The sequence below is a fragment of the Rattus norvegicus genome, chromosome 2 (genome assembly GCF_036323735.1).
Source record: "Rattus norvegicus strain BN/NHsdMcwi chromosome 2, GRCr8, whole genome shotgun sequence".
Taxonomy (NCBI): domain Eukaryota; kingdom Metazoa; phylum Chordata; class Mammalia; order Rodentia; family Muridae; genus Rattus; species Rattus norvegicus.
Genome location: NC_086020.1, coordinates 12,407,982 through 12,480,070, shown reverse-complemented (window position 1 = coordinate 12,480,070; position 72,089 = coordinate 12,407,982). Strand labels below are relative to the sequence as shown.

At 37.0% G+C, this 72,089-nt stretch overlaps 1 pseudogene; it reads right to left on the bottom strand.

Annotated features, from left to right (window-relative positions):
• Window positions 1-71,251: 71,251 nt before the first annotated feature.
• Window positions 71,252-72,089, bottom strand: part of Ormdl1-ps16 (ORMDL sphingolipid biosynthesis regulator 1, pseudogene 16) — a 4,500-nt pseudogene continuing 3,662 nt past the window's right edge.

The window sequence follows — 72,089 nt, the reverse complement described above, 5'->3', positions numbered from 1 at the left end:
TTGTCCAGAGGAGGCTGATACAAGCTCACACATCTGGCCAATGAACATGCTGATTTTCTCCTGACCTTTTCTGTGGCTTAGAATTGGGTGTGTGACACACATTGTGATAGTCAGTTCTTGATGTTTATTCGAAGGAGAGGAATGGGTTGGATACTGACTGAGTTCTGGTATTCTGATGTTCCTGGGACATTTTGATTATATTTACTTTTCTTTTATTTTTTTCCTTAAGGCTAATAGAGTTGACTTTTAAAAATTCTCTAGCAAAAGGCTAGGTAGGACTGGTAAAATTTTATTTAAAATAAAATCTTAATTTTTATTTTATTTTATTTATGCATCTTAAAGATTAGTAACACTAATCTTTCAACATTTTCTGTGTGTATCATTTGTTATCACTCCTCTCAATGATAGCTTTTCACTGAGTGTGATCAACATTTATTTATGTTATTAATTATGAACCAAATAGCATGTGCAGACTGTACACACATACTAATGGGCTTCATCCTGGTGTTTTCACACATGATCCTATTGAACTTGCTTGGATTCACTCCCCACTAAGCTCTTTTGTTCTTCTTCTACCTGGCGTCGTCCCTTTCTCTAGTCCATAAATGCTTCCTTCCTCATTTAGTCACTTGTATTTTAGATTTAGATTCAGTGTATGAGAGAAAACATAAAATATTTTCTCACACATGGCTTAGTTTACTTGACAGAATTTGTTTTCTCTTTTGTCATTCTTTGTCATTTTCAAGTTCACTCTTTGTTCACATAGAAAATGTAGAAATGGAGAAAGGTTGACCCATATATTTTGCACATATACAAATACATATATATTTATACTAAATTAATTTAAGATAAAAACTAATTGGTCACCCTTACTATCTCACTGCTTTAGGGTTCTTGTGTGGGACTGCTGCATGCTTGTCTAATGAAACATTATTTGCCAAAGCTCTAGGTACAATATTAGTTTTCTTTGTTGAGTTTTACTTCTTTTAATTTTTAGAAATCAAAATAATTACATGATTCTCTCCCTGTTTCTTCTCCAACACCATGTGTGTATGTTGATATATTGGCCCCTCCCACCTGACCTTGAGTTTGTGGTTTCTGGCTTCCTTCTCAATTATTCATATATTCCCAGCCCGTGTAGTGTTGCTTGTGTTTATACGATTTCAGGGTTGATGCTGAATATTTGATGTTTTGTTTCTTTCAACTTGTGCTTGCATTTTGCAGATGCGGGAATATAGAAATAAACTGAGCTATAATAAATAACTTGCACTTGTGATGCTTAGAGTATGTGAAGCATGATATAGCGTGCACCTGTAACTCAACGGTGTCCTGGTTGTGATAATGTGCAGATTCCTGATTCCTAGTGTGTCCTTAAAATCTTGTATTTAGAGATGACTAATTTTGTCTCACTGTTAAAGCAATATTTATAAACATCCTAGATTACCCAGATGAAAAAAGTCATTCCATATACCTTCTTCTGCGAATAAGGTGTTTAAATGAAATATTTGAGTACAATTGTAATCTGCTTTTAAGATGAATGTTTTATAACAGTAATCAAATGCAGGTCAATTTATAGCAGATTCACTTGAATTCCAAATCAAATTCTTTATAAATTTGCTGATATAACAACTTATTGGGAGATTACAAAAAAAATCTGCACAAATTGTTTTTCTTTTATATATACATCAGGAATTTATCTACTCCTGTAAGAACCAATAGGTCAAAAATGAAGTTTTCCTTTCTCTAAAATTCAAAGAGAAATTCTCATATTGATTGTGAACCAGGAAATTGTCTGAGCATTGTATTAACTGTTAAGGAAATCACAGTGTAGATGAGAATACAGAGAAATAAAAATAAATTACATTTGCAATCTAATTAGAGGAGCAGCAGCACCCGCACATATGCATACACATGTGCATGCACACATTTCCTTACACATGCATGCACATACATACACACTCACACATATACACAAGCACACATACTTGTACATACAGACTGCAGAAACACACACAGTCACACAGACACACAGGTGGACACAGACAAAAGCACACACATATAAAAACATACATATGTACATACAAACACATTCACAAGTGGGTATATATACATATATATTAATAAATAATATTTGAAATGTAAGAAATCAGAAAAGTAGATATTATTTCCAATCTTCAGAAAACATTTGGTACATTCAGATGTTTAGTAGCAGATATCTTAGAGGAGGGCAAAGGTCTGTCAGAAAGCTCAAGAAAGGGAAGCCTGAAAGAGACATTTATTTTTGGTTGTGAGACTAGCCTCTAACGGCTGAGCCATCTCTCTCCAGCCTGAAAGAGACATTTAAAAGTTTTGGCAACTAATGCATGAAGTGGGAGTGGTGGTAGGATGAAAGAAAGGTTTCAGGACAAGAGTGGCTTTTAAAAAGTGCTAACTTTGTCATAGCTATAGAAACAGACAACAGTAATCAGGGTTGTATGGGGGCTCCTGGAGTTTCATATGGAAATTGTTTTCATAAGAGACCTTGCTAGAATTTGACATCTGGCAGGAGTGATGTGCATGTTGGGAACTATGGTGAAAGTTCACCTGTGATGTTAATAATGGAAATGGTATTTTAAGTGGTGTCCAATATTATTAAGTCAAAGACTTCATTTACGATGGCTTTTAAGCAATGGCTAAAGATATGTCCCCACTTTCAATGCTCATGACTTCTACTGCTACTCTCTGTTAGGGGCCACCACGTAATCGTTTATTTCAGTAAGAAGTCATAGAATGTGCAGGGTAATGTGGCCAGACAAAGGACCTGTTTAGATATTTTTACCTACTGTGTGTGTGTGTATGTGTGTGTGTAAAATAGGATAATCATATCATTATTATTGAAGAGTTCTTTCATCACCAAGTATGAAGGAGTTAAATTCTTTAATATGCTCTGGATTAATATTTCGTAGAGATTTTTCTGATCACCTAAGAGTACTTTCTAACAAACTTGGAGAATTCCTCATGGGGTCTTTTTTATACCCAAAGCAAAATTATTTTTCTCATTTGAATTTTTCTTAATCTTTCTTTAACTCTTGAAACTTATCTAATGACTTTAATTTAAAAATGGTGTCTTCCTATTGGCTTTTAATGACAATGTCAGTGTTAGAACAGTTTCGAGTTTCTAAGGAAGGCAAAGGTTAATGAATCCTGTAAGAGCCAAGTAAATGAGTTCTGCTCATTTTTTTTAGAAAGCAGAGAGTTTCTGAGTTATAGAATATGCCCACAAATATTCTCACACAAAGCATACCTATACTTGAAAGGTCATATACCTTTGAAGATACTCACAGGGAACCATATAAGGACACACAGGTTGCTATTAACCCACTGCATATTTTGGTCATTCATGCATACATATGGTATTTTAATTTCCATTTGCTCATCAACAGTTTACTCTGAAATATATGTAATGTAATACAGTGCTAACTAGAGTCTACTTTAATAAATTTATCCATTGACATCCTATCCTGAGATCCTAAATAAAATGCTCTGAGCAAATCATGTCTTTGAGTCTCGATCAGGTTTTCAACTTATATTAAAATGCTTATGTATGGAAAATAGCAGTCATGTCTGGATACTCTCTTTGGGCTTAATTGTTAGAATTAACTGTAGTTAAATTATTATTATAATGTTTGCCATTTTTATATTTCTGCTTTTGGTAGGCAACTTCAGTGGTCAATGATCATTCGGTGTACCCTGGGCTTGCTGACACAGATGCAAAGAGAAGAGAAGCACCAGAGAGGAGAAATGCAAGGGTTTACTCAGATTCCAGGTAGAGCGTGAGGATAGGGAAGACTGCTGGATAGCGAAGACGGGAATCCGCTGCATAGTTCAACACACTGAAATCGTCCTCTCTTGTACACTCATTACTAGACTTTTCCACATTTTTTCCACATGTGCATTGTCGTTTAGATTCTTATTAACCTATGGAGAATAAAATCAGAGTAAGGAACTTAGTCAAAAGGCTCAATTTAAATCAGCCCTTTACATCTGATTGTAAAAGAATGAACCACTTAACATCGTCTATGCCATGAAAAGTCTTTTTTTCCCAAACACTCCATGAAACTGACTCACTAACACCTTATAAACAAGAAAGCATTTAAAGTCTTTTAGGAAACCCCAAAGATGTGGTATGCACATGCATCAGGATGTATGCTCTCAAGGAACAATTTTTACACATACAATTGTGGATGTTGTGGCTTGTGGAACACTGTAAATATAGCTGGTACATAAAAACTCTGTGAAAATGGTGCAGAAAGAAGACATGTCCTGTAACATTGAATGTTGCCAGTTTCTAACCCTGTGATCACACACTGGTAACTTCAGACTGTAAAGCTTAGCAGAGTAATTATATTAATAGAGATTAAGACAATAAAATAAAACACTGTTAATTTACACTGTTGGGACATAGTGATTACTAACTATACTATTTCCTATTAATACCACCATCATTATTATTTATGATATTTTACTCTTTCTCAATGAAGAAAAGTCTTTATATTTAAAAAATCACCAACTGAAATGAAGAGCTATAACTTGAAAGGGCAGGCAAGAACATAAGTGGAAATCTGAAGACTGAAGATTGAGATGGTAATGAAGAGAGGTTTTATCAAAAGGACAGGAATACATCACGGTTATAGGGGGTGAGAAGAGATAAAATTCATTGTAAACATGCATTAAACTGTCAAAAATAAAAGTTAGTAAAATTAATAAAAAGCTTAGGAAGTGCATGGTATAGTAAAATTGTATCATTGACTTCAATATTATTTTAAAAATTAGGGAGAATTGTCTATAAATGCATGGATCAGTTTCTCTAACACAAAGCATTTAAATTAGATTCATGTTTTTATAATTTAACTAGGTTGATGTGAAGAAAGCACATTTAATGATGGCTTTATTAAAAACACATTATATTTAACAGAAAACAAAATGTGCTATTTATATTTGCATAAATATAATTGTGCCATATACATTCATCTCTAAGCCTTAAATAATGCTATGCTGCAGCTTCATATTAACATTACAATTTTACATAAGTTATGCAATTAAATTCTTGCTTAAAATGAGCAATTGTAAACTTTCTTGAATATATATGTGTAAGCTCCTAAGGAATGAACTTAACTTTCAGTAATGTCCGCTATATTGTATGTTGCTTTTCTGCTGTTCAGCCAAGGGATAGGGTGGGAAAATAATTTCACACTGCATATAATGCATCTGATATGAAGGAAACTTGAAAATTATTTAGTTACAGATTTCTCTGACCAGGCTTGCAAAATGGCATATATTATGTTAATGGGCAAGCATTTGAAAATGAATTTGAATATTAAATGCAGTAAGTTTGGGTTCTGACATGAATAAAGGCATAGTTGGTATACAATTTAGAAACAGGTTTCTTGTTAACTCTTTCATTACATTTGCTTACAGTCATACCTCATGCTGAAAACGGAAAAGTCCCATATGTTTTTATCACTGAAAATTCCACCGTATTAAATCTAACCAAGGGCATACAAATGGAGTTCTACTGTAGTATTAGATTGGTTAGTCATATTCTATGTTCATTTGCTCCATGTTGTTCAATGAAAAAATTGTTGCTTATTCATTGAAAGTTGTAAGTAGAAAAGAAATGAGCAAGATCCATCACTGTATTAATAATATGCCACACTTCAAGCTTTCGTTTGTACAGTCACACATTTGGGAGGGTGTATATCAGAATGTGTGCTTGCCAGTCACTATTATATATTCAAATCAAATTTCGCATTTTCAAGTCCAAGCAGAAACCCCAAATTTACTATTTAGTGGATTCACAGTGTTTAAATCTACAGAAAATGAATAGTTAATAGGAAACCTTCCTACCAAAGCCTATTTTTATTGAAGGAGCAAAGCACTACAGTACACCGGATGTTTTAGGTCATTTATTTTGTTTTTGCTCTGGGTCATTTTACAAAAGCACTTCTGCTCTCTAGCGTTAAAATGAGAGCCACTCTACTCCCCAGATATTACCCAGCAGCACTTGGGGGCTCTTAATGATTAATACCATCACCGTCCAGCCACAAACCTTTCTGCCGCAGATAATGCCAGGCAGCAAGCACGCTTGACACTTTTAATGTATAATTAAGTAGGAAAAGTCAGCACTCAGTATGCAAATTTTTCAAAATGATAAATGATGCCATACAGCAGTAGGGATTGATTTGGTGTAAATGAAACTAATTAAGGAAATGTCAAACATAATTAATAAAACAGGTTTAAGCTGCAAAACATTGTCAATTGAATGAATGAGGAGGCATTGGCTCCCATTGTTTCTGCTTTATTTAGGGCTTGTGTTTAGCTTGTACTGCTCCTAAATGCACTTTCAGTACCTCACGCCCTCCTCTACCAATTCCCAGAGAGGGGGAAAATAAATTTGCTTGTCTCTCCACTGACTGCAGAAATTAATTGCAGAAATCTTGTCCCATCCAAGTGTTACATTCACTCACAGGACATTAACATAACTAATTTCAAAGAGCCCAAATGGCTGTATAATAGAGCACTGTCAGTATGCCTGACAGTCTTTGGTCATACCAAATTAGCTTGGTTTTCTAATTGAAATTTTTTTCCTTCCACTCTTTTTATAATTTTTCCTCAGCTATTCATTTTTGATAAGAACAAAGGTTTTATAATTTACAAAAGAGTGCTTGACCTATAATTACTTGGAGGAAATTAGGAGAGGTAGAAAAGTCAGATTTAGTCCTGGTAATGATGCTGGAGACCTTGCTCCCTCTAGGGAACCTGAAGAATAATGGAATCTTCTATTTTTACGGGCGACCTGTGCACTGGTGCTGACTCTAACTGTGAATCCACTTTACTTTGCAGATCACTTGCTTAACACTAAAAGTGCCAGCAGAATGGCAGGCCATTACTCCAAATGTCATTCAAACCAGTGCCATTTCTGCATGCCCTTCTCTCTCAGAAAACGAAATGGGAAACATCTGCCAGTCCTCAGACCACACTCTTGTAAATCTTCCGTGTCGAGTTATACAACTTAATTTGTGAATCATTTGGGTAAATTAGGGCAAGAGAGGGTAAGGAGTTTGTCAAGAGGAAGAAATGCAAGGAGTGCTAAATTGATTTATTTGAAAAGATATCCAATGGGCTTGATTTTAAAATTGTCACCCGCATGTGATGGCTATAATCTTATCATACTTGACACAGTATTCAAAGTCAGAAATCCACCAGTGTATTCTCAATTGAGAGAAGTCTCAATAGCACATACTTTCCTATTAATTATGCCAGGAAATGACTCAATGTATAAGAATCAAGTCTTTTTAAACTTTGAATTATGAGTTATATACTTAATATGGCATTTCAGATTAACTGGGGAAATTGAATGGAATTGAAGTTAAAGATTGCACATGAAGGCAGATTGGGTGTACACATTTTTTTTTTTTAATCCATACAACTTAAACTGAAATGCTGGAGATACAAATGTAGGGGCATATTTGTGTGTGCCTAATAGCTTTTTCTTTTTTATTATTAATTGGATATTTTATTTATTTACATTTCAAATGTTATTTCCTTTTCCGGTTTCCCCTTTAGCAACCCCCTATCCCATTCCCCCTCCCTCACCCTCTGCTACATATGCAGCTGGAGCCACGGGTCCCTCCATGCGTACTCATTGGTTGATGGTTTAGTCCCAGGGAGTTCTAGGGGTGGGGGATGGGGTCTGGTTAGTTGATGTTGTTGTTCTTTCTATGGGACTGCAAATCCCTTCAGCTCCTTCAATTCTTTCACTAACTCCTTCTTTGGCGTACTTTTATACTTTTAAAAATAATTAAAAATAGAAGTAAATTGTGTTAATATCTATATGTGCTTGTAGAAATTCTTGACTTAGAATTGTATAAGTTTGGGAGTCTACAATCACAGAAAAGCGTACATGGTACGCACACATTTATAAGTGGACATTAGCCCAAAAGCTCAAATTACCCAAGATGCAATCCACAGACCACATGAAGCTCAGGAAGAAGGATGACCAAAATGCAGATGCTTCCAATCCTTCTTTACAGGGGGAGCAAAAATATTCATAGGAGGGGATATGGAGGCAAAGTTTAGAGCAGAAACTGAAAGAACGGCCATTTAGAGCCTGCCCCCACATGAGGCCCATATATATACAGCCACCAAAACTAGATAAGATGGATGAAGCTAAGAAACTTCATGCGTGCTGACAGGAACCGGATGTAGATCTCTCCTGAGAGACACAACCAGAGCATGTCAAATACGGAGGGGAACGCTAGCAGCAAACCACTGAACTGAGAATGGGATCCCCTTTCGGGGAATTAGAGAAAGGATTGAAAGAGCTGAAGGGGCTTTCAACCCCATAGAACAACAATGCCACCCAACCAGAGCTTCCAGGGACTAAACCACTACCCAACGACTATACATGGACTTACCAATGGCTCTAGATTCATATGTAGCAGAGGATGGCCTTGTTGGGGTACCAGAGGTAGGGGAAGCTCTTGGTCCTGCCAAGGTTGGACCCCCAATGCAGGAGAATATGGGGAGGGGGTAAATGGGGGGGGGTAAATGGGACGAACACTCTTGTGGGGAAGGGACAGTTGGAGGGGATAGGGAGCTTATGGACAGGAAACCAGGAAAGGGAATGACATTTGAAATATAAATAAAGAAATATATCCAATAAAAAATTAAAGAAAAGTTTGGGGATCTAATCTTTCTATGCTTCCCAACATTGTCTTTGGTTACTCAACGTTGCCCATATAGTCATATATGATTGTGTTTTACTTTTATACCTGGATTGAATTTATTATTTTTATCAAAGCACACATCATGGTAATGGGTTCCTTGGTAATATCTTCTGTGTTGTTTGAGACTCCAGAGAAGGATGGAATTGTCAATTTATACTTTACCTTTAAGTAGAATAAGTTTGGACTGAGTCAGTTGGTTGAAAATAAATCATATGTCTCTTGTCTAAAAGGACACAAAATGCTTCTGGATTACTTCATCCTACATGTTAGAGAGACGAGTTAAGGGACTTTTTCTGTTATAAATTGCAAATGATTTATTTTAAACCCATGAAAAATACAGAAATATAATTAAAGTGTTTGTTTTTTCTTAAAACTGGGAAGTTAGGGATCAGTTTTCAAAAAGACCGGTGATTCTAAGGTACAACTAAATAAAATGGCTTAAAACTGTCATCTCAGTCCAGTAATTTTCTTTCTTCTTCACTTTATCTTTGTTGCAATGAATCTTCAGACCCAGTTTGCTCCAGGATTAAGTTTATATCAATACTAACAGGTAAATACACTAAAAATGTTTAGTCCTTTAGAAACTGCCACAGGATTAGCTCAGACTGAACCACAGAAAAAGACTTGTTTTTCCTAAAACCCATCACTAGGTAGGCCCAGATATGTGGGTTATTGTGAATGTAATTATCTACTCCTGATTCTGTTCCTGTTCAAAACTAAATAAAGCAATGGTAGTTGGAAAGACATTCTTCAAGGAAACCAAGAGGATTTTCATTAACAGAAAGGGGAACTAAGATGTTGGTAATACCAAACATTTGCTGAATACACATAGGTTTTAACAGCAAAATATACATTCAGTATGGATCTTTTTGCTCAGTATTTTATATTAATAGCTTAATGAGAAAGGGAAAATTATGTTTTAAAATTAATGGACTGTATTCTTATGTTCATTGTTTAGCAAAGAATATAAACAAAAAGAGAGTCAAATTTTGGTGAGAATGCTTTGTTATTCATAGCAAAGAGAAACATGATTTTTTTTTTAAAGATTTATTTATTTATTTTATGTATAGCATTCTGCCTGCATATGTGACTGCAGGTCAGAAGAGGGCACCAGATCTCATTACAGATGGTTGTGAGCCACCATGTGGTTGCTGGGAATTGAACTCAGCAATTCTCTGGAAGAACAGTCAGTGCTCTTAACCACTGAGCCATCTCTCCAGCCCAAGAAACATGATTTATTAAACTGGCATTTGGGATTAGGTCTGATGTTACTTCTGACAACTAGTCTGTTTCTATCTTGCATAAACTTGATACTTTTGAAGAGCGTGTTAGTTGTTACTATGTAGGCATTTAGATGTGCCTTCTGTTTTCTCATGATTAGTTTGTGTTATGCATCATTAGAATACATACCACAGTTGTGACATGCTTTCCACACTGTCTCATGTCAGGGAGTCTATGATGGAAGGTTTTATTACTAATGATGTTAACTATGATCCCCTTGGTCAGGTGTTGTCTTCTATATTTCTCTACTACATAATCATAGTAAGCATACCTTAGAATAAATGGTTAAGCCTAGCCCACCCTGGAAGTAAAAATCAATATCTGCATGTATAGGAGGAGGTGTCGAGAAGTTTGAAATATATTTCATAATTATCATTAAAATGTACATGAAATCTGAGTAGTTTCACAAATGAAACATGAAACAGTTTTATATCCAAATTTTCCCTTCAAAAATTTAATTTTGAAGGTTGGCAAGATGGCTCAGAAGTCTTGAATTGCTACCATCCACAAGGAAGCTCACAACTGCCTGTAACTCCAACCCCAGGGTATTGGTCACTTTCTTCTGGTGAATCATATCCACTCAGAAAGATACACTCACATAAGTGAATACATGGATTAGTATATCACACTTGCAATAGTTGCTCTGTGGAATGGTAAGGTTAATTCATTCATGTTTCTGATACATCTTAATTTTTGTACTTGTTTGATGACATTTACTGTCTTTTTTTAAATGCACACACACACAAACAGACACATACACACAAGCACACACACACACCGCATATTTATTTATGCCAATCTGATAGAAAAATAGATTTGTATGGATCACATTACTTGATTCCAGTACATATAATGCTACGCTAAACAGCTAGGTATTGTTTGTAATACTGACTATTCCAAAGGAATAGTCTGTTTGAAGCTAGCCTATGTAAAGTAAATGTATCCTACTATAAAACAACTTTGTTGCAAGACAGTATATTATCAAAGGGACAGAAATTGTTAAATTAAACAAAAAGAGTTGAGAAATATACTCATATAAATATGGTTACTTGAAATTTGAGAATAATCAGGAAGAATGAAAAAGATATTATCTGACCAATCATCATTCCTTCCTAAATTTTTCACAATAATGGGACAGGAATCTATCAAACACAAAATGGTAAACTTTACAGATGAGAGAGTAGCATTGTATTAAAGTTCTACAGTATTAATAAGTGTGAGTTAAAAAGAAATAAAGAGAGTGGAATATTAAAAATGGTAAAAAATTTCTACTGTCAAAGATAAATTATACATTGTTTAAAATGGTTTTAAAAGTATAATTGATATATGAAGAAGATTGATCCACCAATCAGAAAACAAATAATACATTTAAAATTCCACAAATATACAATACTTTTAAAATGTACAGGAAAATGATTTCAAATTCATTAACCATTCAGAAAATTCAAATTAATATCACAATTAGATGTTACTACATGTATACTCTTAAGAAAAAAGCCTTACTATTTTAAGAGGTAGAAAATGCAAAGGATAGAGACTGAGAATGTTTAGGAATATAAATGCACAAAGAGATACATATATCATGCATATATGTAAGTAAGAAATAAAAATGGATCTATTGGAGGAATTGGAGGAAGGATCAGGTAGGAGAAATAATATAATTATAGAATAATCTTAAAATAAATTAAAATTGAAAAATTTATTATTCCAAAATTATTTTGAAAATAGAGTATTTTCAAATCAATTTACAAAGGCAGTGTTAAAACTGATAGCAGACCTAGGTCCTTGTCTATCCAATTGTTGAGTGATATCTAGAATTCCAATTTGTGGCTATTAATGATAGTGTAGCAATGAGCATGGTTGAACAAGCATCTCTGTGTTATGATGAAGAATCCATTGGGTATATGTCCCAAAGTGCTATAGTTGGATCTTGAGGTAGATTGATTTCCAGCTTCCTGAGGCCACCATATTGATTTCTATAGTGGCTATACAAGTTTGCACTCCCATCAGCAATGGAGAAGTGTTACTTTTGCTCAAACATCCTTCCTAGCAAGAGCTGTCACTTGTGTTACTATTCATAGCCATCCTGATGTAAGATGAAATCTCAAAATGGTTTCAGTTTTCATTTCCCTGAGTTAAGCAGGTTGAACATATCTTTATGTGGTTCTCAGTCATGAAAGCATCACCTTTGAGATTTGAATATTTGGTTTTTTCATATCAATTTTTTGAGTTCTTTTATATTATTAATATTAGCCCTCTATTGGTGTGTAGCAAAAATCTTGGATGGTTTCTATTTCACTAGGGGATATAGGTTTGTTTATATTGCTTTTCTGACCTTGATTAAACTTTGTTAAGTGTTATATATTGAGAAAATTATCCAATTCTTTTTTTACATTTCCCAATTTGGTGAGTGTTCCTTTTTAGAGTATGTCCGTTTGATTCTCTGGATTTCCATAGTGTTATGCCCCCCTTTTATCTCTAATTTTATTAATTTGGGTATTCTTTCTCTACACATAAGTTGATTTGGATAATATTTTCTCAAAGAACCACTCTTTGTTTCAGTGTAGCATTTGTTATTTATTTTTGGCCATTTGTTTCTATAGTATTGATTTCAGCCCAGAGTTTGATTCTTTCTTGTCATCTAGTTCTTTTGAGTGTGTTCTGTTTCTTTTGCTCAAGAATTGTCAGGTGTGTTGATAATAGTATTAAATCACTCTGATTTTTTATATATGCCCTCAGAACTGCTTTCATTATGTCCCTTAAGTTTCATTGTATGATATATTCATTTTCATTCATCTAGAATGTCTTTAATTTTTTTTAAATTCTGTATTGACACATTTTTTTTACTCATTAGTGAATTGTTCAGTTTTCATGAGTTTGTAAGCTTTCTATTATTCTGCTGTTGTTGATATCCAGCTATAAAACATTGTGGTCAGATATAGAATTTGAGGTTTTATTTTAACTTACTTATATATGTCAAGCTTACTTTGAGTTTAAACCCCTAATACCAGGAATAGGTTACATCTTTTTAAGTCATTGGCCAAAGTGACCTAATAGATTTCCCTTAATATTATAGGCTATTTTGAATGTTATTTATTACCCTCCAAAACCTGATGGTAGTGCTCTGTTGCTAAAGGTAGTATATATGAATATGGAGAAATCAAGCTGATACTTCTCTGTAGCATCATTTATATTGCCTAGTGTCCATAGTGCTAGAAGTTACTATAAATGCTACTGGAGGAGAAAAGCAGTCTTCACACAGCTCTGAACATTGCATATTATAAGAGAAAATGTCAATAAGATATACCCATTGATGCAGTAGATGCACTAATGTTATGGGAATAACTAGTGCCTTACCAAAGGGTTAAAGGTCTGTTCCTTGATGTGGAACCCATATCTGACACTGTTAATTAGACCAAGAATATGGGCCCTAGGGTAACACCTAGTATTATTTTGTTAAATGTACACGGTTATAAAACAACTCTTATCGCCCTATTGCTGTATGTATGAATAAGTGCATCTCTCAACCCTCCTCAGAGAATTATTCTTTCAGTAGATGCTAACAGACATAGAGTCACACAGCTGGAAAATATGAATTGTATAGGATATTGTGTGGAGTCAGTCAGCCCTAAATCAGATGTCTTTATTTAGCCCCTTACTTTAAAGCTCATTCTTCTATGTAGCAGAGAAGCTAGCATGATTTAAGACCCAGAGACTGGGGATAACTCAGAGAAAATGGTATTTTCTTGACACAAGAATTCTGATAAACATATGAACTTAAATCAATAATTTCAGCATGCAAATGTCCTGAATGTGTTTAATCCAGAAATAATCACAGCCCAGAAACTGAAACTGGATGAAAAAACTCTATCCCAAACTAAGAAATTATTTGTATTCAGCAGCTAATGAGAAATGGAAAAATAGTTTTCTTCAATGTAGCAATACTGATAAAATAATTACTCCAAGACAGGTGTAGTTTTAGGTATACTTTTGTTAGGGTCCAACATTTACCAAAGGAAGACCCCAGACTCAAATAGGCAAAGGCAAAGAGTGCTTATTGTGCAAAAATTACCAGCATTCTGGTAATCAAAATGGCTAAGACTGGAGGAGCTCACCGGCCCTTTTTTATGTAAGGCTAGGGAAAATTTCCAGAATGGTTACAAAAACTCTAATATGATTGGTAGGGGCATAGTAATGACATTAATGCAATTTTGATTGTCTGCTATGTTAGTTTCTTACATTTGATGAAACCTTGAAGAATTTTGGAAACCAGCTTAGTTCTTGGGCTTGTTATCTCTTTCAGCTAGGTGTCCCAGGAGGTAACTTAGCTCCAGACATAGCCTCCCTAAGTCAGGACCACCATTGTCCCTGTTGTCAGTGGCTGCTTCTGAGGAGTCCAGTTTGCTTCCCGGGGAATTAAAAATTTGTATTCCCAAGGTTTCTGGGGCCTCTCAGTTGAGCAACACAAAACTGTCTCCAGAGTGCTTATGAATGTGTGTGTGTGTGTCTGTATGTGCGCGTGTGTGTGATATGTGTGCTCTTTTAAGTGAAAGAAAGAATATGAAGATGGAGATGATGGAGAAGATCTAATAAAAGTTATAGGGCATATGATTAAAATACATTGTATGAAAACACTTTTAAAATGCAAAGGGATTATATATTGCTGGTGGGAATACAAAATTGAACAGCCAGGATGAGTATGTTCTGCCAATTTCTTGAAAGCATATACTTACCAAATAATCTACATCATTCCTTTATATTTGGATTAGGAAACATTAATTAAAATTTCATAAGTGATTGTGCATAAATGTATATTGGTTTTATGTTCTTATTTGTAAAATAAAACAAATTTGAAAATAATCCAAATGTATTTCCATAAATTTTATGTGTTCATGTAGTGGGATACTGCTCAAAATAATAATGAACAAATGTTTAAAATGTATATACCAGGAAATTTTGAATGGGTCTCATAGGCATGTTGAATGCAATTCGTTTCAGAAAGTTTTATGCCACAGAATTTTTATATGAATTATTCAATACAACAAGAACAAGAGCAAAAATGTTGTAATTTTAGATGATTAATCAGTGGTTGGCAGACAGAGATATTAATCTACAGAGTACAGGTCGGTGTTATTGTAAAAGAATGGGATAGGAGGTGCCTCATCTCGTTGTGTTTTCCTGCACTGTTAGGTCTAAGAACTCACAGAAATACTGAAATTTGTTGGACAATACAACAAAAGAAAAAGTACGTTTTGTGACAATTCTAGAAAGAAACTATACCTATATTGATTCAAGGATGCATGTATTACTCTTTTCTGAAGGCAAATATTTTTATTTGTGCTTAAATTATTTCAGCATTAATTCCTAAAATGCCTTTTGAATTTTATTTTGTATAATTCCAGGTGATTTTTTTGCATTTTTATGAGAATTGTAATCAGTAAGATTGAAAGGTTTGGAAAGAATCAACTCTGTAATTGCTTATTAGCAGATTATCAAACTCTTCTAATTATTAAGTTCTAGCAGATATAGGATCTAGTAGGTCCAGATTAATGTTTTACTAATTGATAGACTATAAAACTAATTAATACATTTCTGCAATGTAGCAATTAATATTTCCAATTAAAATGATCTAAGTATTGAGATATCTAAAATTTCACATTATATTATTATTATTATTATTATTAATATTATTATTGAAATAAAAGAGAAACATAGCTTGTTAATGCCACAAAACTGGTGTGTAGATAATAAAGGAAACAGAAAAGACAACCCCAAAATAAGTATATGCAGCTATAGACATATTTGAAAGAGATATCAAAAATACACATGAGATAAAATAGCATCTTTATCAAATAGTGCTCAGGAAACTGAATGCTCACATATAGAAGAATGAAATGAAATGAACATCTACAACTCTGTACAAACATTAGCCCCAAATGATCAAAAACTTCAGTGTGAAACCTGAAATGCTGACACTGCTAGAAGTTTCTTAGGCTGTGCACCCCAAATGCAAATATACGACAGTTTTTGAACAGGACTCCATTTACTCAAAAATTAAAACCAGTGCTTGACAAATAGGACCTCATAAATAAAACTCAAAAGCAAAGTGAAGCAAAGAAAATAATGGTGTGAATAGAAGCCCAATAACCCCTTGGTAGTTGTACATCTAACAGGGCATTCATAACTAGAACACACAAAGGACTCAACAAAAAAGGACCCAAAAATACCTTGTTTGAAATGGGTTATCAGATTAGCAAGTTAGAAGGAAGAGGTGGAGCTAAGGCAGACAGTCCTGCTTCTCAGCATCTCTCAGCAACCCAGACGATGCTTCTAGCCTCTGCTCTTGTTTTACAACAGTGAATCAGGACAAGACGAATTTGCTAATGTGCATGTGATCCCCAAAGATGACGATGCCTGGGCTCTTATTCTGTATTGTTTCTAAGATGTGTCCACTAAATGCCAACAATAAAAAAGGAAGAAGTCTTGGCAGAACAGGAAAAGTGGTGTACACTTGATGATCTGACGACTTAGATACTGTTCATGGCATAAAGCCTAGTCCGTGCTCTTGCTGTTTCTATGGCTTGGGCTTCGTTGTTGCTCTTCCACTGTTCGGCTACATTATTTGCTAGTGGATCATCTGGATCTGGAGCACTTAATAAAGCCTGGGCTGATAGCAGAACTGTTTGGATTTGCAGTGCTGGGGACCACTTATCTTTCAAAATACCTAAACATATTTTTCCAAACTTGTCTACATTAGGATGATAAATTTTGGTCAGGAAATATACTTTAGGTGCTGCCATTGGATATTCTTCTGGAAGGAATAGTTCAAGTTTAAAAGTCCCTCCCTTAAAGGGGGAATCCTGGAAGCCAGCAATAACTACAGAAAAATAATGAGCATTTCTCTCATCTGGTTCTGCTTTAATGACAGGCAGGGCTCTCTGCTGTAACTCCTTTTCCCATCATGGTCTAAGGACGAGGCACTGTGAATGATGGTAGTTGTCAGGGTTAGCTACCAGGGGCCTGGGTATGTTTATTTTATTTTTTAGGGGTAAAGTAGTTTTATTTGAATTTTATGGTCTCCTCTACCCTCCCACCTCTTAAGGGATCTAATTGCAGTTAACCAGTTAAGTGCTGCTAACCAATTTTTTAGAATATGCTCTCTAGCCAAGTCTTACTTGAGATGCTGTAGATGGACAAGCTTGATTATTTGAACCAAAAAGGGAACATTAAACATCACAGCCTCACATTGTGACTTTGCTGTCAAGTGTAGCTTCTCTGCACCCCCCAAAAAAGCAAACAAAGAAAAAGCTTGTGACCATTTTGTATGGCATGTCTGGAAACTTCTTTAAATCTTATGGCTTAGTAAAATATTCTTTGTTATTCAGAAAAAAAAGGAAGAGACGGAGAAGAAAGAAGAGGAGGGGAGGAAGAGGAGAAGAAAAGGCCTTAGCCTTAAAATATTTTATCATAAAATATCTTTAAAAGCATTCAAAATATTTAGCACTTAGGAAAATACAAATCAAAAACAACTTTGCAATTTCTTCTTACCTTTCAAAATGGTTAAAGCCATCAAGACAACCTACAAAAAATACTGGCTAGGATATGTAGAAATAAGATCTTTCATTTACAATTTGTGAGATTAGAGATGGGTTCAACCATTCTGAAAATCAGTGTGGTGAATCCTCGAAAAGCTAAAAATAAATTACCACATGATTACCCAACTTTACCACATGTTGGTATATGAACAAAGAACTCAACATCCCAGGCCACAGACTTGTCCAATTAACATGCATGCTCTGTTCAAAATAGCTAGGAAAGTAAAAGAACCTAGATATCCCACAACAGATGAATAATAAAAAATGACATATCATATTTATTATGATAGTTATGAATTATGAGTATTATGATCATTGCATCATACCTGATGCAATACTATTCAGCTGTAATGAAAAATTTCACTGGAAGGGAAGGGGATGTAGTACAGAAAGACAGGAAGAGAGGAGGGATAAATATCAATGTGGATGTTTTAGCAATAATTGCTAAGAGCAGTCAATGCATTGGAGCAACATTATTTTGTAATTCATCAAAAATTTATATATAGTATATGTGTATGAATGCACATGAACAAACACACAAACATACCCACACACAGAGACAATACAAGAATACACCCTCGAGAAGATAATTTTCTTACCAAGAGCTATAGACCATCGCACAATATCTAAGGATCAGGCATTGGAAATCTCCCATAGCGTAGTTGGTCATGAGAGTTGGAGAGTGCCCCCCCCCAAATATATGCTATTGCTATTTCCACCTATTCCCTGAATTTGCCCTTATTGCAAAGGGTTTATGTAATTTTCTATTTTAGTCTTCAGGGATTAATCTATAGTTTTTCCCATGCAACACAATGTTTATATGAAATTAAGGAAATATATTGAGAACATTAATATTGTTAATATAATTAATATTATTTCAATTATTTATCAAGTTTAGAAATGTATTTGTAACTTGAACAAAAAAATTGATATTAATATTTTTAAAGTCCATTTCAGGATTACATAATTCACATGATTAGCACTAATTTTGGCAAGTTATAATTTTTTTTACTTAACAAGTAGAATGTTCAATTATATACCTATTAAACAGCAATATAATAATAATAATAATAATAATAATAAGAGCTAAACAGTAATAAAAAGTAAAATATTTAGCATAGTTTGACAGAAAAGGAGGTAATATGGTAATGATAATATAATATTAAAATTTTCATATGTCCCATGGATAATATATTTTAGAAATAGTGCACAAAATATACATACTCAAAATGCTATTAGGTTTATAAAAACATGTCTATTTTATATACTTTAAAAGATAGTTAATCTTTGGTTAATATTTGTCACTTTTTCCTAAGGTAAAAAATGGGAAGAAATCATTTGACTGTGTAAGGGGAAATCTATACATGTGCAAGAAAGTACACATTATTCTGTTGTGAGAGAACTCATAGATCTAACCTCTGTGTCTATTGAACTCTTGTAATGATTGTTTGTGAAAGAAAATCATGCATTTGCCACAAACTCCAGGTTACAAGCAAAGAAAGAGTTTAATTGAAGATAAACCAACATTAACTCAAAGTCAGAAAAATGTTGGTGATAATACTCAATATACTTTACAATTATTAATGTGTTTAAAGTCTTCATGTGCCTTCTAGTCTCCATCTGCACCCAGAGCCAGGGCTTCCCCACAGCTCTTGTTCCCAAACACAGCCTGGAGAGAGCTGATGTGCTAGGAGTACTCTCCCTCCTAAAGTCTTCATGCTTTATTTGTTAGTAACTGTAATGGAGACAATTTTTTATTGGATATTTTTATTTACATTTCAAATGTTATTCCCTTTGCCGGTTTCCCTCCATAAGCCCCTATCCCATCCCCTCCTCCTTATTCTATATGGGTGGTCCCCCTCCCCAACCACCCCCCCTTCCTGCCTGGCCTGATATTCCCCTACACTGGGTGCGTCTAGCCTTCCTCCCATTAGTGCCCAAGAAGACCATCCTCTGCTACATATGCAGCTGGAGCCATGGGTCAGTCCATGTGTACTCTTTGGATGGTGGTTTAGTCCCTGAGAGCTCTGGTTGATTGGTATTCTTGTTCTTATGGGGTTGCAAGGACTTTCTCCTCCTTCAGTCTCTTCTCTAACTCTTCCAGTGGAGACCCTGTTCTCAATTCAATGGTTTGTTGCTTGCATTCACCTCTGTATTTGTCAGGCTCTTGCTGAGCCTCTCAGGAGACAGCTATATCAGGCTCCTGTGAGCATGCACCTGTTGGCTTTAATAGTACTGTCTAGTTTTGGTGGTTGTGTGTGTGTGTGTGTGTGTGTGTGTGTGTGTGTGTGTGTGTGTGTCTGGATCCCCAAGTGGGGCAGGTCTGAATGGCCATTCCTTCAACCTCTGCTATACACTTTGAATTAATCTCCCTTCCTATCAATATTTTTGTTCCCCCTTTTAGGAAGAACTGAAGCATCCACACTTTGGTCATCCTTCTTCAGCTTCATGTGGTCTGTGAAGTATATCTTCGGTAATTTGAGATTTTGGGCTAATATCCACTTGTGGGTCATTTTTTGTGATTGGGTTATCTTACTCAGAATGATATTTTCTAGTTCCATCCATTCATTTGTCTATGAATTTCATGAAGTCATTGTTTTTGATAGCTGAGTAATATTCCATTGTGTAGATGTACCACATTTTCTGTATCCATTCCTCTGTTGAAGGGCAGCTGGGTACTTTCCAGCTTCTGGCTATTATAAATAAGGTTGCTATGAACATAGTGGAGCATGTGTCTGCTTTACATTGGAGCATCACTTTGGTGTATGTCCAGCAGTGGTATAACAGGATCCTCAAGCAGTACAATGTCCATTTTTTTGAGGAAACTCCAGACTGATTTTAGAGTAGTTGTACCAGCTTGCGATCCCACCAACAGTGGAGGAGTGTTCTTCTTTCTCCACATCCTCACCAGCATCTATTGCCACCTGAGTTTTTTTCCTTAGCTGTTCTGACTGGTGTGAGGTGGAAACTCAGGTTGTTTTCATTTGCATTTCCCAGATGGTTAGGGATGTTGAACATTTCTTTAGGTACTTCTCAGCCATTTGATATTCCTCAGCTAAGAATTCTCTTCTAGCTCTGTACCCCATTTTTTTCTTTTTTTTTTTCTGAGCTGGGGACCGAACCCAGGGCCTTGCGCTTGCTAGGCAAGCGCTCTACCATTGAGCTAAATCCCCAAGCTCCTGTACCCCATTTTTTAAGAAGGTTATTTAGGTCTCTGGAGTCTAACTTCTTGAGTTCTTTGTATATATTGCTTTTAGCCCTCTAACAGATGTAGGATTGGTAAAGAAGTTTTCCCAATCTGTTGGTTGCCATTTTATCTTAATGACAGTGTCCTTTGCATTATAGCTTTGCAGCTTTGTGAGATCCTATTTGTCACTTCTTGATCTTAGAACATATGCCATTGGTGTTTTTGTTCAGGAAATTTTCCCCAGTGCCCATGTGTTCAAGGTTCTTCCCCACTTTTTCTTCTATTTGAGTGTCTGGTTTTATATAGAGGTCCTTGATCCACTTGGAATTAAGCTTTGTAAAGGGTGATAAGAACACATCGATTTGCCTTCTTCTGCATGCTGACCTCCAGTTGAACCAGCACCATTTGTTGAAAATGCTATCTTTGTCCACTGTATGGTTTTAGCTCCTTTGTCAAAGATCAAGTGATCATAGGTGTGTGGGTTAATTTCTGTGTCTTCAATTCTGTTCCATTGATCTACCTGTCTTTCTCTGTACCAATATCATAAACTTTTTATCATTATTGTTCTTTAATACAGCTTGAGGTCAGGGATAGTGATTCTCCCAGAAGTTCTTTTATGGTTGAGTATAATTTTCTGCTATCCTGGGTTTTTGTTATTCCAAATGAATTTGCAAATTTCTCTTTCTAACTCTAGGAAGAATTGAGTTGGAATTTTGATGGGGATTGCATTGAATCTGTAGATTGCTTTTGGAAAAATGGCCATTTTTACAATATTAATTCAGCCAATCCATGAACATGGGAGGTCTTTTAATCTTCTGAGGTCTTATTCAATTTCTTTCTTCAGAGACTTGAAGTTCTTGTCATACAGATATTTCACTTGCTTGGTTAGAGTCACACCGAGGTATTTTATGTTATTTCTGACTATTTTGAAGGGTGCCAATTCCCTAATTTCTTTCTCAGCCTGTTTATCCTTTGTGTAGATCAGGCTACTAATCTGTTTGAGTTAATTTTATTCCCAGCCTCTTTGCTGAAGTTGTTTTTCAGGCTTAGCAGTTCTCTGGTGGAACTTTTGGGGTCACTTAAGTATACTACCATATCATCTGCAAATAGTGATATTTTTACTTCTTCCTTTGCAATATGTATCCCTTTGACCTCCTTTTGATGTGTGCTTGCTCTGTCTAGGACTTTGAGTACTATATTGAATAAGTAGAAAGAGAGTGGCAGTTTTGTCTAATCCCTGATTTTAGTGGGATTGCTTTAATTTTTCCTCATTTAGTTTGATGTTGGTTACTGGCTTGCTGTATATTGCCTTAACTATATTTAGGTATTGGCCTGAAATTCCTGAATTTTCCCTTCCTATTGTTTGCAACTGTTTTTTCTGACTCTGTGACATGTATAGAAATGAACAATATCATGGAAGGTAGTACAGAGGAAAAGAAGGAAGGGGTAAATAAAACTATGTTTGACTAAACTTTCTACAAGAATCACAGATTTTATACTAAGAATCTTGTGCCAGGAATTGGAAACTCCCGTATTTGTTCGTCCGTCCTTCCAACTGATCCTTCCCAAATAATAGAGTCTATTGTCTTTAGCCTTGGTTGAATTTCATAATTTGAAGGTTGCTGAAGATAGAGTAGGAATTGATCTAGAACTGACCTGGAAGCCGCATCTGTGGCTAGCTTTCATAGTATAGGGGGCTGCTATGAGAGTTGTCAAGGAACAAAGAGATTAAACTATTGATCAATGGTTTTAAAGCCCATGACACAGCAAGGAGCAACCTGGTAAAATACCATCAAGTTACAATAGTGGCCCTTTTATCTTGGAGGCATCCAGCAGCTATCTACTTGGACCTTGGTCAGTAGTAGGAAACTTATGCTTTGCACTGTAAATCTAGGTAAGTAGTTATGGCTTGGATGTTTATTATAGACCCTAAAGGGAAACCTCCCACTGTCATTTTCTGAAACCACTATAATTTCTAACTACATCCTGATTGTTCATTATGATCCCTATAGATAAATATAGCTCTTACTCTTTATCAAATTAGTCTTTTGTTGGAAAAGATGGATACTGTTAGAGAGATCCACAACTGTGTAAAAATGTAAAGAATAAATGGCTGCAGGGCGCCCAATTTCTTTTAATATATCTAGAATGCAACTCCTTCATCTAAGTTCAGGAAAAACCATGTGAAAAGGGGCAGAATGCTTGGAAGTACCAGGACCCAGGGGCCTGGAAGGACAAGGAATCTCTATCCATGAAATCTCAACAATATGATTGTGTAAAAAGACCTGCATAATGACATTAGTTGGTTCATTCCATTTGCCTATGAATTTCATGAAGTCATTGTTTTTGATAGCTGAGTAGTACTCCATTGTGTACCACATTTTTTGAATCCATTTCTCTGTTGTAGGGCATCTGGGTTCAACCTGAATGGGAGAAATTCACAAGGTCTCACTCTTAGATAAAGAGTTATAACCTCTGGCCACTGAAAGAATGAGAATTAGTTTTCACCAAGAATGACTTCATTGATAGGTTATCTGATTCCAAGTGGTCAGGTAAAATACCTGTAGTCCTACTGAGGTATATTAGGCCTATATAATATATTTAAATGACAGTAATTAAAGAGTCATATGGAAAATGATCATAATTACAGAATTTGAAAGGCATTTTTTGGAATAAGAAGGAAAAAAGGTAGGAGGAAAATGATGTAAATATAATACTTAGGTTAAAAACTGTTCAAAAAATTAAATATAATTCTAAAAAATAAATTATATCAAATCCCCGGTTTTTATGCACTCAATCATAAGCACTTTATATTTGGGGAATAAAGTCAAAATGGTCTTTTCTGTGTGTACCTTAAGAAAATCTGTTCCATAGACCAGCTATTACAAGAGAGCACAGAATGCTCTTGTTTGTTTGGGGCTGTGACAAAAGAGTGAAGAGTCAGGAACTCAGCTGCCAATAGAATGAGTGCCTTCTAGGCACCAGCATCAGGGACAGTTATTCAAGGTAGGCCCATTCAGCACAGATTGGTACCTCAACATCTTCGTTAGGTAAAAGTCATTTAGTTTGTCCATTTTTGCTTGTACCAGAATCTGCCAACAATGGTGGTTTCTGGAAATTTGTGAAATTCATGAAACTATTAACTTATTTTCTAGACTGATACTGAGATCAGGTAAGTTTCAGACACACACACACAAATAAAATTTATAATTGGGTTAGCAGGTTGGCATGTGGTAACAAAATTCGTTTATTATCTTTCAAACATCACCAACAACCTCTTAGTGAGGAATTAATGCCCATTTATTAAGAGTCTTATACAGTAGGTATAAACGCAACAGGAGCATACCATGCTAATACTTAAGCAGATTTACAGAAAGTAATGGTAAAAACAATGTTTATCTTTGATATGCAGAGATTGTCTTACACTAACTGATTTTGCATTGTGTGTGTATGTGTGTGAGTGTGTGTGTGTGTGTGAGTGTGTGTGTGTGTGTGAGTGTCTGTGTGTGTGTGTGTGTGTGTGTGTGTTTTATCACAGTGTGAGTGTTTCAGTCACAGGGCATTTTTTGAGACTCAGTTTTTTTCCTTCCATCAGGTAAATCCCAGTGTTTGAATTTAAATTTTCAGCAAGTTTGGTGACAAGTGCTTTTTCCAACAGATATTTTAGTGATCATTTTATTTTTATTACATTTATTTATTTATCTTGAAAATTGATTGCTTTCACATATAAATGAATATTGTTACTACTACTACTACTACTACTACTACTACTATTACTACTACTACTACTACTACTACTACTACTACTACTACTAATTATTCCATAGTCTTTTTTGCAGTCCACTCATAATCCTTCTCCTAGTCTGCCCTCTGCCTCTTCTTCATCCCATTCCTCCTGCCCTCCCCCAATTTCCAAGAGCATGTCCCTATGCTTCCCCAACCCCACCACACCTCCCCAATCCCTGAACCTGCATCTTCTCTCACTTAGGCCAGACCAGACAGTCTGCTGTATAAGTGTTGGCGGCCTCATATCTGCTAGTGTATGTTGCCCGGTTGATGGCTCAGTGTCTGAGAGATCTTGAGGGTCCAGGTTAGTTGAGACAGCTGGTCTTCTTATGGAGTTGCCTTCCTTCTCAGCTTCTTCCAGTTTTTTCCTGATTCAAACACAGAAGTCTCCAGCAGCCTTCCATTGGTGGATATAAGGTTCTTCATCTGACCCTATCAGCTACTTATTAGACCTCTCGGAGAACTGCCGTGATAGACTCCTGTCTGTAAGCACACCATAGCATCAGTATTAGTGTCAGGCCTTGGAGACTCCCCTTGAGATGGATCATAATTTGGGCCAGTCACTGGTCCTCCTTTCCCTCAGGGTTTTTTTCTTCTTTTTTGTTCCTGCAGTTCTTTCAGAAAAGAACAATTCTCTGTCAGAGTTTTTGACTGGGATGGCAACCCTATATCTCCACTTGATGTCCTTCTTTCTATTGGAGATGGACTCTACAAGTTCCCTCTCCCCACTGTTGGGCATTTCAGTTAAGGTACCTCACTTTATATGCTGAGATTCTCTCCTCTCCCAGGTCTCTGGTACATTCTAGAGGGTCCCCCATCTCCTACCTCCCGAGGTTGCCTGTTTCTATTCTTTCTGCTGGACCTCAAGGATTCACTCCTGTTTTCCCCCCACCTGCAAATACCTGATTATGTCCCCTGTTTCTCCTCCTTGTCCCCTCTCTCCCTGAATCTGCCCACATCCCACACACCCCATGGTTGCTATCTTCTCCGTCCTAAGTGGGATTGAGACATCCTCAGGCTTGTTAACCTTACTGAGTCCTGTGGACTGTGTCCTGGTAAACTGTACTATTCTAACTGGCAGTAAATATGTAGAAAAATCAAATAGATCCGTATTTGTCACCTTGCACAAAGCTCAAGTCCAAGTGGATCAAGGACCTCTACATAAAACCAGATACACTGAATCTAATAGTAGAGAAAACGGGAAAGAGCCTTGAACTTATTGGCAAGAGTGGTATGATTGTGTGTGTGTGTGTGTCGGGGGGGGGGGCGTTGATTTCCTAAACAAAACCCCAATGGCTCAGGCTCTAAGATCAAGAATTGATAAATGGGACCGCATAAAATTGAAAACCTTTTATAAGGCAAAGGACATAATCAATAGGATAAAACTGGCAACCTACAGATTGGGATTTACCTAACTATACACATAATATAAAATAAAATCCAGAAGTGCCATTGTTATAAATATTAAGGACACATAGACATTATGTAAGCGGATATGCAAACATAGGAAAGGAAATCTCCTAGGGCTTCTGCCTTGACAAAGAGCTCATAGTCATTCCCAAGGAAGATGACCTCTGCCCCACTAGTTATCTTACACTAGCTGATAGGCTCTGACATTATATTCACATAGGTAAGACTAAATAGACTATGGAAACGTACTTATGTGTTTAAGAATAAAAACACACACACAAGCACACACACACACACGCACACACACGAATGCATGCAAACAGAAGTAAACTAAAGCAACACACCAATGAAAAAGGGAGAGAGAGAATTAAAAAGTAGAAGATTGAAAATATATTTTCAAATTCTAGTAAGAGAGAAATCATAGAAATTGAAAATGTATAGAATGTTTGACGCACAGTACGAATCCACCAGCAGATAAATAAATATGATACCAGCTAATCAGTCACAGTCTGAATCACAAAAAACAGGGAAATGTTTTAACAGTCACGTATTATTCTTACATGATAAATATAAACCTAACAGCAATATTGACAACTTAGAAAAATCATTTTTAAGTGACATAAAATAAAAACCATAAAAATGAATTTCTTCTTTAGCAGAGACAATACTGGAGCAACATTTACCTCTCTAGAAGCAGTGGGACCTGGTAGAATGGGGCCTAAAAATGCGGCAGATTAAATTCTCATACAATAGCCAATTTTATTCATAGCATCAGACAGTTAATACTTTGAGGGTTAGGAAAAGTCAATGAGTAAAGTTCTCATGAGGCTGAGCTATATATAATCACAAGGACAAGCTACATGTGACTTAAACATATTTTCCATGGAGGCATATACACAAATAATGATAACCAGTTGTAATAGATAATTTATATTAAGTATTATCTCCTCTCCCTTACTCCCAGAAGAGGCAAGACAGCACATTTCAAGAACAATTTCATTCTTTGGAAGGAACTGAAATTGCAAGACTCTTGTCCTATTTTCTTGGTGTTTTCTCACAGGGTCGCAGAACCCCCCTGCCCCCCAGACTCCATTCTTGGGCCATGTTTCTATACAGTAGAATAGGCTTGATACAGGAGTGTGATACAGGAGTCTGAGATTGTGACCAGGGAACACTGAACAGTGAAGGCCACCCCACAAACACATTATCTTTGCCTGAGTAGGCTACATGAGATCAAGGAAGCAAATAATTTAAAAAATTAATACAATAAAATATCAATAATACATTATTTATCTACATATTCAATAACATTTCAAATGTCAAAGGACTTCTTCAATGAGTCAGAAAAAAACTTGTAAAATTCACTTGGAAACACAAAAGGTCATAACAATACAAAACAAAAAGTCTACATTGAAACTATCATAACAAATGGCCTCAAATTATGCTACTAAACCACAGTGACAAAAACAACATCCTATGGGCACAGATATATAGAGAGTTAACACTGTAAGAGAATAAATGGTCAAGAATTAACCTACAAACTATAACTACCTAAAAATTTAAAGATATCACTGGAAAAAGGGCAGCCTCATTAATATTAATGCTAATATTAATTAGTATAAATTTATTTTTACATTATAAATAATGAGATAATATTTAATATAAATATTAATTAATATTAATTGGTTCTTCTATACATGTATATCCAGAATGCATAGAAAACAATTCAAACTGGAATACAACCTTTTTATAAAACTTGTCCTTGAGGGAAGCATTTCAGAATGCAACTATGGACCTGACTTCATATAATAACTCAAAATGCGTGGAAAATAATCTCAAGAAATGTTGAATATGAATACATGGAATTGAAAACATCAGCAAGGCAATGGACTATCAGCCACATGAGCCTATGAAAGGGATGAAGCCTTTGCCAGTTAGACTTCAGACAGAGGTTTACACTTCAACATGACTAAGATTCTACAAAAACTAAAACACAAACAACAAAAAACAAAATAAACCTGAAAATGTAGTTCTTCAGAGAAGAAATGCAGGTGACCATTAAATATATTTAATAATATCATTGGGTTATAAGAGAGATGCAAATTAAAACTGCTTTGTGTTTCTGTGCCACTAGAGTCAGATAACTGACACTGGGAATCAAAGGTGACAGGATGTTGGGAAAGAGGAATCCTTACCATTGCTGGTGGAATTATGACCTGGGAGGACACTGTGGAAACCATATGGAAGTCTGTACATCTCCTGATCTATACCAGAAGAAATGAGTCTACACATCACAGAGATTTTTTTTTTTTATTAACTTGAGTATTTCTTATATACATTTCGAGTGTTATTCCCTTTCCCGGTTTCCGGGCAAACATCCCCCTCCCCCCTCCCCTTCCTTATGGGTGTTCCCCTCCCAACCCTCCCCCCATTGCCGCCCTCCCCCCATAGACTAGTTCACTGGGGGTTCAGTCTTAGCAGGACCCAGGGCTTCCCCTTCCACTGGTGCTCTTACTAGGATATTCATTGCTACCTATGGGGTCAGAGTCCAGGGTCAGTCCATGTATAGTCTTTAGGTAGTGGCTTAGTCCCTGGAAGCTCTGGTTGCTTGGCATTGTTGTACTTTTGGGGTCTCGAGCCCCTTCAAGCTCTTCCAGTTCTTTCTCTGATTCCTTCAATAGGGGACCTATTCTCAGTTCAGTGGTTTGCTGCTGGCATTCGCCTCTGTATTTGCTGTATTCTGGCTGTGTCTCTCAGGAGCGATCTACATCCGGCTCCTGTCGGTCTGCACTTCTTTGCTTCATCCATCTTGTCTAATTGGGTGGCTGTATATGTATGGGCCACATGTGGGGCAGGCTCTGAATGGGTGTTCCTTAAGTCTCTGTTTTAATCTTTGCCTCTCCCTTCCCTGCCAAGGGTATTCTTTTTCCTCATTTAAAGAAGGAGTGAAGCATTCACATTTTGATCATCCGTCTTGAGTTTCATTTGTTCTAGGGATCTAGGGTAATTCAAGCATTTGGGCTAATAGCCACTTATCAATGAGTGCATACCATGTATGTCTTTCTGTGATTGGGTTAGCTCACTCAGGATGATATTTTCCAGTTCCAACCATTTGCCTACGAATTTCATAAACTCGTTGTTTTTGATAGCTGAGTAATATTCCATTGTGTAGATGTACCACATTTTCTGTATCCATTCCTCTGTTGAAGGGCATCTGGGTTCTTTCCATTTTCTGGCTATTATAAATAAGGCTGCGATGAACATAGTGGAGCACGTGTCTCTTTTATATGTTGAGGCATCTTTTGGGTATATGCCCAAGAGAGGTATAGCTGGATCCTCAGGCAGTTCAATGTCCAATTTTCTGAGGAACCTCCAGACTGATTTCCAGAATGGTTTTACCAGTCTGCAATCCCACCAACAATGGAGGAGTGTTCCTCTTTCTCCACATCCTCGCCAGCATCTGGTGTCACCTGAGTTTTTGATCTTAGCCAATCGCACTGGTGTGAGGTGAAATCTCAGGGTTGTTTTGATTTGCATTTCCCTTATGACTAAAGATGTTGAACATTTCTTTAGGTGTTTCTCAGCCATTTGGCATTCCTCAGCTGTGAATTCTTTGTTTAGCTCTGAACCCCATTTTTTAATAGGGTTATTTGTTTCCCTGCAGTCTAACTTCTTGAGTTCTTTGTATATTTTGGATATAAGGCCTCTATCTGTTGTAGGATTGGTAAAGATCTTTTCCCAATCTGTTGGTTGCCGTTTTGTCCTAACCACAGTGTCCTTTGCCTTACAGAAGCTTTGCAGTTTTATGAGATCCCATTTGTCGATTCTTGATCTTAGAGCATAAGCCATTGGTGTTTTGTTCAGGAAATTTTTTCCAGTGCCCATGTGTTCCAGATGTTTCCCTAGTTTTTCTTCTATTAGTTTGAGTGTGTCTGGTTTGATGTGGAGGTCCTTGATCCACTTGGACTTAAGCTTTGTACAGGGTGATAAGCATGGATCGATCTGCATTCTTCTACATGTTGCCCTCCAGTTGAACCAGCACCATTTGCTGAAAATGCTATCTTTTTTCCATTGGATGGTTTTGGCTCCTTTGTCAAAAATCAAGTGACCATAGGTGTGTGGGTTCATTTCTGGGTCTTCAATTCTATTCCATTGGTCTATCTGTCTGTCTCTGTACCAATACCATGCAGTTTTTATCACTATTGCTCTGTAATACTGCTTGAGTTCAGGGATAGTGATTCCCCCTGAAGTCCTTTTATTGTTGAGGATAGCTTTAGCTATCCTGGGTTTTTTGTTATTGCAGATGAATTTGCAAATTGTTCTGTCTAACTCTTTGAAGAATTGGATTGGTATTTTGATGGGGATTGCATTGAATCTGTAGATTGCTTTTGGTAAAATGGCCATTTTTACTATATTAATCCTGCCAATCCATGAGCATGGGAGATCTTTCCATTTTCTGAGGTCTTCTTCAATTTCTTTCCTCAGTGTCTTGAAGTTCTTATTGTACAGATCTTTTACTTGCTTGGTTAAAGTCACACCAAGGTACTTTATATTATTTGGGTCTATTATGAAGGGTGTCGTTTCCCTAATTTCTTTCTCGGCTTGTTTCTCTTTTGTATAGAGGAAGGCAACTGATTTATTTGAGTTAATTTTATACCCAGCCACTTTGCTGAAGTTGTTTATCAGCTTTAGTAGTTCTCTGGTGGAACTTTTGGGATCACTTAAATATACTATCATGTCATCTGCAAATAGTGATATTTTGACCTCTTCTTTTCCGATCTGTATCCCCTTGATCTCCTTTTGTTGTCTGATTGCTCTGGCAAGAACTTCAAGAACTATATTGAATAAGTAGGGAGAGAGTGGGCAGCCTTGTCTAGTCCCTGATTTTAGTGGGATTGCTTCAAGTTTCTCTCCATTTAGTTTAATGTTAGCAACTGGTTTTCTGTATATGGCTTTTACTATGTTTAGGTATGGGCCTTGAATTCCTATTCTTTCCAGGACTTTTATCATGAAGGGGTATTGAATTTTGTCAAATGCTTTCTCAGCATCTAATGAAATGATCATGTGGTTCTGTTCTTTCAGTTTGTTTATATAATGGATCACGTTGATGGTTTTCCGTATATTAAACCATCCCTGCATGCCTGGGATGAAGCCTACTTGATCATGGTGGATGATTGTTTTGATGTGCTCTTGAATTCGGTTTGCCAGAATTTTATTGAGTATTTTTGCGTCGATATTCATAAGGGAAATTGGTCTGAAGTTCTCTTTCTTTGTTGTGTCTTTGTGTGGTTTAGGTATAAGAGTAATTGTGGCTTCGTAGAAGGAATTTGGTAGGGCTCCATCTGTTTCAATTTTGTGGAATAGTTTGGATAATATTGGTATGAGGTCTTCTATGAAGGTTTGATAGAATTCTGCACTAAACCCGTCTGGACCTGGGCTCTTTTTGGTTGGGAGACCTTTAATGACTGCTTCTATTTCCTTAGGAGTTATGGGGTTGTTTAACTGGTTTATCTGTTCCTGATTTAACTTCGGTACCTGGTATCTGTCTAGGAAATTGTCCATTTCCTGAAGATTTTCAAGTTTTGTTGAATATAGGTTTTTATAGTAAGATCTGATGATTTTTTGAATTTCCTCTGAATCTGTAGTTATGTCTCCCTTTTCATTTCTGATTTTGTTACTTGGACGCACTCTCTGTGTCCTCTCGTTAGTCTGGCTAAGGGTTTATCTATCTTGTTGATTTTCTCAAAGAACCAACTTTTGGTTCTGTTGATTCTTTCTATGGTCCTTTTTGTTTCTACTTGGTTGATTTCAGCTCTGAGTTTGATTATTTCCTGCCTTCTACTCCTCCTGGGTGTATTTGCTTCTTTTTGTTCTAGAGCTTTTAGGTGTGCTGTCAAGCTGCTGACATATGCTCTTTCCTGTTTCTTTCTGCAGGCACTCAGCGCTATGAGTTTTCCTCTTAGCACAGCTTTCATTGTGTCCCATAAGTTTGAGTATGTTGTATCTTCATTTTCATTAAATTCTAAAAAGTTTTTAATTTCTTTCTTTATTTCTTCCTTGACCAGGTTATCATTGAGTAGAGCATTGTTCAATTTCCACGTATATGTGGGCATTCTTCCCTTATTGTTATTGAAGACCAGTTTTAGGTCATGGTGGTCCGATAGCACGCATGGGATTATTTCTATCTTTCTGTACCTGTTGAGGCCCGTTTTTTGACCAATTATATGGTCAATTTTGGAGAAAGTACCATGAGGAGCTGAGAAGAAGGTATATCCTTTTGCTTTAGGATAGAATGTTCTATAAATATCCGTTAAGTCCATTTGGCTCATGACTTCTCTTAGTCTGTCGACATCACTGTTTAATTTCTGTTTCCATGATCTGTCGATTGATGAGAGTGGGGTGTTGAAATCTCCCACTATTATTGTGTGAGGTGCAATGTGTGTTTTGAGCTTTAGTAAGGTTTCTTTTACGTATGTAGGTGCCCTTGTATTTGGGGCATAGATATTTAGGATTGAGAGTTCATCTTGGTGGATTTTTCCTTTGATGAATATGAAGTGTCCTTCCTTATCTTTTTTGATGACTTTTAGTTGGAAATTGATTTTATTTGATATTAGAATGGCTACTCCAGCTTGCTTCTTCTGACCATTTGCTTGGAAAGTTGTTTTCCAGCCTTTCACTCTGAGGTAGTGTCTGTCTTTGTCTCTGAGGTGTGTTTCCTGTAGGCAGCAGAATGCAGGGTCCTCATTGCGTATCCAGTTTGTTAATCTATGTCTTTTTATTGGGGAGTTGAGGCCATTGATATTGAGAGATATTAAGGAATAGTGATTATTGTTTCCCTTTATATTCATATTTGGATGTGAGGTTATGTTTGTGTGCTTTCATTCTCTTTGTTTTGTTGCCAAGACGATTAGTTTCTTGCTTCTTCTAGGGTATAGCTTGCCTCCTTATGTTGGGCTTTACCATTTATTATCCTTTGTAGTGCTGGATTTGTAGAAAGATATTGTGTAAATTTGGTTTTGTCATGGAATATCTTGGTTTCTCCATCAATGTTAATTGAGAGTTTTGCTGGATACAGTAACCTGGGCTGGCATTTGTGTTCTCTTAGGGTCTGTATGACATCAGTCCAGGATCTTCTGGCCTTCATAGTTTCTGGCGAAAAGTCTGGTGTGATTCTGATAGGTCTGCCTTTATATGTTACTTGACCTTTTTCCCTTACTGCTTTTAATATTCTTTCTTTATTTTGTGCGTTTGGTGTTTTGACAATTATGTGACGGGAGGTGTTTCTTTTCTGGTCCAAACTATTTGGAGTTCTGTAGGCTTCTTGTATGTCTATGGGTATCTCTTTTTTTAGGTTAGGGAAGTTTTCTTCTATGATTTTGTTGAAGATATTTACTGGTCCTTTGAGCTGGGAGTCTTCACTCTCTTCTATACCTATTATCCTTAGGTTTGATCTTCTCATTGAGTCCTGGATTTCCTGTATGTTTTGGACCAGTAGCTTTTTCTGCTTTACATTATCTTTGACAGTTGAGTCAATGATTTCTATGGAATCTTCTGCTCCTGAGATTCTCTCTTCCATCTCTTGTATTCTGTTGGTGAAGCTTGTATCTACAGCTCCTTGTCTCTTCTTTTGGTTTTCTATATCCAGGGTTGTTTCCATGTGTTCTTTCTTGATTGCTTCTATTTCCATTTTTAATTCCTTCAACTGTTTGATTGTAATTTCCTGGAATTCTTTCAGGGATTTTTGCGATTCCTCTCTGTAGGCTTCTACTTGTTTATTAATGTTTTCCTGTGTTTCCCTAAGGGAATTCTTCACGTCTTTCTTGAAGTCCTCCAGCATCATGATCAAATATGATTTTGAAACTAGATCTTGCTTTTCTGGTGTGTTTGGATATTCCATGTTTGTTTTGGTGGGAGAATTGGACTCCGATGATGGCATGTAGTCTTGGTTTCTGTTGCTTGGGTTCCTGCGCTTGCCTCTCGCCATCAGATTATCTCTAGTGTTACTTTGTTCTGCTATTTCTGACAGTGGCTAGACTGTCCTATAAGCCTGTGTGTCGGGAGTGTTGTAGACCTGTTTTCCTCTCTTTCAGTCAGTTATGGGGACAGTGTGTTCTGCTTTCGGGCATGTAGTTTTTCCTCTCTACAGGTCTTCAGCTGTTCCTGTGGGCCTGTGTCTTGAGTTCACCAGGCAGCTTTCTTGCAGCAGAAAATTTGGTCTTACCTGTGGTCCCGAGGCTCAAGTTCGCTCGTGGGGTGCTGCCCAGGGGCTCTCTGCAGCGGCAGCAACCAGGAAGACCTGTGCCACCCCTTCCGGGAGCTTCAGTGCACCAGGGTTCCAGATGGTCTTTGGCTTTTTCCTCTGGCGTCCGAGATGTGTGTGCAGGGAGCAGTCTCTTCTGGTTTCCCAGGCTTGTCTGCCTCTCTGAAGGTTTAGCTCTCCCTCCCACGGGATTTGGGTGCAGAGAACTGTTCATCCGGTCTGTTTCTTTCAGGTTCCGGCGGTGTCTCAGGCAGGTGTCCTGCCACTCCTGGGCCCTCCCCCACGGGAGCCCAGAGGCCTTATACAGTTTCCTCCTGGGCCAGGGATGTGGGCAGGGGTGAGCAGTGTTGGTGGTCTCTTCCGCTCTGCAGCCTCAGGAGTGCCCACCTGACCAGGCGGTTGAGTCTCTCTCTCACCGGGTCTGGGAGCAGAGAGCTGCTGCGGGCCGGGATCCGCGGGTGTGGGACTTCATCACAGAGATTTTTTAGAAATCCATGGAAATCATACGGAAGTCTGTACATCTGATCTGTACCAGAAGAAATGAGTCTACACATCACAGAGATCTTTACAAATCCATTTTTCTTACTGTGTTATTCACAATAGCTAGAAAATGGAACTGACCTAGACATCCAACAATTGATGTACAAATAAAGAAGGTACCTGCACACAATAGAACTTCACTCAGTTTTCAGGGAAAATGAAAACTTGACATTTGAAAAAAAAAAAACCAAAAAAGGGTGGAAACAGAAACAGAAATTGTTCTATGTATGTGTATACGTATTTATATGAGTCACAGAAGTAGAAAAAGACCATGAGAGGAGAAATGAGACCATAAGAGAGGAGGAAGAAGAGAGGAACTGAACGCCCGTGGATGGTGAACATGATAGAGTCACTGAGGGATAGGGATGCGCAGGGTGGAGCAAAGGCATGGAGCAGGGAGGCGGGAAACAGCATCAGAAAGAACTTCTGCAGCTGCCAAACGGAAACCCACTACTCTGTGTGGTAATTACTTTTAAATGCTTTTAAAAATTGTACTTAACCTCTACAAATATTTCCACTTATCCTTGTTTAAACCACTAGTAAAATTCATTTTGAAAAATATGTTGTACTCTAACCTTTAAAATACTTTCAATCACAATGACACATATTTTGCCTACTGCTACATCCAAAAAATAAAGTATATAATATTTATAAGTATCTTCTCAAACTTACTAAGTATCGTGTCTTCTAGTAAACATACGGAACCCATGTCTCTAAATTTCAACTATCAGAGAGTTGGCACAATTACACTGGCACAGCTATAAATACTGACATGTTTCCTAGGAGATCCAACAGACATTAGGTTTTGATTTTCAGTTTATTATCCAAGAATCCTAGGAATGTCTTGGAGCACACAGTGTAAAGGTGTGTCTCTGTTTATTCAATAGCTAATTATTTAGCATTTGAATATACATCAGCACCAGATCAACCCTTACATTTATCTGCTTTTATTCTTTAACCTTTAGATGTTTTATTTTATTATTTATTATATTTATTTTATATTTAATATATTATTTATTACATTTATTATGAGTAAAACTTACATTTCACTATTATAAAAATACTATTTAAATATTTCTACATGCAAAATTTAATAATAATATAAGTAAACATAATATCATAAAATCAACTGACCTGAAAGTTTTAAAAAACTGATGCAATAGTGACTTTAGGCGTTTTGAGAGATTTGGGTATGAATTGTATACTTATTAAATATTATGTGTTTACCTTTCCAAAGTAATAATTGTAGAAATTAGAATAATTCGTTTATTATATTTAAAGTTTGGACATGGAAAGCGGTTAAGAGACTAGAGAAATGTACACTTTGATGATTTCTTTCTCAAAAATGTATTCTAGAAAGGGTAGTATAAACCCACCCATAAAAACTTGTTTTAATTAAATACATGTATATACTTTTATCTCTAATACTGTTATTGATAAATTTATATGATTTAAGCAAGTAGATGTTCATTATCTGTTTTACAATTCTTGGTTATGTTTTATCTGGGATTTATAGAGGGTAATTTTCATAAATTCAGTGTATACGGTGCCTGCCTCCATACTGTAAGAAATGAGTAATACATGTTTTTTATAATGATGTTAAAATGTTCAGTCGCAAAGGTGGGCCATGGTCACATAATATTCCTATTCCCTTTCAATGAATAATTCAAGTAGTAGCCTTCACCTTCATAGGATGGAGAAGATATATCTATTCCCAAGTCTTGTTTTCTATTATTGAGATGTAAGGGACTCCTGCAAATTCAGTCCCTGGGGCCTTGTTACAGGGGCTTGCTCCAAGTTTCCTTTGTGAACACATAGGGGTATATCAGTAGAAATTTGAGAATAGAATTACTAGTAAAGAAGCAAGCACTGTTTTGGGGATAGTATCTATATGACATAGAAATTAGATTTATATATGAAATTCTTTGCACAAAAAATGATCTGTCTGATTTAAAGTTATATGCCTGGTATAATTATAATTTGGTATTAAATGTTAACTGGACACATGGTATTTGTGATTAACACCCTTGAATATCTGAAAAATATTTGCATAGAATTTCCAGAGAGGTTAACAAGGAGAGAAATGTAAGCTGAAATATTTAAGTCATGTGACTATCTGAATACCCTTATAATGGGTACCCATTGAGTATCTGCAAAAGAAGCCACTAGACTTGGAAATATGGTCATTAAAAGGAATATCGACAAAATCAAAACGATATTTTCTGGGAAAATATATCACACTTTTTATTTTATTGAAATGTGTGTCTTTGATTAATAAATTCTCATCAATCTAATGACTGAGTCTCCAAAGTCCACTCCACGTCAGTAAAAATATATATAACACTTTTCATCCTTTAAAAAACCGATTATGAAATACTCCATGAGAGTAAATTACACTAAACATTGAGAACAAATGTCCTGAAATCATGGAGAAACACCATTTTTGGTGGTGCAGGGGAGGATTTTTTTCATTCATATATTCGGATTCAATAAAACCAACCATTTTTCTATAATTCCAAGTCTTCTATTTCAAGCGATGGCTAGAAATAAGGTCCTACATGAATATCCTGTAAAATATTGTTTCATTTATAATTTTGAAGAATACTTTCATAAAAATTGTGATGACAAAGACAGCCCAAATAGGGAAACAAGAGAAAAGTTTATGACATATAAAATGAATTCTTCAAAAGGATTTTGTTTTGAAACTCCACGGGTGATAAGTCAAATGTCTGCCGCACACACTGCTATTTATTACCTTGCATTGACTGAAATTCATCTCTTCTGCCAAGCCCAGGTAAATCATGTTACATGTTTCATAAAATATGAGGGCTGGTCCTTTTCTGAAGATGCCACTTAGTGCGTGAACTTGCTGCCTTTGGCTGCATCCCAGTTGCTGCAACTCCCTCAAGACCACCACTTCTACAGAGTCCTGTGGCAATTGAATGAGAGAAGAAAAGGTATTTATAGAAAACAAATGCAAAAGGCTGATAGCTCGTCCAGCTTTTAGTGCTCAGATTGACAGCTAAATACAAATTGAGAAATGTAAGTTTCACTTCCAGCAAATTTACTGGGTGAAAACCTCATTTTTTCATTTCATTTGAATACATTCACTGCTTCTCAGAATATGCAACTTTATAGTGAGCATATTTTTTATTCTTGAAGGCTCATTATTTTCCAGTGAGGTTACTGAACCTAGACTATGTAGTACAGATTACCCAGCATGGCATTAATCAAAAATATACATGGCAAATAGGATTCCAAATACTGCCAAATAGGCATCTGCTTTTAACTGAGAATAAAAGAAAAGCATCTAGTTCCTTTATTAACTGGTCTTATGGACAATTTATTTTTAAGCCATCTCATAAACACTTTTAACTAGCATATAATTTAATTTACTTCTAAGCAACTTGACTTTTACTGGCTCCTTCAAAACATTAATTTGTAAAAGCAACTTGATGTAAAAGATGCCTCTGACCCAGAGAACAGATTCAAAACATTAAAAATAAATTAAGTGATCTTTTGGACACGTGTTAAGAGTTTCTTTGAGGCTTGAAAATAACATCATTTATGTTGCAGTGCATGTTGAGATGTTCTCAGGCAAAAATAAAGCCAATTTTATTTCTGGCAATAGAGTATATCTACATCCTATGAATGAACTATAGATTTTGCTGAAATGTTGACAATGTGGGTTGCCATATGGTCAAGTATTGCTAAATAAAAAATGACATTTCTTTAACTTTTGCTGAGGAGTAAATACTATCACAGCCATTTGCAATTTTTGGATGTTTAGTGGGCACTAGATTTGGTACAACTGTTTATTGAGAGAACAATTTATTAACATTAAAACATGGTTAGCCAATTAAATAGATAATGAGTTTAACTACAGGAAAATACTTCTCTGCTAAAAGTATCAACAAAACTTTATTTTCTGAATCTTTATGTGGGTGAACTTTTTGAGTGGGAAATTAAAAATAAATATTAAATTGTAAAGTCATATGAAGAACCATATTCCTTTTAATAAAGGAAAATATTTAAGAATAGCACTATGAGTAAAAATGCAACAATTGCTTCAGTAAAATCTTAGCTATCCCTCCAATCCTTTTGTGGTTAGTTTCAGTTACCTTCTGTGGGCACAAGCAGCAACACTTTGGAAGGTATCTGTTCAAGATATTTTTTAATATACACTTAAACTTAAATCAGCAGACACACACACACACACACACACACACACTGTATGTGACATGCATGTGTACACATTTGACATATACCTGGATTACTTCTTTTTTAATTAATTATTTTATTTATTTACATTCCAGCCATTGCCTCTGCTCTTGGTCTTCCTCATAGAGTTCCTCACCCCATTCCTCTTCCCCTTGTCACCCAGAGGCACCTTTTCAGAGAGTGCTTCCCTTCCTCCAAAGCCATACACTTTACATGGGCCTCAAGTCTCTCCAGGATTAGGTACATCTTCTCCCCCTGAGGCCAAACCAGGCAGTCCTCTGCTTTATGTGTGCTGATGGGGAGAGGGCTCAGATCAGCCCATGTTTGCAATGTATGCAGCCTGGTTGGTAGCTCCATCTCTGGCAGCTCTCAGGAGTCCAGGTTAGTTGAGACTGCTGGCCTTCCAATAGGGTTGTCCTCCTCTTTAGCTTCTTCAGTGCCTCCCCTAATTCACCCTAGGGGTCCCCAACTTCAGTCCAATGGTTGGTTATAAGTATCTGAGTCTGTCTTAGTCAGCTGCTGGTAGGGCCTCTCAGAGAACAGCCATACTAGGATCCTGTCTGTAAGTACAGCATAGCATCAGTAATGGTATCAGATCTTGGTGCCCTCCTTCCTCATTCCCCCATGAGATGGATCCCAAGCTGAGCCGGTCATTGGACCTCCTTTCCTTGATCTCTCTATTTTTGTTCCTGCAGTTCTTTTAGATAGAAACAGTTCTATGTCAGAAAGTTTGACTGTGGTTTGGTAACCCTGTCGCTCTGCTTGGGGCCCTATATATATCTACTGATTTGTAGTCACTGATACATGGATATTAGCACAAAAGCTTGGAATACCCAAGATACAATTTACAGATCACATGAATCTAAAGAAGAAGAAAGACAGAAGTGTGGATGCTTCAGTACTTCTAAGAGGAGGGAACAAAATACTCATGGGAGGAAATACAGAGACAAAGTGTAGAGCAGAGACTGAAGGAAAGGCCATCCAGAGACTGTCACACATGGAGATCAATTCCATATTCAGTTACCAAACCTAATCACTATTGGGGATGCCAAGAAGTGCATGCTGACAGAAGCCTAATATAGCTGTCTCCTGAGTGGCTCTGCCAGAGATTGAAAAATAGAGGTGGTTGCTCACAGTCAACTATTGCACTGAAAACAAGGTCCCCAATGGAGGAGTTAGAGAAAATACTGAGGTAACTGAGGGTTTTTTTAACCCCACAGGAAGAACTACAATATCATCCAACCAGTTTCCCCTGAGTTCCCAGGGACTAAATCACCAACTAAAGAGTCCACAGGAGCAACCCATGGGTCTAGCTGCATATGTAGCAGAGGATGGCCTTGTCAGGCATCAGTGGAAGGAGAGGCCCTTGGTCTTGTGAAGGCTGGATGCTCCAGTGTAGGGGAATGCCAGGGTGGGGAGGCAGGAGAAAGTGGATGAATTGGTGGGGGAGCACCCTCATGAAGGCAGGGGCTGGGGGGATGAGATGCGGTATTTCCACTGGGGAAACTGGGAAAAGGGAAAACATTTGAAATGTAAATAATGACAATATCAAATAAAATAATTGAAAAATATAAGTATACTGTAGCTGTCTTCAGACACACCAGAAGATGGCATCAGATCTCATAACAGATGGTTGTGAGCCACCATGTGGTTTCTGGGATTTGAACTCAGGGCCTCTGGAAGAGCAGTCAGTACTCTTAACCACTGAGCCATCTCTAAAGCATTGATATTCTCATTTTAATAGCTGATAAGTATTTCATTATGTAAATGAACCATATTTTATCTATCCCTTCACCTTTCAAGGGACAACTGCCTTGCTTCCAGTGTCTGGCTATTATGAATGAGACAGTGAAACACTGATGGCTGATAAACACTTTCAACAAAGTATTATGATATCAAATTAACTCACAAAATCAGCTGCCTTCCTATATACAAATGACAGATGAACAGAGAAAGAAAGCAGGGGAACGATACCCATCAAAGTAATCAAACTATAACAAGAACCTTCTTGGGTTAACTCCAACCAAGCAACCAAGCAAGTGAAAGACTCGTGTGATAGAACCTTAATGCACTGGAGAAGGACATTTAAGAATTTATCAGAAAATGGAAAGATCTGACATGCTTAGGTATCAGTAGGATTGATATAGTTAAAATCTAACCAAAAGCAATCTTCAGATTCAATGTAATCTCCATCATAATTCTAACACAATTCTTCACAGAGTTTGAAAGGACATTTACAGCTTAATATGGAAACATAGAAAACCCATCATAGTTAAAAACAATCCTGAATCAGATACAAACTGCTAGCAGTATCACTATTATGGCCCTCAAATTCACTACAGAGTTTCCGTAACATAAACAACATGATATGGCCCAAATCACGCACATTGGTCAATGGAATCAAATTAAAGAGTCAGAAATAAGTCCATGTACTTATGCATACCTAGTTTTTGATAAAGAAGTCAGAAAAACTCACAGGAGAGAAAGAAAATATCTTCATTAAATGGTATTAATCAAACTGGTTGAGTCCTTGTAGATGAACCCAAATCAATCTATAATTATCACCCGACACAAAACCCAACTCCAAATATATCAAAGTAAGAACACACACACACACACACACACACACACACACACACACATGAGTGTGCACATGCTCAAATGATGATGAGTTTTAGAAAGAGTGGTATTTTTAACTTTCAAATATATTACTTCTGTTTTCTGAGATTATTTAAGTTGGTGATACATATCACTTCATCCCTATAGCTATCAAACACTCAGTAAGGAAAATAAGAGTAATTATTCAATTATTATATATTCTGCAAAATTAATTTTACCACAGAATAAATCTCACTAGAATGGTTTCTTAAATACATAAGGTTGGTGGAAAAATGTAAAAGAACAACCCTGTAGACTAATGCATGTGTGTTTTTTATGTAAATTACAAAATGAAAACATTTTATTGTGTTATATTAATGTCACAGGTCAAAGTCAAGAGTTTATTGCCAATTCAGAGAAAATCCTCTTTTCAGTGACATATGGCATGACCTTCAACTCTTAGTAGCTGTGCAATGCTTAAGGTCAACTCTTTATATATTCAGAAATCCAAGTGGTGTATATGACAAATGGCACAATGTATTGTAACTGATTTCTGGGGCAAGCACAGTAAAATGTGAACTGTGGGAGGAAAGGTTATTGACCTTGTGATATTATGTCTGACACCAATCATTATTTCTCAATTGAGCTATTTGAAAGGATAGTCAATATTTTGTTTGTTATGCTTCTCCTCCACTTTATATGAATTGGAAAGGAACTACTCACTCGCTGCAGCCCAGTAAATGGAATATAACTATTTTGTGGGATTTTATCAACTAAACATACTTTTCAATAAGGACAGGAATGTTTACTTTACTTTCTGTACAGTTTTTCTTTATTTGTTCCTCTTTTGTAAAAATAATTATATATAACACTACAAACATGGTGTTTTGTAAGGAGACAAAATTTTAGCTTTGTAGTTTACTTCATTATCCAGAAAGGAAAACAAATGGAGGACGTTTGGATGGGCATCCATCCTTGCTAAACTCTGAAGACACTACTTTAAATTCTATTTTTTAAATCTTTATGTCTTTATGTTCTATTTATTTATTTTTCTATTATTAGTTTAGATTTTTATTTTTGAAATCATAATATAATTATGTTTTCCTTCCCGTGCTCCCTCCAAAGCCTCCCATATGCTCCCCTTTGTTCTCTTTCAAATCCATGACCTCTCTTTTCATTGTTTTTTATATGTATCAGCTTTATAGACAGTGATTTATTAGTGTGTAGTGTATTCTGTGTCTAAAGCACAATCATTCCCTGGTTCTGCAGTCCCAATCAAGGATCCTTTCTCTCTGTTCCTACGTTGATATGAACCCAGAGGATAATCTACTTATGTGGAATATTTTAAGATCCATCTATTTTCTCTCAAATCATTTATCCTAATAGCCTAATTAGTTCATTTGAAAAGTTTACTCATCTAACAAACACTGAATATAATTGAAGTAGGTGTTCATGAACTGATTGTGGTTACTTGGACAACCTGAAAACAACAGGTTTAATAATGAAGGACCTAATGCATAATACAGATTTGTGTGTCTGTGTGTGTGTATGTGTGTGTGTATGTGTGTGTGTATGTGTGTGTGTGAGTGTATGTGTGTGTATGTGTGTATATGTGTGTGTATGTGTGCATATGTGTATGTGTGTGTGTATGTGTGTGTATGTGTGTGTATGTGTGTGTGTGGATTATAAGGAGAGTCAGTGGTAGTAGAACACTTTCCTAACAAACATATGCAAGGGCCTGGACTTAGGTAAAAATAAAAAAATATATTAAATATAAAGAGTATTAAAGAAATATTTTAGGGGTTGGGGATTTAGCTTAGTGGTAGAGCGCTTGCCTAGCAAGGCCCTGGGTTCGGTCCCCAGCTCTGTAAAAAAAGAAAAAAAAAAGAAATATTTTCTTCAAAGTTTTGTCTGTGGTGAATAGCTTTGCCTGCTTTTCTTGTTTTAGTTCATCACTTTGGCATAGAGAAATAATATGATGCTCCCATTTCATGGTATGACCTGCTTTGAATATGTTTGGATTATAGGTTAGTCTTCCTTTTCCTTCCCCTTTTCTTTTCCTTTTATTTCCTCCCTTCTCCCTTCTCTCTCTCCCTCCTTTCTTCCCTTCTTCCTTCCCTCTCTCTTTGCTTTTTCTTATTGTCTTTTCTTTATCTTTTCTTTTTTGGCACGTATGACATGGACCAATTATTGTAGACTATGCATACAAATGTCTAGTAACTCCTCTTGACATACTTTTTCTAAGGGGGAGGTATTCTGTTTATTAGTAACTATGATGATTAATTATATGTGTCAACTTCATTCAGCTAGAGTAATTCATGATAGCTAGTACAACATTGTTATGAGGTGTGTCTGTGAAGATGTTCCTAAGGACATTAACATTTGAACACATAAACTAAGTAAATATGACCTTTCACCAATGTTGGCAGACGTGATCAATCTATTGTCAACCTAAATAGAATATTACGACACAAGGACAAATTTGCTCTTTGTGTTTAAGCTGAGACTGGGTCATCAATCATCTCCGGCCCTCAGACATAGACTCTCCAGGTCTGTGGACCTCACTACCTCATCTGGGGCTCTCATCAGTGGCCTTGCTTTTTTCTTGAAGTTCTCAGGTCTTTGAACTAGGATTCAGAGCTTAGAATCCTTATTCTTGGGATTTTTCACTTAGTCTATGTTACACCTCTAGGTTAAGGTTGGTAGAACTTATCTCCACATTCTATTCACCAGTTTTCATTATAAAACTCCACTTACACATTTTTATTGGATATTATTTATTAATTTGCACTTCAAAAGTTATCCCCTTTCCCAGTTTCCCATCCATAAACCTCCTATCCCATCCCCTTTCCCCTTTTTATATTAGGGTGTTCCCCTACCCAACCATCCACCCCTTCCTGCTTCCCTGCCCTGACATTCCCTCCACTGGGGTGTCTGGCCTTGGCAGGATCAAGGTCTTCTTCCATTGGTGCCCAGCAAAGCCATCCTCTGCTACGTATGCAGCTTGAGCCATGGGTCTGTCCATGTGTACCCTTTGGATGATTGTTCAGTCCATGGGAGTTCTGGTTGTTGGTATTGTTGTTCTGATGGGGTTGCAAACCCCTTCAGCTCTTTCAATCCTTTCTCTAACTCCTTCAATTGGGACCCTGTTCTCAGTTCAATGGTTAGCTGCTAGCATTTGCTTCTGTGTTTGTCATGCTCTGGCAGAACCTCTCAGGAGACAACGATATCAGGCTCCTGTCAGCATGCACTTCTTGGCATCAGCAACATTGTCTGGTTTTGGTGGATATATATGGGCTGGATCCCGAGGTAGGCATTTCTCTGAATGTCCTTTCCTTCAGTCTCTCTAACACAAACACATAATTTATTTGATACAAATGTAAAGTTTTCATTGGTACAAATTTCTTATTGATATTGAAAATAATATTGTTACTCTCATATAGGCATTGTGCCCATACAATATGTTTAAGAATACAAGGCTTAGACCTACTCCTATAACTGCTATTATATACTGGTCTGAGATGATTAAACATATGAGTTAAGGGTAGGATAACAAATTCATGGCTATGAGTTTATTGTTAGCGTATTTTCAAGATAATTATTAGAAATAGCTAAGAGTAGTTAATGAACAACAGTTCTGATTACATAGGTAGATGGTTTTCAAAAACATCAGAAATCCACAAAATATGACAATTAATGTTATTTATTCTTTTGTTGTTGAGGCATATCTACTCCTAATAGCTCACCTTTTGTGGATTCAAAGAGGACATTGAATGTCTCTACCTTCAGGTGAGGTAATACATTGTTGCTAGGCATCCACTGGGCACAAATTGCCTATTTCACTGACAGACACAATACTGAAAAAAACACACTGTACAGAATAGTCAACTGATAATCTCCACCAAATCAGAACAATAAGTCCTTCAAAATTCTTTGTTATAAACATCTGTCCTTGGTCAGAACTCTGAAGACTGATGCTCTTATACATTGCTAATGGGGGACTGTACAGGTAAACAATTAACTCTACCACTTGTCTCAGTTCTGGAAGCCATGTGATGCTTCCTATATTTTCAGATAGTTTTGTCATTCTCAGATTTCTGATGGGGTTGAAGACTAGTTATAGTCTCATAACCTGTCCAGGCTATTCAACATTGAGAATACATATTAAATTAAATAGTTTTTCACAAGCCAAGATATAACACATAGACTTTAAGCTTTTCTGAAGCTAGGATAGATAACAGAATGTACTCTTCAATTGACAAAAATGATCGACTGGGTGTTAGGTATATTTGATATTTTCTAAATTACAGAATTGAAATAGTTGCCGTCAGCTTACATTTGAGAGAATATTCCTTTTTGAATTAGACAGAAGGGTAAAATGTGGTTTGATGTCTATATGCAGGTAAGGGTAGGCACAAGATAAGGCAAGGCCTGTGATTGGGCAGTGAAAAAGTAAGGCACACATAGAGTTTTGGAGAAAAGAGAGAGAGGAGAAGGTAGAAAAAGAAACAAAGATAGAAAGTGAGAAGGATGACCCACCCTTGTGTGGCTTTAAATAGCCACTGGTAGATATGAATATCATATAAGGGATGGATTTTTATAGGAAAATTTGTCTTATCTAGGTGGACAGTTTATACTAATATTAATTGGCTCTGTTTTTATTTTGTGGAGGTTTGTGGAGTGAAAATTTACTGATATAAATCTACTTGATAAATTACAAACTCATTGAGATTTGATTTTAACAGGTAACTGGGAGTTGTGACTATAACTTCAGGGAATGGAATGTGAACAGAGTTCACAGCAGAGAGCCACAAGACAAATGGCCACAGCTGAGGCTGGAGCCAGGGAGTAGCTTAGGAAAATGTGGAACTAGCAATGGAGGCAAAATTGCTACAGGTCCAAGAGACTATCCTGCAATAGCTTGGAATGGAAAAAGGAAACTTAGCAAGCCAGGTTAAGATGCTTTCCTGATTAAGATGAAAATACCAATTTGTTGAAAATGCTATCTTTTTTCCACTTGATGGTTTTAGTCCCTTTGTCAAAGATCAAGTGACCATAGGTGTGTGTGTTCATTTTTGGGTCTTCAATTCTATTCCATTGATCTACCTGACTGTCTCTGTACCAATACCATACAGTTTTTTTTTAAATCACTATTGCTCTGTAATACTGCTTGAGGTCAGGGTTTGTGATTCCCCCAGAAGGTCTTTTATTGATGAGGATAGTTTTTTATATCCTGGGATTTTTTGTTTTTCCAAATGAATTTGCAAATTTCTCTTTTTACTCTGTGAAGAATTGAGTTGGAATTTTGATGGAGATTGCATTGAATCTGTAGATTGCTTTTGGCAAAATGGCCATTTTTACTATATTAATCTTGCCACTCTGATGACGCCTGCATCGTCACGACACTGAGAACCAGGCGTAGGCCTGCAAGATTTAAGAAGAAACACAGACTCAGGTCATTCGTGTTAAGAGAATGCTATCTGGGCTTTATTGAAATCTCCTAATACACAAGAGGCAAAAGCCATGGAAAAATAATAGAGCAGGCGAAAATCCCCTACCAGGAAAAGAGGAAAAATCTGTGTCGTGGAAAGTCCCAGCCCCAAACAGGTCTGAGAGTAGCTGTCAAAGGTGTAACCAACTTAACAACAACAAGCTGAAAGGCTTAGCGAGGAGGAATTTTGTCATGGAAAGTATGGGCCCCAAATCAGGGGCCCTAGAGCAGCTGCCAAGAGTGTAAACAACTTCTTTCCATAGCAGGCCGAGAAGCTCAGTGAAGGGGGAAGGTAAGCACTCCAAGGTAGGGCCCAACATCAATCCATGAGCATGGGAGATCTTTCCATCTTCTGAGATCTTCATCAATTTCTTTCTTCAGAGACTTGAAGTTTTTGTCATATAGATTTTTTACTTCCTTGGTTAAAGTCACACTGAGGTATTTTATGTTATGACTATTGTGAAAGGTGTCATTTCCCTAATTTCTTTCTCAGCCTGTCTATACTTTGAGGCTACTGATATGTTTGAGTTAATTTTTTTCTTTTCTTTTTTTTTCGGAGCTGGGGACCGAACCCAGGGCCTTGCGCTTGCTAGGCAGGTGCTCTACCACTGAGCTATATCCCCCTTGAGTTAATTTTATATCCAGTCACTTTGCTGAAGTTGTTTATCAGGCTTAATAGTTCTCTGGTGGAAGTTTGGGATCACTTAAGTATACTATTATATCATCTGCACATAGTGATATTTTGACTTTTTTTCCAATTTGTATCCCTTTAACCTCCTTTTCTTGTCTGAAGACTCTGGCTAGGACTACAAGTACTATAGTAAATAAGTAGGGAATGAATAGACAGTCTTGTCTAGTTGCTGATTTTAGATTACTTCAAGTTTCTCTCCATTTAGTTTAATGTTGTCTACTGGTTTGCTGCATATTGCTTTTACTGTGTTTAGGTATGGGCCTTGAATTCCTGATCTTTCCTAAGTCTTTTAACATGATAGAGTGTTGAATTTTGTCAAATTCTTTCTCAGTATCTAATAAATTGATCAATTCGCTTTTTTCTCTGAGTTTGTTTACCTAGTAGATTACATTGAAAGATTTCCACACATTGAACCATCCCTGCATCCCTGGAATAAAGCCTATTTGATCATGATGGATGATTGTTTTGTTGTGTTCTTGGATTCAGTTTGCAAGAATTGTATTGAATAATTTTAGGTCGATATTCATAAGAGGAATTGGTCTGAAGTTCTTTTTCTTTGTTGCGTCTTTGTGTGGTTTAGGTATAAGAGTAATCATGGCTTCATAGAAGGAATTTGGTAGTGCTCCTTCTGTTTCTATTTTGTGGAATAGTTTGGACAGTATTGCTATTAGGTCTTATATGAAGGTCTGATTGGATTCTGCAGTAAACCCATCTGGTCCTGCACTTTTTATGGTTGGGAGACTTTTAGTACCTGCTTCTATTTCTTTAGGATGTATTTGACTGTTTAGATGGTTTATCTGATCCTGATTTAATTTTGATACCTAGTATCTGTCTAGAAATTTCTTCCATATTTTCCAGTTTTGTTGAATTTAGGTGTTTGTACTAGGATCTGGCAATTTTTTTTAGTCTCCTCAGATTCTGTTATGTGTTCTTTTTCATTTCTGATTTTGTTAATTTGGATACTTTATCTGTGCCCAATGGTTAGTCTGGCTAAAACTTTATCTATCTTGTTGATTTTCTCAAAGAACCAGTTTCTGGTTTTGTTGGTTCTTTGTATAGTTCATTTTGTTTCTACTTGGTTGATTTCAGCCCTGAGTTTGATTATTTCCTGCTTTCTATACATCTTAGGTGTATTTGCTCTTTTTGTTCTAGAGCTTTTAGGTGTGCTGTCAAGCTGCTTGTGTATACACTCTCGAGTTTCTTTTTGGAGGTTCTCAGAGCTATGAGTTTTCCTTTTAGTACTTCTTTCTTTGTGTCACATAAGTTTGAGTATGTTGTGCCTTCATTTTTATTAAATTCTAAAAAGTCTTTAATTTATTTCTTCATTTCTTTCTTGACCGAGTTATCAAGTAGAGTGCTGTTCAACTGGAGGTCAGCATGTAGAAGAATGCAAATTGACCCATTCTTATAGCCCTGTACAAAACTTAAGTCTAAGTGGATCAACCCAGATACACTCAACCTAATAGAAGAAATGTGGAGAAGAGCCGTGAACATATGGGCACTAGGGGAAATTTCTTTAAGAGAACACCAATGACTTATGCTCTAAGATCAAGAATCAACAAATGGAACCTCATAAAACTGCAAAACTTCTATAATGTAAAAGACACTGTCATTAGGAACCAACAGATTTATTAAAGATCTTTACTGATCCTTCATCTGTTGGAGGGCTACTATCCAATATATGCAAAGAACTCAAGAAGTTAGACTCCAGAGAGCCAATAACCCTATTAAAAATGAGGTACAGAGCAAAACAAAGAATTCTCAACTGTGAAATATTGAATGGCTGAGAAGTACCTAAAGAAATGTTCTAATCCTTGGTCATCAGGGAAATTCAAATCAAAACAACCCTGAGATTCCACCTCATACCAGTCAGAATGCCTAAGACCAAAAACTCAGGTGACAACAAATGCTGGTGAGGATATGAAGAAAGAGAACACTCCTCCATTGTTGTTGGGATTGCAAGCTGGTACAACCACTCTGGAAATCAGTCTGGAGGTTCCTCAGAAAATTGGACATTGAACTACCTGAGGACCCAGCTATACCACTCATGGGCATATTCCCAAATGATGCTCTAACATACAACAAAGACACATGCTCCACTATGTTCATAGCAGCCTTATTTATAATAGCGAGAAGCTGGAAAGAACCCAGATGCCCTTCAACAGAGGGATTGATATAGAAAATGTGGTGTATCTACACAGTGGAATACTAGTCATCTATCAAAAATAAGGACATCATGAAATTCATAGGCAAATGGGTGGAACTAGAAAATATCATCCTGAGTGAGGTAACCCATTCACAAAAACACACACATGGTATGTACTCACTGGTAAGTGGATATTAGCTGAAAGCTCGAATTGCCCAAGATACAATCCACAGACTACATTCAGCTCAAGAAGTACAACCAAAGTGTGCATGCTTCAGTCCTCTTAATAGGGGGAACAAACAAAAGTTCATAGAAGGGGATATAAAGACAACGTTTGGAGCAGAGACTGAAGGAGTGAACATTCAGAATTTTGTCACCTGGGGATCCTGTCCATATTTATATACAGCCACCAAACTTAAGCAATATTAATGAAGCCAAGAAGTACATGCTGACAGGAGCCTGATATAGCTGTTTCCTGAGAGCCTAGCCAAAGCATGACAAGTACAGAGATAAATGCTAGCAGCAAACCATTTAACTGAGAACAGTTCTCCAGTGGAGGAGTTAGAGATAGGGTCGAAGGACCTGAAGGGGTTTGCAACCCCATAAGAACAACTATACCAACCAACCAGAGCTCCCAGTGACTACACCACTACCCAAAGAGTACACATGGACAAACCCATGGCTCCAGCTGCATATGGATCAGAGGATGGCCTTCTTGGGTACCAATGGGAGGAGAAGCTTTTGGTCCTGCCAGGGCTGGACCCCCTAGTGTAGAGCAATGTCAGTGTGATGTAGTGGGAAGGGGAGGTGGTTGGGGAGGACAAACACCCTTATAGAAGGGAATGGTGATCAGATAGGGGGCTATAAATGGGAAACTGGGAAAGAGAATAAAATTTGAAATATAAATAAAAAATATCCAATAAAAAAAAGGTGAAAATTCCCCACAGATGATCCCCCCACCTGTGCTGGAAATAGCATTAGTTGGTGTATTCTTTTCTATTATTTACAGCTACACATGAACTCATTACTCAATCAGGAATTGTGTTAAACCATTTTTTTGGTCTATCATATTCTCTTTTTCAGGTTGTATAGACATAGACTACCCAGATGAACAAACAATGCATTCAAACCCATGTACCAAAATGATCAGCAAAGTCTTAAAAATTCTATTGATTCTCCATATTTAAAGAAATAAATTGAGTTATTTTTGTTTAGGAATAATACGAGAACTTTATCTTCACTTCTAAAACAGGTAATCTTAAGCTATTTCCAATGTTTTTTAAGTCACATAAAAAATGAAAATGGATTTTTATAGAGTTATAGACAGATTTAACATAAATTTTATTATAAACAAGAAATTATTTCTTCTAAAATAAGAAATATTTTCTAAAATTTAACAAGAAAAAGTAATTGTAGAATTAGAGTCTGTCCTATGTGTTATGAGTGTCTCAAAGCACTCATTCCCCATAGTTTTACCTGATCTTACAAAGACAGTGTCAAAGCTTGGCCAACTCCAATACACATAAATTATAACCACAGCAGCAGCTAGCCAGGCAGAAGAGGTATTATCCAAGAATGCTACAAAACAGTACCTTTTTAGTTGAATTAATCATTTTCAGAAAACAGGACTAAAAGAACACTAAAGAATGAACAAGGGCAAAAGTGAGATTTACTGCAGATCAAAATGGACTAATAATTCTTGGTTCATCCCATAAAAATCATACAGTGCTGCTGGGGGAAGAAATTAAAGGGGCATTTAGAAGGCCAATAGCAATGGTATATCACTGTGTGAAAGAAGGAATGAAAGCATATTAGGCGAACCATAGCATCAAGGAGAAAAAACTTAATGCCCGCTATCCTCCTATGGTGTTGTTTTATTCATCCCGAGTAGCTTGTCTAAGAGGCAGAAAGTTCCTGTAGTAAAAGAAAAATACATTGAAAGAAACACATAAAAAATTTTTTTGCACACAAAAATCTATTCCCGTTGCCAGAATAGGAACAAGGAACATTTGTATTCATAGGCAAAAATGTAATTTTTTTTTGTTTGCTCTATATGTTTTAGGTTAAACAAAATTCTTGAGGAATAAATTACTCTGTCGGTATTGTAATTCCTGCAGATACTTTAGCTGTGACATTGCTTTCATTTGTTCACCATCCATTTGTTCACAAATATTTGCTAAGTTTCTGTTATGTATGGGCTATGTTCTAGATATTAGGGGAATGTCACTCTGAGTTTCTTTCAAATTATCTGGGAAGTATTTTAAACCAGATTAAATCTTCTATTTTATCAATGTATTTATCTATAAAATAGCATTTGTTTTATCAAATGAGACACAGTGGACATAAATGGCTTCCAGGACAATTGCACCAACGAGGGTAAGTCAAGCCTCCTTGTTCTCAGGGCAACACTAGTTTTCTTATATGAGAAATACATGACAGGTTAAGTGGGACAAATATAAAATAATTCTCCTTGCTATTTGAAATTTCTTATAGGGGTTGTCACTTGAGCTGGTGCCCTTATTTAGGATGGATCCTTCCCTGTCAAGTAATCTCACCAAGAAAATCTCTTATAGGCTCGCCTTTTAATTGATTCCAATACAGTCTACTTGACAATGAAAATTTGCTATCACAAATGCTCTCTATATAACCTCTGTAATATAAAACACTTCCATTAGCATTAGCAACAATGTATATTTAAAGTACATATTTTAACAGCAAATACAATTCGTTGACAATAGTTTCAGAGTAATATGGACACAAAATTAACTAAGTTTTTTTTTTCATAGAGATTGTAGTTATTGTCACAAGTTTTCCACTGTGATAATTCAAATAAATACATTACTGTGGGTTTGTCTAAAACAATTACACTATCTTCCCAAACACTGAAGTTGAAGGAGATAATCTCCAGTATGAGAGCCCATCTTCATGGTATACCAGACCCCACTGTAAGGAACACTGGAAGTGTAGGTGTGGCAAAGGATGTAAGCCCAATAAAGATTCTGAGTGCCCCAAACCACCACAAGGGCCACACAGGAGCACCATCTGGTATGTATGGTTCTGAGCCTGCTGTTATAACAGGATTTGCATGTTTGTTTTGCTTGTTACATTGTCTCATGTTAAGTTCTTTTGTTCGGTCATTTATGAATATGCTAATTAGAGTGGTAATTTTGTAAGCAACTCAATATAGCAAATGTTTCTTAGGTTATGTAAACTAATGTTGGTTTCTGCAGCTTATAACAATAAATGGATGCCTGATAGAAGTTATATTTAGAAAATCGCAGTAGTATAATAATAAACAAAAGCATAAACATCTGATGTATGCTAAAACACAAGTTTTATTAGAATTACCATTTGGAAACAGGGTAGAAAGAGACTGATTTATGAAATTAAGAAAATCTCCTCATGTAACTCTGGCAAATTCTGCCCCTGCTGAGAATTTTTGGATTAAGACAACTTTCCATTGTTTTAAATGTCATGCAGATGAATACTAATTCATTGAGTCCCCAGGCAGAAACCTGAGGGGGAAAAGTCAAGAGAAATTGGGTTGAATCTTCAGTTTTGTCTGCATGTGATTCTGGGCTTCAGAGAAATATGTGTTGGGAATGCAGATGAGAGCGCCGGAGAGTCAGGAGGCATACACATGCAAGTCTGTCTCATCTGCAAATATGAAACATAAGGATAAATACACTAAAAGGTTTAGAATTGGGGCTGGGGATTTAGCTCAGTGGTAGAGTGCTTACCTAGGAAGCGCAAGGCCCTGGGTTCGGTCCCCAGCTCCGAAAAAAAGAACCAAAAAAAAAAAAAAGGTTTAGAATTACACTTATGATAAAGATTTGTGAAATATATCAAATATGAGAGGGGAGAGAGAGCAAGTAAGAGACAGATAGATAGAGCCACAGAGACATGATGAGACAGAGAGACAGAGACACACAGCGATACATAGAGACAGAGAAAGACAGAGACAGAGAAAGAAAGAAAGAAGGAAGAGGAGGGAAAACATATAAACTTCATGGTAATTCTATTGAAGTGGAATTGTGGGAAATGTTTCTAAACACATGTGATATAGGTATTAACAGTGGGGCTAAGAGAAAAGGTGTGTGTTTGTAATACATTTCTTTTTTAAAAAAATTTTATTTAATCTTTTTTATGGTCCAGATTTTATCCCCCTCCTGGTCTACCCTCTGACTGTTCCACATCCCATACCTCCTCCCCCCTATCTCCACAAGGATATCCCTATCTCTCCACCCCTACCCCATCAGACCTCCTCACTCCCTAGGTTCTCCAGTCTGTTGAGGGTGAGGTGACTCAGTGCAGACCTGGCAGTCCTCTGCTGTATATGTGCTGGGGCCTGCTATCAGCTGCTCTAATAAATTTCTACTCAGGAAAAGTAGGTGACTTTGGAGATGTGAAATGTTTTAGAAAAAACTCTTTTGAAGTAAATAAGTATAATCCAGAGAGATGAGCTTATACAAGTTTGTACTTGAAGGCTCACAGAAGCTTATAAACATAACGATAAAACCATACTCAAATTAAATGAGCAAACATGTTTGCCTTTGCAACTTCTTTGGTTTTACTTTTTAGGTGTGTTTGTGTGGACACATGCATATCAAGTGTGTGCCTGTGCGAGTGTGCATGTGTGTGGTGTGTATGTGCATGTCGTGTGCGTGTACGCGTGTGTGTGTGTGTGTGTGTGTGTGTGTGACTGTGTCTTTGCATTAGCATGTGCGAGTATAGTTCAGGGGCTGATGTCTGAAGTCTTCCTCAGTCCCCCCGCACCCCCTTTATTCAGTGAGGTGGGATTTTTCAGTCAAAGAGAGAGCTTGTTAATACACCTAATTTGACTAGTTCCTTTGCTCTGGGGATTCCCACATCCTCCTTATCACTGGAATGGCAGCCTGGCCACCACATTCACACAATTTATTTGTGGCTTCGAGGGCTCCTGAACTCCTGTCCTCACCTTTCTTTGGCAAGTAATTAACATTGGCGCTGTCTCCTCTGCCCTGCCTGTACTTGCAACGTCCATAGCATTGCATTGAGATAATTGTTAATGTGTTTCATGTGTCTGTCATGACTATAGTACAGGCTACTTGTATAAAAGAAAAACTTTAAGAAGCTAACATAATTAATTTATTATCCAAACCACCATGGAGCAAGGAACCAACTTTGTCCTTAATGGATATTCTTGTTATTATGTTGGAAATTATGCATTCAGAGGAAATTGCAAGATTGTCACTTCCATTCAATCGTGATTCTGTTTATTTATTTAGATTTCATGTTCTGGATGGCAATGATTTCTTATTCAGCATATTAATATTCATCTTAAGTATTCTACCCTAAAGCACAAGTTTATTTTTAAAATTTGAACTATAATCACTCTTCTATCTAGAAGTTCAGAAAAACATGCTTGAGATACACTACGAATACAGTAGCTCCTCATCCAGTGTTCAGAGTCTGTCCCGAGACCCTGACTGATTGGATAGGTTTCCAGAACAAGGCACGGGTTCATTCTTCTTAAGACAGTCTTATGTTCAATTACAGAGAGCTTGGTTACTGCCAAGTTATGTATCCCTAACCATTTGTCTCTATATACCCACAGATGCAAGGGATGGAGAGAATGCCAGGAGAACCTTACCACTCAGTCTAGAGTTCTGTAGCCCAGTCGCAAATGAATGGATCCACCTAACATTTCTTTACCTAAGGCTTAGGAAGTATTGCCCCAAATGGTGTTGTTTTGTAAGATCAGGGAACATGCTGTGAGAACAACAATACAGATGCTAATGTGGGTGGGTAAAACTCCAGGAGGCCTCAATCACACACAAGGAACTAGAGGCAACTGAGGAATGCTGGGGGCAGAAGGAAGGGTATTCTTCAAGGAGCAATATACTAACTTGCTCTCTGATACTAAAAGTCAGTCTTGAAAGCATATGTTCAAATAACATTATACAGACTAAGTAGGTTATATTTAGGAATATGTGCACACACACACACACACACACACACACACACACACACACACACATATATATATATATATATATGCTTGCAATAATAATTAAAATAATGAAAAAAGAGGCCATGGATTGAGGATGTATATATGGAAAGATTTGGTGGGAGAAAAGGGAAGGGAGAAATGATGTAATTATAGTGAAATCTCAAGAATAAAAGAAAAACAGAAAGGGTTGTGGGAAAAACCCTTCAGAATTTAACATACACATGTATGAAACTATCGAATAATAAATTCAAATAAAACATTTAAAAATATAGCTGAGTTTACAGTGCCAATCATGAATACAGCTGTGAATCTAATCATGGCCCTGTAAAATTAGAGTTTAAGCCAGAGAGGAATATGAGCTTAGTGAAGTTGAGAATTGAAGGAGAACGCCAGCACAACCTCTAAAATCAACCTAAACTAATTTTTCAAGTATTGTGTAAGACATTGGTTTTAAACTAATAAGAGAGAAGTTGTCTAAAGAACAGTCGAACAAGTTAATATTGATAATGAATAACAATTATTTAATATTATTTTTGAAATTGACAAAGATTTTATTGCATATAAATGTGTATTTAGTTCAAATATTATAGTAACATGCACAAGTGATAAAAATAATGAGTTGATATTTCAGAAGTGCTTTATAAAATAGGTATTTACGCTTACATTGAAAGAATAAAAAGTGCAGCTAAGAAGTCAGAAGTTTAAAAAAGCCCCAAATACCTCAAATTCCAGACCCTGCCTTCTACCTGTACTAGCTGACTATAAAGTTAGATTAAAATCTTAGAGAATAATCTTGAGAAACAGGAAGCTCCTCCCAGGAACTGGTGGACCATAAAGTTTAACAATCTTGAGAAACAGGAAGCTCCTCCTTGTGATTTTTCATTAGTATTCTCGACACTTTCCAATGACACCATCCCTGCCCCCTCAGGTCGTGGTTTCTCCCTTTAAATACCCTTTCTCCCAGCCTTTCGGGGTCGAACTCCACTGCCCCTGCGTGGGATATGAGTCTCGACCCCAGTGCACTGGTTCCTATCAATAAACCTCATGTTTATTACAGTAAGGATGGTCTCATGTGAGTTCTTGGGGGGTCGCATCATCCCGAGACTTGAGTGAGGGTCTCCCCACTTCGGGGGTCTTTCATTATCAAGTTCTCATGCAAGTAAAATATATTCAATTTAAATTAACAGACGCCTTAATTATATAAATATCAGCAATTAAAGGCATAATAAGAATATAGTCTTTTATACTTAATGATTATATAATAAAACTACAGAATTTTAGATTTATTATCCTAAGTATGGAATTGAAACTATAAACATGAACTATTTTTAAATGTTTCTATTGTGTCATCTATAAATTAACTACTACGTCTGTGGCTTGAATTGGATTTTTCTTATATGACAGTTGCACAGTTGTAACCTGTTTGTGTCTCTGTGTATGATACATGTGAGCATGTGCATGTATGAGTGTGAGTGTCTGTGTGTGAGTGCACGTGTGAGTGATAGTTCTTTGACTTTAAGCTCTGTAGTAGTTGAATTTTAAATAACTGAGTTATCATACATGCCTGGTGTGTGTGTGTGTGTGTGTGTGTGTGTGTGTGTGTGTAAAATAAACTTTACTTTGCCTTCATTTTTGAACTAAGAAACACTGAAAGAAGTCCTTCAGTCAATAACAAATCTATGCCAGATGGAAATATAAATCTACACAAAGATAAAGATCTTATAAATGACAGCTAGATGAGTAAATATAAAAATAATGCATTTCCTATTTTAAAATTACTCTAGAAGGTAATCAACAGTTTAAAACAAACTAATACTGATGTCTTACATTTATAATACAGAAGGAGCTAGATGGAATAATAATTGAAACAATGTTTTAAGGTTTTTATGCATTAAGCGGTATTCTATTTGAAAATAGAGAAGAATATAATAAAAATATAATTAAAGAATCCTAAATAGATTTCTGTAACAATGTTGCTGTTTGAAATCAAGGAAAGACAGAAGATGCAACTTTGAAAAATAAAACTGCAATTAGAAAAGATGTATCACAGGAGAGAAATTGCTGTAAAGAAACACGGTAAGCACAGCACACAAATTGCTGTCTATTAAATTTGTCTTCATTCCCAACAGAAAACAGATGCAAATGGTTTAAAACTCTCAAACTTTTTCCAGATGGGTTAGCTATTTGTTTGTTAAAGCAAAGATCCAACCAACCATATGCTTCCTACAACCATTAAAACAAAACTAATTACATGTAAAAAATATGAAAACATCAACATGGAAGCCCTAGCCCCTCCCAGAAAAATGGTGAGAACTAGGAAGTGACAGGAAAAGAGCAACATGAACAGATACTTGCAAAAGGATGTCTTCTAGAGCAGTATTCTCTTTTCTAGAGAATGTCAAGTGTTAATATCAATACTGTCAATAGTTGACGCTAAAGGATACAGGAAAAATATTTGACACGACTCAGCACCACTTACTATTGCCTCACTTACTGCAGAGGACACAGGGAAAGGATCTTCTTCAGCCTGGTCAAGAAAATCCAAACATGACACTCAGTAAACATCATACTAATTGGTAAAAAGATTAACATCTTTATTCAAGCTTGAGGTTAATAAAAATGGATCTTATGACTTCTCTTTAACATGTTATCAGCGGTTCTATGTTGAGCAGCGAGGTTAAAAATGAAAACTGTCAAATTAAAAAAAAAGTGCCTTCATCCACCAGAAGCATGTCTGTCTACACAGAAAAGAATTTAATATAAAGTATCAAATTCAATAGATTTAACTATTATATGTTGGTAGGGCAATGTATAAGACAGATTTTTATATTTTAGCAAGAAATAGTCAGCAATTGATAGAAAGCTATTTATATTTACACCAGAAATGATATACTTATGTATAAACATAATAAAATATATAAAAGAACCGAATGCTATCGATTAATTGAATGAAGAAAATAAAAGACAAAAATAAATGTAGAAAAATGTGTATATGGATTAGAAAACTTGACACAGTTTACAAGTCCCTTCTCTCCATGATAATCTATAGATTCAAAACATCCTTAAAAATATACAAGTTAAATTTTAGGATTGCAAAATATTTTATGAAATTTATTTATGCAGGAAAAAGAACTATCAGATCATGGGAGAAAACAGATATTTCTCACATACACGTTATTATTCAAGTATTTGTGGAGAAGCTAAAATAATGTATCCAATGCATTATTGACAAAATGATAGATCAGTGGACAAAAAAATAGAGTCTAGAGTCAAACTCTCACAAGAGTAGTTAGTTAATTTTTAATTAAGGTATAAGAGGAATTCAATAGACATCAACAACTAGAGATTTACACACACAGATGCACTCATAAATATAAATGAAATAGTTATTTATAAAAAATAAAAAATAATTCAAGAGAAATTGTATAATTATGTCAAACTAACAAACTGAAAAAACTCAAGAAGCACATGTAGGTTTATGTAAAGACTTCTGAGCTAAGAATAAACAAAATTCACATAAACCATTAAAATTTCAAATTAAACTTAAATATAGAAATCTTTGAAAACCATTCGTAAGAAAATTTAAAGAAGGACCAGGAGGGAAAACATTTGAGATAAAAATAATTTAAATAATTAACTAAAAAAAAAAGAAACTCCAAAGAGAAGTCTAATGAGGCGTTTAGTGGGTAAGGGCATTGCCAAGCTTGGTGGCCTGAGGTCAATTCCTTGTGCCCACAGTTATTTAACAGGCTCTCTAATTGTTCTTTCTTTTGCTGTGGCATATGTGTACACACACACACACACACACACACACACACACACACGTTCACACACATGCACACACACATGCACATGTACACAAACACTCAGCACACACAAATATACACATACACATAAAAATACACATATACACATAAAAACACATGCATATGTATACATGCATGTATGTATACACATACATAAACACGTGTAAGCACACACCCATGTAGGCATGCTTAAACACATAAATGCATACACATTGCACACATATACAATACTTATGTAAATGTAATAAAAATTTTAAAAAATATTTTTAAAAGAATATAAAAGCAAGCTAAGTATTTTGCAAAGCCTTGCATCAGAGACAGGACTTTTATCCAAAATATGTTAAGAAAATTTCAAACAAACAAGAAAAAAATAAGCTTAACTACTTTAGGGGTCAGTTAAGATCAAAGGAGGTCTATATATAGAAACAAAATATCAAAATACCAAATATTAGGGCCTGTGAAATAGCTCGGTGTGTAAAGTTACTTACTGAGAAAACCTGGCAAACTGAGTTTGATTTCTGGAGCCCATGTAAAGGCGGTTGGAGAGAACCAACTGCACAAATTATCTTCTCACCTCTTCAGGGCACCTTAACATGAAAGCCCACATTAGATACACCATATGTGTGCAAACATGAACATTAATGAAAGGTTTAAAAGTACTTAATAACTAGAGATATACAAGTTAAACCTATTCATCATAGAAATAAAAAACAAGTAGAAATATTTTAAAATTGAAAATGGGAAGCAAGTAAAAACTTTATCCAATGGTGGCAAGAATGATATTAGTATAGTATTGTCAAAACAATGTTTCTTAGAAAGTTAATTTGCCATGGTCTAGAAGTCACATAGTGAAACTGCATGGTATTGACTAGTTTTTATGTCAACTTAACACAGTCTAGAATCATTTTGAAAAGAGAGAACCTGAATTGAGGTAATGCCTCCACTACATTGGCCTGGTAGCATGTTCATTTCCTTGGTTGAGGACTGAAGGGAATGAACTCATCCCGCATTGGGTGGTCTCACCCTAGAATAGGTGGTCCACATTGGTATAAGAAAGCATTTTAAGGATACGACGAATAGCAAGCTGATGTGCAACATTCTTCTACAAATTCTTCTTCAGTTCTTGTGTCCAAGTTCATACTCTGCTTTAGTACCTGATCTAGCTTTCCTCAGTGATGCACTATTGGTTATTTAAATTGAAATAAATACTATTTTTCCCAGGATTGTTTTTGGTTGTGGTGTCTGATTACAATCACAGAAATCCTAACTAAGGCATTCATACTAATATACAGGTGTATCTATTTTAAATAATTAACTTAATAATAACATTTTAATAAAACAATTTAATTAATTTAATAAATTATTGTTATCTACAAACATACAAACAATTTCTGTATTATTCAAAATGATAAAACATAAAACAATGGCCTTCCTTTAGCTCTAATACTCAACCTTTAATTGTAAACAGTTAAATCATACAAATATTAAATAATTAATTTACATTAATAAAATTTATTTATTTAATCTTTAAATTTAATTAAGTATAAATTAATATTAAATTATATAAACATGTATACACAAAAATCTACAAACACTTACATATACTCTTATGTATACAGAGACATTGGTCCAAAGCTTTAAAAAAGAAAATCATTGAGAAAAAGAAAGATAAGCCTTATTATTGTTCAGATTTTCTCAAGGTTGACAGGTCTTGGGTCATGCACCTGACAAGGACAATCGACAAGTTGTTCTCTGATATTGGGGTTGATGTGCTAGAAGTCAGAGTTCAGGGTAATAAAAGCAGATTGCAGTTTCTGCAAATGTTCCCAAACCAGAATATAGGGAAGGTAGAGAAACCTGGAGAGAAGTAACGTGGGTGCTTTCTAAAGTAAGATTGCATCTGAAGACAGCAGGACTGTGTGGCTGGGCTACAGTGACTTGATGTCCATTTCAGTTGAGAGATACTGAATGTGAGTATGCTCTGTCAGAATGCTCACATTTCCTCCCGTTATTTATGGAAAGGTCTATGCTTTCCTTCTGCAGCACAGTAGATAATTAACTCTCTTTTGCCATTTCCCCACTCTACCAACTCTATCTTTCTTTTCTCTAAGGGCACTAATCACACTATTATTCATAAAAACATGCAGCTGAAAAGGGGAAATTTATTTAATTAAAAATTAATTGATTAAAATACATCAAGACAATAATGAAGATGGTATAGTATTGGCAAAGAAAGTGACACATGAATCAATGGAACCAGAGAATAAAAAAATAGATTCACACAAATAAGGCTATTTGATTGAGAAAATACAACAGCAACCAGCTGAGAGTAACTCAATCATTTTAATCCTATTGGAAAAATGGGTCATGTCTTAAGCATTCACATGAATTTAATAATTTATACATATAAAAATTATACACACACATACATACATACATGCATACATACATACATACTTACATACATGCATACAATTTGTTGCCGTGCAACCTAAAGTGATCAACCTCATATTTATGGCTCCATTTCTTGACAATTTAATTACTTAGGTTACAGGATTGGGTCAGTGTACCCTGTTTTTGGGAGAATCGCTCTCTGTCTTGGCCTCTGTCTCTCTCTCTCTCTCTCTCTCTCTCTCTCTCTCTCCCTCTCCCCCCCCCCATTTTTCTTTATTGAAAATAAGTTCTGTTCCTGATTCATCACCTTTCTGTCTCTTATTAGAAAAGAACAGATTTCTAGAAGAGAACAACAAACATGAGAAATAATAAGGTGAAACCAAAACCTTCATATGACCATTGGACACCACATCCCAAGAGGAAGAAAAAGAGTCCCAAGAGCAGGTAAAAGAACCAGAGACATGTGCCTTCTCAGAATCAGGCATCCCATAAACATACCAAGCTAATGGGTATAACATATGTAGAGAATCTTGTCTAGACCCATGTAGGCCCTGTGCTTATTGTTTCAGACTCTGGTGAGCTTGTAGGTAGTTTGCATTGTTGATTCAAAGGTGTTCTCCATCTCCTCTTTTTCTGACGATCTTCCCAGGAATCCTGGATCTCCAAAAGGAGGGATTTGAAGACAATATCACATTGAGACTCAAGCACTCTTAGCTTAACGTCTGTCTGAGGTTCTCTACATCTGTTCCCATCTGCTACCAGGGGAAGCCTCTCTGATGATGACTGAATCAAGCACTGATGTATAAGTATACAAGAATGTCTTTTTATTGATACTATTTTTTTTAACCAGTTGTATTTGTTTTTACCCCAGGTAGTCTCTGGGATATTTATGGTTTCCTTCTCAGAGAGTAGGCCTTAGTTCAAACACGACATTTGTTGGCTACTTCCATAAGTTTTGTGCAACAATTATACTAGCATATTTTGCAGGCTTTGTGGTTGTGTTGGTGTCCATGCTTCTCTTTAGGTAGGCTGCAGAGTATCTTTCTACACTAAAGGCACTAGAACTTAATGGAGAAGATGCCATGTTGGCAACAGCTTGAGTTCTTTATGTTCAATGAGTTTTGTGGTTATTGTCTTTGGCAATGGGGCTTCAGTGTCAGTTTTTAGAGAGCAACCATTTCTCTTAATATTGATAATATGGATACTTAGTGTCCATCCCCATTTTGTTTGGTTAGTTTTGATTTCAAGTCTATTTAGTTAGATAGTAAAATGACTATAACAGCTTGCTTATTAGGGTCATTTGCCTGGTGTATTTTCTCCACTATTTACCCCTAAGTTAATATATATCCTTGATATTGAGGTGTATTTCTTGAATGCAGCAGAATTATAGATCTTACTTTCACATGCATTGTTAGTCTTTGTCTTATTGTTACAGAGTTGAGAGCATTGATATTTTTAGATATCAATGATCAATAATCATTGATTTCTGTAATTATGTTGCCATCATTGATGGTGCTGGTGTTTGTGGTGGTGGTTGTTCTTGTTTGTGTGTGTGTATGTGTGTGTGTGTGTGTGTGTGTGTGTGTGTGTTTCCCTTTTGATTTTGGTGGTGGGAGGTTGCTTCCTCATTTGCATGCATGTAGTTAACCTTCTTAGTTTCGAATTTTCTTGCTAGCACCTTCTGAAGGACTGGATTTATAGAGCAATATTATTTAAATTTTATTTATTATTGAATATTTTATTTTCTCTATGTATGCTGATTAAATGTTTTGCTAAGTACATTATCTAGGCTGGGATCTGTGGTCACTTAATTTGTAGTGCATTTGTCTGGACCTTTCTGTCTTTTAGAGTCTCCATTGAGAAGTAGGCATAGCTCTAATCGGTCTGCCTTTATAGGTAATGTGGTCTTGTCCCCTTGTGGCTTTTGTACTTTTTCTTTGCTCTGTATGTTTAGCATTTTGATTATTGAGTGGCAAGGAGACTTTCTCTTCCACTCCAGCCTACTTGGTGTTCTGTGTGCTTCTTATAACTTTATAGACATTTTCTTCGTTAGGTTAGGGAAATTTCCTTCTATGATATTGTTTAACATATTTTGGAACCTTCAAGTTGCTGTTCTTCTCTGTCCCCTATGGCTATTATTCTTGAGTTTGGACTTTACATAGGAAGTCAGATTTCCTAGATGTTTTACGAGGAACTTTTTTAGATTTAACGTTTTGTTTGACTGATGTTTCCGTTTCTTCAATGGTATCTTCAATATCTAAGATTTTTTTTTTCTATTTTTGTACTCTGTTGGGGCAAGTGGAACAGTACCACCAGACAGAAACTGGATTCAAAAACCTGGATAAATTCCCATTTCTTAGAAAGGTAGGCCATTTCATATACCCCTGACCAGGTTCCTGTTCTGGAGCACGTGACCACAACACCCCACATGAGGATCCAAAGCAGAGTTGTCCATGCTAATGAGGTACCGAGATGGGCCAGCCCCCAAAATTAGTCAATAAGCTTCCCTTCATGGACATTCCTTCCTGCAAAAGATATTTAATCTCTGGTCCACTGTGAATAAGTTGTATGCACCCATTTTCCACAATGCACAATGAATAAACTGTTTGGGCAATCAAAACTGTCTCATCAAGAACTGCTGTGAAGGGAAGCCTTCCTCATACAGAGCCTTGACACCTGCAGAAGGTCCCTCTTTGCTCTGGACTTTCACCCCCGAGTTTTGGCAGATTTCCCCCTCCCCTTGGCCTGGGATCATTGCCAGCCTGGGGACCCCTTCTGTCCAAACTCCTTGTTATTCCCATCAGTGCCTGGGTGTCCAGAAGTTAGGGAAACCCAGCTTCAGTCACAGCCTATATTTCTCACCCAGGCCTCATCCACACTTAGATGGAAGACAGGATGAAATGTAGCCTAGAACCTCCTGAGCTTTTCATAGTTAGTCAGATTCCCTAGATGTTTTATGTGAGGAACATTTTAGAGTTAACTTTTATTAAACTGATATTTACATTTCTTCAATCATATATTTTTTTATCTCTTATATTCTGCTGGTGAAACTTGCCTCTGAAGTTTGTATTTGAATTCCTAAATTTTTCATTTCCAGAATTTCCTCAGTTTGTGTTTTTCCTGTTGGAAATTGAATTCCATTTTCAAGTCATGAACAGTTTATTCATTTCCTTCAACTATTTGTAATCTCTAGGACTTCTTTAGGGGATTTATTCATTTCTACTTTAAAGATATCTATAAGTGTCATATAGTTGGTTTATTTATAATTTTTGAAATGGATTCATAAAAATCAAAAAATATGCATTTAACCGAAATGTCTTGAGATGCATAAACATGTAATATTTATCAGAACCTTTAAAAATTACCTTTAATCTTTTTTACAGTCCATTCGCTATCTTTCTCCCAGACTGCCTTATCCCATTGTTCCTTCCCTACCTCCAAGAGAATCTCCCCACCACCCACCCAACTCTAGCCCCACACCTCATCCCAGTTCCCCACCCCACCTTCTCACCCCATCCTACTTTACACAGCCAGGTCTCTACACTTCCTGGGGCCTCAAGTCTTTTGAGGATTAGGTGTATCTTCTCTCACTGAGGCCAGACCAGGCAGTCCACTGCTGTATATATGTCAGGAGCTTCAAACCAGTTCAGGTATGTTGCATGCTCAGTGACTCAGTGTCTGAGAGATCTCAGGGGTCCACGTTAGTTGAGAATGCTGGCCTTCTTATAGGGTCACTCTCCTCCTCAGCTTCTTCTAGCTTTTCCCTAATTCAACCACAGGGGTCACCAGCTTCTGTTCATTGGTTGGGTGTTAGCATGTGCCTCTGTCTTGGTTAGCTGCTCGTTGGACCTCTCAGAGGCTCCTGACTGTAAGCACACTATAACGTCAATGATAGTGTCAGGCCTTGTAAGCCTCTCCTTGAGATAGATCCCAATTTGGGCTGGTCACTGGACTTCCTTTCCCTCTGTCTTTTCTCCATTTTGGTCCCTGCAGTTCTTTTATAGATGAACAATTCAGGGTCAGTATTTTTGACTGTGGGTTAACAACCCCATTACACCATGGGATGCCCTGTCTTTATTCTGGAGGTGGACTCTACAATTTCTCTCTCCCCACTGTTAGATATTTCATTTAAGGTTTCTCTGTTTGGGTCCGGAGAGTCACTCACCTCTCAGGTCTCTAGCACATTCTAGAGAGTCCCCTATCTCTCACTTCCCAAGGTTGCCTGTTTCTATTCATTCTGCAGGCCTTCAGTGCTTTGCTCCTGTTTTCCTCCAATACCTGATCATATTCCCCCTTTCTCACTTTCCTCCCCTCTTCCACCCAGGTCCTGTCCCTCCTCTGGCCCCTGTGAGAGTTTTCTTCTCCCTCCCAAATGGGATTGAAGCATCCTCACTTTGAGCAAGGTGACAAATATTATACTAATATCATTCATTTTTCTATATACCGACTGCCATTTAGGCCATCCCCATTTATTGAAGATGCTTTCTTTTTTCCATTGTATAGTGTAGTGGCTATTCCTGGTTGTTAACATGCCTATATTTGGAATGAACTACAAACCATAATTTGAAGGCTCATCTGAGATACAAGTTTCTGACCTGGATCATGGCATGGAGATCTTGAGGCCTAGTGGCTATGAATCCCAGGCAAGGAGATCTCTGAGTTCAAGGTCATCTGGGACAAAGCAAGTCCCAGATCCTGGCATGTTGGTACATACCTTTAATCTGGGCTGTCCCTTCTGCTGGAGACCTACATAAGGGCAGTGGAAGAAGGAAGACTCACTCTTCTTCACCTGCTTGCCTTGTGGGATTGAGCAACGGCTACATCCTTGGACTACCATTCACAGCTATTTTTGATCATTGTTGGGGAGTTGGACTACAGACTGTAGCCCTTACTATATAGAGACAACCCATAAGTTTATGAGTCTAGAGAAACCTGACTAATACATATAGTTTTGGAATCTTTGTCAAAGATCAAGTGTCTGTACATCTGTGGTTTTATTTATGCTTCTTGAATTTATTCCATCGATCAACCTGTCTGTATCTGTACCAATAGCACGCATTTTTCTCACTATTGCTCTTTAGTATATGCCTTGAGGTCAGGGTGGTGATTCCTCCAGAAGTTCATATATTGTTAAGAATTATTTTTGCTATCCTGAATTTTTTGTTTGTCCAAATGAAATTGAGAATGGCTCTTGTCACATCTTTGAAGAATTGTGCTGGAATTTTGATGGGGATTGCATTGAATCTGTAGATTGCTTTTGGTCGGATGGTCATTTTTATTATATTACTCCTACAAATCCATGAGAGGGAGATCTCTCCACTTTTCTGAGGTCTGCTTCAATTAATTTTCTGAGAGACTTGCAGTTCTTGTCATACAGAACTTTCACTGGTTTGATTAGAATTACCACAATATATATATATATATATATATATATATATATATATATATATATATATATATATATATAATTTGTGACTATTGTGAAGGGTTTTTTTTTCTCTATTTTCTTTCTCAGCCTGTTTATCATTTATCTAAAGGAAGGCTAGTGATTTGTTTGAGTTAATTTTATATCAGGGTACTATGCGGAAGTTGTTTATCAGCTGTAGTTATCTGGTAGAATATTTGGGGTAGATTATGTATACTATCATACATCTGCAAATAGTGATACCTTGACTTCTTTTTCCAAATTTGTATTCCCTTGATCTCCTTTTGTGATCTAATCGTTCTATCTAGAACTTCAAGTAGTATAGTGAATAGATATAGGGAGAGTGGGCAGCCTTGTCTTGTCCCTAATTTTAGGGGCTTCGAGTATTTCTCCATTTAATTTGATATTGGCCACTGGCTTGTTGTACATTGGCTTTATATTATGGTGATGTATGGTCCTTGAATTCCTGATCTTTCCAAAACTTTTAAAATGAATTTTGTTGTATTTTGCCAGATACTTTCTCAGCATCTAATGATGTTTTTTTGAGTTTTTAATGAGTTTTTATATTAATGGATTTTAGTATATTAAACCAATATTGCATCCCTGGAATGAAACTTACTTGATCATGGAGAATAGTAGTTTTGATGTCTTCTTTGATACAGTTTGCTAGAATTTTATTGAGTATTTTTGCTCCAATATTTATAAACAAAATCAATATGAAGTTCTTTTTCATTGTTGGGATTTTGTGTGGTTTAGGTATCAGAGTAATTGTGGCTTCCTATAGCAAATTAGGTAGTGTTCTTTCTGTTTTTATTTATGGAATAGTTTGAGAAGTCTTACTATTAGCTCTTCTTTGAAGGTATGGTAGAATTCTGCATTAAAGTCATCTGGTCCTGAGCTTTCTATGGTTGAGAGCTTTTTAGTGACTTTTTATATTTCCTTAGGGCATAAGGACCTATTTAGATAGTTTACCTGTTCTTGATTTAACTTTGGTACCTGGTATCTGTCTAGAAAATCATCCATTTCATTTAGATTTTCCAGTTTTGTTGAGTATAGGCATTTTTAATAAGAGGTGATGTCCCGCACTATCGTCTCGCCAGCAAGAACGCACGCGGACACCAGGATCCTTCTGCAGCAAAGCGTTTATTTTCTGGAAGAGGAAAAACGCTGTGGCCCCAGAGAGCGTTAGCTTTATATCCCCCAAAGCAGCGTGTTCCTTCCTGATTGGCTGCATAGCCGTGATCTCATTGGCACGCCCCGGGGTGGGCAAAGACTTGGCGTGAACACACCCTTGTGCATTCGCACACAGTTTGTTTACAGGGAGGAGCCGGGCCGCCACAACGGAAGCCAGCACCATCTTGTAACGGCGGAAGCTATTATGGCTTTCCACATCTCCCCCTTTCTGTTTTACTAGAACGAGGCTGGTCTAGGCTTCCGCAGTTATGTCCATCTGCTGCGGCTCCTGTCTTAGGTCATTCCTCTAATGTCACAGCCTTATCCGTCATAGGGTAACCCTATCGCCACTGGGCCCTGTGTCTTAGATTGGACTGTGCATGAGGAAAGTTGCCCGACTCTGGATACCGCAGTACCGTGTGACAATAACTGTTAAATGGCCTAGGGTGAACTCCACAAAAGAGGCCAGCCAAAAATGAATTAGTGGGGAAGTGATGATCACCCTATCGCGTACAATGAGGAGACCTCGGCGATGTGCAAGTGTTGATTAAAGAATCATTGAGTCTCTCTCACTCCAGTGCAATGGATCCACAAATCCATGGGGTGCAAGAGCAGAGAACTCAGATGTCGACTAATTTTTGAGGATAGATAACCAAATTTCAGGGGAGGCCCCTTGTTCAATGGCCACAAGTGCTTGAGTGATAACGACCTTGTCACATTTCTGTTGAGATCTGAGTTTGCAGACCAACCATAGCATGAACACTAATCCACAGCATAGGGCTGCACCAAACAGAGACACTCCAACCCATTCTTTGAAGTAAGAAAAGGCTGAAGAAATTTAGGAAGAGAGTCCTTCCGTCAGCGACAGGTCCACTCGAGTTGAGTTAATAGCCGACAGTGCTGTCCTCAAAGACTCGAAAGTCTCGTCAAATCCTGTTGACCAATTTCCTGCAAGGTACAATGACAATCGTCTAGACAGATTAGCTGCTCGGGTAAAATTTTCATATTGTACGCTGGTAATGCAAAGCGGCCCCAATTTTCTCTCACATCCCAATTGGGCCAATTGAAAGAGAATATCCAATCTTTCCTCTACCAGGTCGAGGCATTGGTTAACAACCATTAATCCGCCCTTCAACTGGGCACTGGTGGAGGTATGAAGATCAACAGCATACGCCACTGTGGCTGACAATTGATTCAGGGCTGTGTCTGTTCGGACTGTAGTTGCCATGGCAATCCCAGCGGCAGTTGCTGCAGCTGCCGCAGCAGCCATTGCCACTACCACAGCCGCCGTTATTCCAAAATCTCTTTTCTGCCTGAATAAGGACAAGGTGGAAGGGGTTTCTACAGGGACAGGAACCCACCGTGGGACTCCTGCAACCATGGCATGATTAGCCCACTTTGAATTCCAGCATTGTGACATCCAACAAGAATCATTAGAACAGGCTTCAAATGAATCATTGGAAAGGATAAACAAGAAAGGGGGGTAAACACAGACTGGGGTAGGTGGATAATCAGTCTGGTTCACCAAAGTCTTATTAAATAGTTGTAGTTCCATCAGTTCCCATGGAAACAGACTCCGACCCCCAGTACTGAAAAAATCTTGAGACGCCAGTAAAGGAGGCCTTTCCAACAGCTCCTCCTTGGATAAAGATCAAGGGATTAAGTTCTGTACAACTACCATTAACTCCACAAAGTACCCACTTATGAAAGGGGTGCGTTCTAAGGTCTTGTAGAAAGAGTCCCTGTCTCATAGCCCTGGGTCTAAACTCTGCCAGGTATTCTCCGGGATCTGACATCATATTGGGGGAAAAGGAGAAGGTTCCATCCTGATCTGCCCAGCAGGAACTGGAAGATTGGCAGTCAGTCCACGGTGGGATTTGTCCCTCATCCTCCAGACTGCAATTTTGGGGGGCTATTCTGGGTTGACGAGGACGTTCCTGTCTGTGACATTGGGCGATAGAAATGTGCCATTGACCCAAATTGTCTCCTGCCAAAAGGTCATGTTTGTAATTGTTATACTTGGGTTACTAGTGTCCTGGGTCAATCTCACTCGGCCTCCCGTCTGTGCATCAAACATTCCTAAGGCCCGGCCTGTGAGCTTGATGCATCTTCCTGTTCCGTCAATTTGAAAACAAAGAGAACCTTGTTCTGATAAAGAACAATTCTCCCCTAGTGGTGCCCGGGTGGGATCAAATGGTAAGTAAGGTACTTCTAGAGTTTTGTTGGTTGTAAAGAACTTAGGGAAAATGACTGCATCATTACAAACAGGCATGGGCTTCGGAAAGGCAGACAAAATTGCCCATTTGTATTCTCCAATATACTAGGAACCCAGATCCAAAGAGGCAGTGCGAGGGCTAGAGGTAGTTTCCGAGTGATGCATCCGGGAGTCATTTCTAGGCGTCAGAATTCTTCGTGTCAGTCGTTCCGGTAGCCAAAATGGGTTGTCTTCTTCCTGCAGGAAAACACAAACAGCTCTCCTGGATCTTATTAATATAGGATCCGGGCCTTTCCATAGACCAGTCAAAACATCTTTCCATTTTACCATCTCTTTTGGTCTATCAAGCTCTGAACAGTGACCTTCGGCCGGAGTATGGCCTTGGGCATCAAGATTTAAAAAATTAAGGGTGAAGAGTGCCATGGAAACAGCTACTCTTGGTACTGACTGTAGAGCCTCTTTGATTCCCCCTTTTTGTTTAATTAAATAGGATTTGAGAGTGAGATGGGCACGTTCTACAATGCCCTGTCCTTGAGGATTATGTGGGAGACCAGTTAGATGAGTCACATCCATCTGGTGGCAGAATTGTTGAAATTTTTGAGAAGTATAGGCTGGTCCATTGCTGTCTTAAGGAGTTTGGGTTTACCCCAAGCACTTCATGCCTCGAGGCAATGTTGAATTACATGCGAGGCCTTTTCCCCTGTTAGAGGTGTAGCAAACATGATGCCAGAGCATGTATCAATAGAAACATGCAGATACTGAAGTCTTCCAAAAGAAGGGATATGAGTAACATCCATTTGTCAGACCTGTAGCAGTCGGATTCCTCGTGGATTAACTCCCACATGGGGTATAGGCAGGAACTGACAACAATTTTGACATGGGGTAACTATCTCCCTAGCTTCTTTTCTAGTCAAAGCAAATCGGCGGCGTAAAGTTTTAGCTGTCATGTGAAATTCTCTTGCTACCTCTAATCGGGGGGACAAGGTGACTGCAATCACTCTTGTAGCTTGGTCTGCTAGGTCATTTCCTCGGGACATTGAACCAGGAAGGCCCGAGTGAGCTCTAATATGTGTTATAAATACAGGGGATCTCCTGCCAAGAAGGCTACAT